Consider the following 72,089-nt stretch of genomic DNA (forward strand, 5'->3'; position numbering starts at 1 on the left):
ATACACACAATATGCTCGTTATGTGCAAATACAACATGGCATCACAACAAGACTCTACGACTCAGAGTATTTATTCATTAGGCTCCGAGGAGCCGGATATTACAAACATGGGTCTCATGACCCAACATTCAGAGCATACAAGTCAAAGCACATGCGGAAGCTTAACATGTCTGAGTACAGACATCTACAAAAGAAAAAGGCTGCGAAGCCTGACTATCTACAAGACCCTGCCGAGGGCACAAGATCGTAGCTGAGGTATCAAGCTAAACGTCGAAGTCCGCACGGAACTACTAGCGAGACTGACGTCTCTCTGCAAAACATAAAATAAGCAAACGTGAGTACAAATGTACCCAGCAAGACTTACATCAGAACTATCTACATATGCATCGGTATCAACAAAGGGGGTGGTGGAGTTTAACTGCAGCAAGCCAGCTTTGACTCGGTGGCTATCCTGAACTACGACTGCAAGCAACTCTTTTGAGGTGGCGCACACGAGTCCACATATTCACCATATCAATACACCACTATGGATCCGCTCCCGTCTCCCTACGAGAACGCCATCCATAGCACTCACGCTTATCTTGCGCATTTTAGAGTATCCACTTTCACTTGTCTATGAACTGTTATAGGCAACCCAGAAGTCCTTTACCGCGGACACGGCTATTCGAATAGATGATGTTAACCCTGCAGGGGTGTACTTCGTCACACACGCTCTCGCCACTTACCACCATGTACACGTCGTGTACCTCGGCAACCTTCAAGCGGAAGCCTGGCGAGGGAGTCGGCCACGACCTGACTAACCACACAAGTCTCTCGTCCAGGTTTATCGCCTATTCGGGTTCCATCCGCAAGGAGATCCGGCCGGGGTGTCGCTCATGGCCCCAAACGATGTGTGCAGGGTTCCCGAGCCCACCATCCGGGTGCCACTCGGTACACCAGGCCACGTGTGCCTAGTCTGTCCCATGCCCACCTGTACCGGGTGCCACTTGGTAGACTACTAACACTACCTACAAACACCAGAAACTAGTTGCAACTCCTGGACAGAGATCAGGTTGATTAATAAGTCGAGAGAGCTTGGAGCGCCCGGAGCCCAATGTGTGGTAGTAACTGTTCATGGATCACAAACACAGAACTCAGTTCCTGAGGACGTTTTCAATGAGACAACCCACCATGTACTCCTACATGGCCTCTCACCGCTACCTTTACCAAATCGTGTTCACACACTTAGCTCACACACAGTAGGACATGTTCATCACACCTCCGATTCATCCCTGATGAATCATACCGGACACAACTCTAAGCAGTAGCAGGCACGACAACAAGCATGAATGAGTAGGCACATCAGGGCTCAAACAACTCCTACTCATGCTAGTGGGTTTCATCTATTTACTGTGGCAATGACAGGTCATGCAGAGGAAAGGGGTTCAACTACCGCAGCATGTAACAGATGAATCGTTGTTGTCCTAATGCAATAAAAGAGAGCAGGAGCGAGAGAGTGGGATTGTATCAGAATGAACAAGGGGGTTTTGCTTGCCTGGCACTTCCGAAGATCATATAGCTCTTCATCAGTGTCATCGAACTCATCGTCGGAACCACGTCTATCGAGAGGGGACAACATCGGCAAACAGAGAAGAAACACGATCAATGCAATGCACAATATGATGCATGATCATGACATGTCAATATGCTGTGATTTGGGCTAATGCAACTAGCAACAGGTTAAATGAAGTTGGTTTGAATCCAAGATTCAAATTCAAACTCCATATGTGGAAATTCAAATGCCATTTACATGATTTGTCCTAAACAGTAGCTATAAGCTGCTCTAACATGCATGAAAAAGGTACAGATGGATAGATTGGATTTTTCTGATCATTTTTCATATATAATTTATCTTATTTGGAGTTACAGATAATTTTCTATGAATTTTAGAAGTTTTGGGCATTTTCTGGAATTTCCTGTATAAGAATAATTCCAGTAATTAAATTACTGCGTCAGCACTACGTCAGGATGACGTCAGCAAGTCAACGGTGGCTGGTCTGGGTCAAACCTGACCGGTGGGGTCCACTGGTCAGTGAGACAGACACTAATCCCGCGTTGACTCCGGCTTTGACCCGCTGTCAGTGACTCTAGGGGGGTTAGTTAGGCGCTAATGACGGTGCCACGTCACCAACCACCGGAGTTGGACGCCGGCGACCAAACCCCACGGCGGAGGATCGCCGGAGTTGCTCGGGACGGCGCTACAGGGGTCAGCTCGACGCGCTGGAGGCACCAGAGGGATGCCCAACCTCGCGCGCATCCAGGGGATCACGCGGGAGGCTGTGGGGTGGCCGGAGACGATGGCCACGGCAACCATGGCGGTGGCCGGAGCTCGGCTAGATGCGGGCGCGGGGCTGCAGCTCGATTCCAAGCGAACGGAGAGCACAAGGAGAAGCTACGGGGCCCTAGGAGCTCGACCAGGTGCTCGGACGCGTCGTTGGCCCTCCGTAATGACGACGGCGACAAGCGCGGCGGCGGCGAGCTTCGGCCGCGGTGGCCAGGGGGCTAGAGGAGGGATTCGACGGCGGGGAGAGAGGGGTTGGGAGCAGGAGCTCACAGGGAGGCGGCGCAGTAGGTCAGTGGGCTCGGGGACGTCCTTGACGGCGCGAATCGACGACGAAGAGCTCGGGTGCCCGAGGTTGAAGACGGGGTTGGTGAGGCCGTTGCAGGGCTGCCGGCGATGCGTGGCTCAGCGGAGAGGACGGGGACGTCACGGTGGAGCTCGGGGGCGCGTCGGAGAGGCTCGGAGATAGCTGTGGCCGTGATGGAGCTCGTCGGCGGCGATGGCTACGTTCGGTTTCGGGAGAGAGAGCGGCAGAGGCGGGGAAGGGCGAGGGAGTGGGAGAGAGGGACCGGGGTGGCGCGTGGCGTCGCCAGGCGCGTCGAGGAGGAAGCGGCAAGCAGGAGGTGGCCGGCGCGTGCACGCGCGCCTCGGGCACACGCCCTCCTGCCTACTGGCAGGAGGTTGAAGACGGTGGCGGCTGCGGTGGGCTGGGCCGCAAAGTGCTGGACCAGCGCAGGAGCTGGGCCGGCTCTGGTGGGCTGGCTCTGGTGGGCTGCACAGGTAAGCACTTCTCTCTCTCTCATTTGTTTCTGTTTTTCTATTTTGCTATTATGTTTTGATTTAGTAAAAATACTAAATCACTTCCAAAACTCCTGAAAATATTTGTGGGCACCTTTTGAATTATTTCCAACAGCCCTCAAATCATTTCAGAATAATCTGAGCATTTAGAATAATTATAGCATTTAAATGCCCAAATTCAAATACTTTATGATTTAATCCAATGATCCAAAATATTCTACAAAAATGTTCACTATTTTTGGTTTGGACTCAAAGCCTTGCCAAAATTATCAAACATTGTTGAAGGCATTTTGGGTTCATTGAAAACATTTGAATTTGACCCTAGTTGAGTTCATTTGGTGCTAGGGTTTGTTCATCCCCATTTCAAATTTCAATAAATTTAGACATGATGCAAGCATATCTAGCTAGCCTAAGTGCATGCCAGACTAGGGATGTGACAACTCACCCCCACTAAAAAAGAATCTCGTCCTGAGATTCAAGCGTAGGGTAAGATGAAAGGGGAACGCGAAGTAACATAATCTTCATGATCCCATTGTTCTTCTCGAAGATGTTGATTCATTGCATCATCTTGATCTTGACATCTTTTCTTTCGAGAGCTTCATCCAACTATGATGACGGAAGAGAGGGGAACTCTACAGGATTGACCTTCTCGAAGATCGAGCTATATAAGATCAACTCGCGGAATGAGATGTTGAAACATCTCGAGTTGAGACACAAAACACATCGAAAGGGATGGAAGAGCAAACGATGAGATTTGATTTGGTGGGCAACAATCCCACGCTTAGGTAGGATGGTGCATGGTTTCAAAGTAGCGAGGAGATAGTTGCCACGATTCCAGAACGGGGCACCTTAGGGAAGGTGGCTCGTAGAAATATCCCTTAAGTGGCAAAAAGAATTTCCCATCTTCTTAACCTGAAATGAAGGGGTACCCCCGGGAAGAGATCCAGTGGAGACTTTTTTTGAAATTTCGTTGACCAAGAGAAGTTGAAGCTGCATAGATTTACTTTTGATTCAGAGATCATTGAAACTCTTCATACCAGCGTAAGGCAATTTACAAATGATCGTTTGAAAGAATTCAAAAGAATGGCACACTCAATTTGGAAAGGAAACTATGGTTATAGAACAACTTGGCAAATGGAAGGCACATTCCAGTTGATACCAAGGATATAACCTAGTGACTGAGCGTGCTTTCAAGAACTTGAGCATTTCCATATTCATCAAGGTTTTACCAACATCCGTGCCGAGGATCCTGGCAACATACCTTACTACCATGATAAATAGTGATGGACAATGCAGATGCAAAGAAAGACAACGCTTTCTCAGATTTCACCTTAGCGAGGCCAAGGAAACGAGATCTGGATGATCGACTGAGAGACATTTAGCATTCCGCTTCTAATGTTCTCCTTGACGTTCTAGGTACCACGATCATGCTTAAAAGCATCAACATGGCCATCAAGTAAAGGTCTGACTTCGGGAGCACAAAGGATCCATAAGGAACAACTTCTAGAATAAGTCACACGAAATCCTCATGGAGAAGATGGTCAAATAGCTTAATCAAGATACTACAATGATAGATCTTCCGGCTAGGTGTGTCGGCCAGAACATCAACCTTGTCGGGACCTACATCATAGATCTTGGAATAGCTCCAACCATCATATCTGCCTGAGATTCAGATCTGGTTGGTAACGGAACAATTCAGACATCATGTCTGGAAAAAGAAATTTTGCAACACAAACCGACAAGATGATGTTGCGAGATTCTCGGGAAATGAACTACGATAGCAAGCTCCAAAACATGAGCTGGTTCTGCTACACACCTGTGAACACACTATCCTAGACAAGCATGACCACATGGTAGTCTAATAAAACACTACCGAGTTCGGGTTGGGAACCATCATTGCGGATAACGAAGTCCTTACATAAGTCATATGATTAGCTCTTATGAAGAAACTTCTTCTCCTTGAACAAATCAATCAGTGGCTTGGTGTCCTAGGGACACATATAGAATGGAGGTAGCGAGCCTATCAAACCATAGAATACTTCGCACATGCATGACTGACTTGGGATGGTTCCAGAGAAAACAAAAACAATCTTTCTCGGATCCACGGCGACAGCTTACATCAAATGCATGTGAATTAAAGAAAGTCACTTCTCCCATCCAAACATATCCTTCATGAGATAGCACGAAGAAAATGCTAGCACAAGTTTCCAACACTAACTTAATGTTCAACACGAGTCATGGAGAAGATAAGAATGTTGTCGATGGGCTCAACAACAATCCATCCAAGCTTCCATATAGATGAAATTCCACAATTAAGTGAACATGGTGATAGCATTGGTCAGACCAATGGATGTAATGGTGTATGCTCGAGGAATCAACCATGAGTAAGACAACATTACGAATATCGTTGGTTCTAACTTGATTTGACGATGGCCCACACTCAAATCAAGGTTTGGGCAAGACGATAGGTTCAACAACTGATCACAAGGACCAATCGATGAAGAAATCATCTTTCTCCAACACACATACAAGATATCCCTTAGGGATGAGCGTGGTCGGACAAGCTTTTATCTTCCAACTCTCCAAGTTGTTGTTTAGCTTAACCAACTAGCTCAAGGTATCCAACACAGATTCTTGGAGAAAGAGTGGTTTATAGGAAAACCATTTGATCACGAGCTCAACATAGCGGTCAGGTGACAACCTGGTGATACTTCTGAGAAGATATTCGGAAAATCATGAACCACCGATATGTTACTAAGCTCGAGAATAATCTTGCTTTTCAGGGCAAGACGATATGATCAGCTGAGCAAGGGTTTGACAAAATCCTAACTCATTGATTGAAGAGTGCACCAAAAATAAGGACTAGGTAGCACGATCAATCTTAGGATGATGATTCAATAACCAGCACGCTAAGAATGAGAGTATTGCCATTAACTACCAAGCAACAAGTTGCTCAGATTATTGATTTCACACATCACGGTTCACTTGTCGGTATCCCGGTTGTGACAACACGGGACCGAGGAATGAATAATGATGGCGAGAAGTATCATTGCGTCAAGAATTCATAAGAGGTGGTGCAATTCTCATGACACTCTTGACATAAATATGGTAACGCTCCAAGGTAGAGCAGAGCAAAAGCTGGATTGGCATTTTGGTCTGCGGAATACAATTGCTTTGACCCAATCCTCGAAATGGATGAGGTACTGGAGTTTGTTTCTCCTAGTCATTCCGGAATAGAATGGCTTGACGGACCACAAGAATAATAGGCATCGATAACACAGATGCACAACTAGTCCTGACTATCAATTGATAGACAAAGGTCAGAATACAACTTAAAGAGAGACAACTCAAAGGAACATATAACTTTCTGAGTTGTGGATGCATAGGTTAGTAGGTCAAACCAAGTTCAACATATTTCTTCCGGATAACCCATGCAGAAGAAGAAGGACTGGCAGATTCACAATGCAGAATGGAGAACTCATCAAGAGCACTCTGGTTGTGATCTTTTGGTTAAAAGAACTTCTGCCATAATGGTTCATGGTATTTGGAAGAAGGAAATACCACGGACCTCGAGGACTATCGCAAAGGTTACTAATATCTTAAAGGAACTAGCAAATACTAACAACATGAGGTAGGGTGGAGTGAATCTTGGGCTCAAGAACCCAGAAATAGAATGCCTACTAACTAAATGGCATCACGGGATGCTTTCGAGAATAATGGCCAGAATCATCACACTGGGGATGCAAGCATTGCTAGATTACTAAGTGGTCCTCTAAGACACCTAGGGTCATAATAATAACTCCAACATATATGTCAAGGCAACAGAGTACCTCAACTCGATGATTAGTGTGATTAATTTGGCCCAAAGGAACCTCGAGAACGGGAATAAGGGATTTGCAAATGCATCGGACTATTTAGAAACCTGGGATGACTCGGACAACATAACGACTGTAAATGCTCAAAAAGATTTGAGACATCCTGCAAAAATGGTGGCATAACCATTCAGAATCACAATATCAAGGTTCCGAGATCAACTGTCGACACATGGAAGTAGTAGAACTGAACTGAGGCTTCAGACCAACAATCCTATGAGTCTACGGATTAGTAACACGTGATCCTGATAGAAAGATGAGAAGCCTAGTTCTTAATCCCCGTAGAAGAGAAGAGGATGACTCAGATCAGAAGGCTATAAGGTAAAGGAGTAAAAAGAGCCTTACGTTCCCTTCCACAATCAATTCCCTTATATAACTAAAGCACTTCTAGACTCAACTTCGACCAGTTTGGCTTGGTAAACCTACAGGCAGTCAGGCTCTGATACCAAAGCTGTCAGGACCCCGATTCCAAGTCACATCGATCTAGCCGGTAACACCTCATATCACTTTGCGGCCTCACGCACGGTATTCCCACGGGTGTCGCCTTACCATGGCCCGGGACCGTTTGCGCCTTTTGGCTCACGTATATGATAGTGTCGCTAGCATCCATATGACAGAGAACCCGGGCCGACATGACTAGTCGTGAACCCAAAGTGGCACTAACTTACGGGGACAGGCATACATGAATCAACATCGAGCATGTCGGTCAGCAGCGTGCGAATCCGGGCTGTAGCACTGGGCTAACAGGACTCCGGGAACCCGGGCTGTAGCAGGCTAGGCAGGACTCCGGATGTCACCGCGTGACATTTCCCCGAAGGGACAGACACAGGAACGAAGTGAATCACATGCCGGCCAGTCAAGTGTTCCAGAGCAGTAGTGCTGGGCTAGCAGGACTCCGGTGAACCGGGCTGTAGCGGACTACTATGGCTCATGGAAGCACAAGACTACATTTCCCCATAAGAGAGGCTACCAAGGATAAACAACTAGGTTGTCGGATCCCACACATACCAAGCATTTCAATCATACACACAATATGCTCGATATGTGCAAATACAACATGGCATCACAACAAGACTCTACGACTCAGAGTATTTATTCATTAGGCTCCGAAGAGCCAGATATTACAAACATGGGTCTCATGACCCAACATTCAGAGCATACAAGTCAAAGCACATGCGGAAGCTTAACATGTCTGAGTACAGACATCTACAAAAGAAAAAGGCTGCGAAGCCTGACTATCTACAAGACCCTGCCGAGGGCACAAGATCGTAGCTGAGGTATCAAGCTAAACGTCGAAGTCCGCACGGAACTACTAGCGAGACTGACGTCTCTCTGCAAAACATAAAATAAGCAAACGTGAGTACAAATGTACCCAGCAAGACTTACATCAGAACTATCTACATATGCATCGGTATCAACAAAGGGGGTGGTGGAGTTTAACTGCAGCAAGCCAGCTTTGACTCGGTGGCTATCCTGAACTACGACTGCAAGCAACTCTTTTGAGGTGGCGCACACGAGTCCACATATTCACCATATCAATACACCACTATGGATCCGCTCCCGTCTCCCTACGAGAACGCCATCCATAGCACTCACGCTTATCTTGCGCATTTTAGAGTATCCACTTTCACTTGTCTATGAACTGTTATAGGCAACCTAGAAGTCCTTTACCGCGGACACGGCTATTCGAATAGATGATGTTAACCCTGCAGGGGTGTACTTCGTCACACACGCTCTCGCCACTTACCACCATGTACACGTCGTGTACCTCGGCAACCTTCAAGCGGAAGCCTGACGAGGGAGTCGGCCACGACCTAACTAACCACACAAGTCTCTCGTCCAGGTTTATCGCCTATTCGGGTTCCATCCGCAAGGAGATCCGGCCGGGGTGTCGCTCATGGCCCCAAACGATGTGTGCAGGGTTCCCGAGCCCACCATCCGGGTGCCACTCGGTACACCATGCCACGTGTGCCTAGTCTGTCCCAAGCCCACCTGTACCGGGTGCCACTTGGTAGACTACTAACACTACCTACAAACACCAGAAACTAGTTGCAACTCCTGGACAGAGATCAGGTTGATTAATAAGTCGAGAGAGCTTGGAGCGCCCGGAGCCCAATGTGTGGTAGTAACTGTTCATGGATCACAAACACAGAACTCAGTTCCTGAGGACGTTTTCAATGAGACAACCCACCATGTACTCCTACATGGCCTCTCACCGCTACCTTTACCAAATCGTGTTCACACACTTAGCTCACACACAGTAGGACATGTTCATCACACCTCCGATTCATCCCTGATGAATCATACCGGACACAACTCTAAGCAGTAGCAGGCATGACAACAAGCATGAATGAGCAGGCACATCAGGGCTCAAACAACTGCTACTCATGCTAGTGGGTTTCATCTATTTACTGTGGCAATGACAGGTCATGCAGAGGAAAGGGGTTCAACTACCGCAGCATGTAACAGATGAATCGTTGTTGTCCTAATGCAATAAAAGAGAGCAGGAGCGAGAGAGTGGGATTGTATCAGAATGAACAAGGGGGTTTTGCTTGCCTGGCACTTCCGAAGATCATATAGCTCTTCATCAGTGTCATCGAACTCATCGTCGGAACCACGTCTATCGAGAGGGGACAACACCGGCAAACAGAGAAGAAACATGATCAATGCAATGCACAATATGATGCATGATCATGACATGTCAATATGATGTGATTTGGGCTAATGCAACTAGCAACAGGTTAAATGAAGTTGGTTTGAATCCAAGATTCAAATTCAAACTCCATATGTGGAAATTCAAATGCCATTTACATGATTTGTCCTAAACAGTAGCTATAAGCTGCTCTAACATGCATGAAAATTTTACAGATGGATAGATTGGATTTTTCTGATCATTTTTCATATATAATTTATCTTATTTGGAGTTACAGATAATTTTCTATGAATTTTAGAAGTTTTGGGCATTTTCTGGAATTTCCTGTATAAGAATAATTCCAGTAATTAAATTACTGCATCAGCACTACCTCAGGATGACGTCAGCAAGTCAACGGTGGCTGGTCCGGGTCAAACCTGACCGGTGGGGTCCACTGGTCAGTGAGACAGACACTAATCCCGCGTTGACTCCGGCTTTGACCCGCTGCGGGGCCCGCTGTCAGTGACTCTAGGGGGGTTAGTTAGGCGCTAATGACGGTGCCACGTCACCAACCACCGGAGTTGGACGCCGGCGACCAAACCCCACGGCGGAGGATCGCCGGAGTTGCTCGGGACGGCGCTACAGGGGTCAGCTCGACGCGCTGGAGGCACCAGAGGGATGCCCAACCTCGCGCGCATCCAGGGGATCACGCGGGAGGCTGCGGGGTGGCCGGAGACGATGGCCACGGCAACCATGGCGGTGGCCGGAGCTCGGCTAGATGCGGGCGCGGGGCTGCAGCTCGATTCCAAGCGAACGGAGAGCACAAGGAGAAGCTACGGGGCCCTAGGAGCTCGACCAGGTGCTCGGACGCATCGTTGGCCCTCCGTAATGACGACGGCGACAAGCGCGGCGGCGGCGAGCTTCGGCCGCGGTGGCCAGGGGGCTAGAGGAGGGATTCGACGGCGGGGAGAGAGGGGTTGGGAGCAGGAGCTCACAGGGAGGCGGCGCAGTAGGTCAGTGGGCTCGGGGACGTCCTTGACGGCGCGAATCGACGACGAAGAGCTCGGGTGCCCGAGGTTGAAGACGGGGTTGGTGAGGCCATTGCAGGGCTGCCGGCGATGCGTGGCTCAGCGGAGAGGACGGGGACGTCACGGTGGAGCTCGGGGGCGCGTCGGAGAGGCTCGGAGATAGCTGTGGCCGTGGTGGAGCTCGTCGGCGGCGATGGCTACGTTCGGTTTCGGGAGAGAGAGCGGCAGAGGCGGGGAAGGGCGAGGGAGTGGGAGAGAGGGACCGGGGTGGCGCGTGGCGTCGCCAGGCGCGTCGAGGAGGAAGCGGCAAGCAGGAGGTGGCCGGCGCGTGCACGCGCGCCTCGGGCACACGCCCTCCTGCCTACTGGCAGGAGGTTGAAGACGGTGGCGGCTGCGGTGGGCTGGGCCGCACAGTGCTGGACCAGCGCAGGAGCTGGGCCGGCTCTGGTGGGCTGGCTCTGGTGGGCTGCACAGGTAAGCACTTCTCTCTCTCTCATTTGTTTCTGTTTTTCTATTTTGCTATTATGTTTTGATTTAGTAAAAATACTAAATCACTTCCAAAACTCCTGAAAATATTTGTGGGCACCTTTTGAATTATTTCCAACAGCCCTCAAATCATTTCAGAATAATCTGAGCATTTAGAATAATTATAGCATTTAAATGCCCAAATTTAAATACTTTATGATTTAATCCAATGATCCAAAATATTCTACAAAAATGTTCACTATTTTTGGTTTGGACTCAAAGCCTTGCCAAAATTATCAAACATTGTTGAAGGCATTTTGGGTTCATTGAAAACATTTGAATTTGACCCTAGTTGAGTTCATTTGGTGCTAGGGTTTGTTCATCCCCATTTCAAATTTCAATAAATTTAGACATGATGCAAGCATATCTAGCTAGCCTAAGTGCATGCCAGACTAGGGATGTGACAGTCAGCCTCGCGAGCCTCCTCCAAGGCTCGAGAACAAGCTTCGCGGGAAACCTTGAGGGACGCCTCGGCCTTCGCGTTGTCGAGATCACGCTGATAGCGGCCAAGGTTGATGACCACCCCCAGCTTACGCCGTTCCTCCACCAGCCGCAGACCTTCAGCCTCTAGGCGTGAGTCGACGCCCGCAAGTTCTTCACCGAGTCGGCTCATCGCGCCCATCGCCTCTTGGAAGAGCTCATGGCGAACGACGCTTCGCCCGCGCTCGGACTTGAAGGCACGGCCCACCTCGTCCTCCACCTCGGGGGCTGCAGGCGGGACATCAAGTGGAGCACCACCTCTCGGCAGGGGGCTGGTGTTGCACCAGGCGCCGGCCCGACCTCGCGAGAAGCTCCGGCCGGATGCGGCCCGCTGCTTGAGGAGGAGTCGAAGGACGAAGTCAACCAGTTGTTGTCCATCACCAGAGGAGGAGATCGGGGAACGCCCGCCAGGCTCCAAGCCAGACCGTGCAGGAAGGGCAGCGAGGCCACAGATTCAAGGCTCCATGAAGGTGAGTGCACCCCCCTTGCCGACCCAGTTCCGGGCACGGCGTGCAGGCTCGGGGTGCACAAGGCCAGCAGGGGTGCCGAGGAAGGCGAGGATTGCTTCACGAGGGGCCCGATGGCCCTGGCAGAAGGGGTCCTGAAGAGCTAGCGTCAGGAAGGAAAGCGGCAATCAAGAAATCACAAGGTGCAGTACTTACTTGTCGATAGCAAAGTACTTTCGCCGCTTCAATAGCCCGAAGATGCTGCTGCCGCTTGGGGATCCTTTCCTCTTGCGGAGCTCCTCGAAGTCCACACAAAGCCGACTGAAGCGCTGGACGTGCCGGCCAGTGCGAGGCGGGGCCGAAGAAGAGCTTGGAGAGACAACTTCAGGAGTGCCTGGTTGCGGCGAACAGTCGGGCGCCGTCTCGCTATGACCTCCCGAGGCTTCGGGGCCGTTGACCTCGGGAACTGTATGCTGCGTCGCCTCAGTGACCGACGCCCCAGGGAAGGGATCGCGAGCTCCCGAGGACGACGCTCCTGGATCTCCGTGCAACATTTGCTCCTCAGCGCTGGGGCCGCCGGCCTCCGTCGGAGCTCGCCCTCCTGCACCCTCACTCGAGGCGAGCTCGGCACCGGTGACGAGGAGCAGGACCACGTCGACAGGATTCTCGCGGGGCCCCACCAGGCCGATTGGGCGCAGGCCCCACTCATCAAAGGAAGGCATGCTCGCGGAAAACTCATCCTTGTTCTCGCAACGGTACAACGAATAGCTCTTCCTGGGCATGTCGTCCGGCAGAGGGGTTCCCGTCAGGACCATAAGCACTGTCTCCCGTGTCTTAAGAGGAAGCCCTTCCTCTTGAAACCTCATGTGGTCCTGACTGCTGAGCAAGGCCCGCATCGGGCGGGAATGGCGCTGAAGCGGAGCGACTCGGCGCTTCACGAACTCCTTCACCACCATAGGCGCGGTCACACCACGGTCCTTCAACCTCCTCAGCCTGGCCCAGACGGGAGCGAGGCGGGGGCTCGTGAGCTTCTGATGGCCCCAACCGGAGTTTGGAACAGCAGGCCCCGCCAGAGCATGGAGCAGAGGGTTGAGCACACCGGTGTCGACAAACACCCATCGTGTCCGGAACTCGCTCATGGATGGAGGAAGCTCAAAGTCAATCCCCGCGCCCGCCGTCGCGGCCGCAACCTGGAAGCTCATGCACCCCGAGCTCTGACGAGGGTCAGTCAGATGCAATGAAAAGAAATGGAGGAAGAAGGCCACCGAAGGAGCGATGCCCATCATGGCTTCACACAAAAAGGCGAAGACGGCAAGGAGGGTCACAGATTGGGGGTCGAGATGCAGCATGTGGATCTGGTAATGCTCGAGCACCGCGTTGAAGAAGGTGGAGAAGGGAGGAATCAGACCAGCCCAGAGGGCATCTATGAAGATTGGGACCTCAGTGGCGGCCCGGGCCATGCGAGTGCGAGACGCGGGCCAAGCCACCGTCTCTCCCCACTCGTTGAAGCTGGAAGCGAGCATTGGACGCACCTTGTCCATGGCCTCATCGTTGAGCACCCGGGGACGGCCGGAGGCGCGCTCGGCGAAGGCAAGGGTTTCTTCCCCTTGTCTGCTTGTTTCGGCGCCATGGCAGTGGAGCTGGCAGGATGCAGGTCAGATCGGAGAGGAGTAGAGTCTCGAGGAGGCAGAGAGATTGGGGAAGCAAGACACGGGCAACGGAGGAATAACTGTGTAGACTGTGGGGGCCGCATTGCTAGGCGGATTCAAAGGCAGCGTGGGAAGTGGAGACGCCCACGTCCAATCAACTGCCACGCGTCGACCGAGGCCGCAGGCTTTGGGGGCCCGCGGCGCTCCGTACTTGACCCTTGGCTTCGCCGCGAAGCCAAGCCCGAGCGCGCCTTGGGCCCGGGGGCTACTGTCGGCGTTCTGGGAACGGGGGTCCCCAGACTTGCCTGCTTGCGGCCCACGGTGTGGCTATGCTAGCGGGCCTGTACGGCCCATCTTCATCAACAAGGCATCCAAGACCCTCGCGAGGGGCCAAGCCTCGCGAGGCGGGTGGCGCAAGATCTCCTTGGGAGCGGCCTCACCAGGCTGCCTCGCGAGGAGCGGAGATATCAAGGCGGGGCAAAACCTCACGAGGCTCTCGTGACGTGAGCCATGACGATCGACGCCAGGCGGGCGCCAGCGCGTGCAGCGTCCTTATTTCCCCTTTGGTGCTAAGGAAGCAGGCGCAGGCGCGGAGAACCGATGCATCAGGCAAAGGTTTCCATATCGGTGCAACAAGACCAAGACCAACAGGACGGCAAGATGGAGGTCACCGTGGAGCCCAAGACGGCGTCACCACCAGAGCCTTTTGCAGGCGAAGACCGCTTTTGCCAGGATAGCTTGTACTACCTGTCCCCTTTCAAATTCGCCCGCTGTTGTTGGCTCCCTTCCCGCTCAATATTTGGGGAGAGGACCAGGGCCTATATAAGTAGAGCTAGCCACCACAGTAGGGAGGGGGGATCAAGTTCTCGCCCACAAGTCCACAGAGCACAAGAACACCTGAACCTCAGGAGGTTGTTCTTCCCTTTGTATTGTTCTTCATCAGCCCAAGAGGCAATCCACCACCACACACTGGAGTAGGGTATTACACCATAATGGTGGCCTGAACCAGTATAAATCCCGTGTCTTTCTATGTTGGGAGTTCGTCGAGTTCGTCCGCGAGATCTTAGTGAGCTAGGGCGTAGATCGGTAGGAGGGAAAGAACTTCGCGCGCACCCCAGAGTTCGAACCTTAAGGGTTTTGCCGGAACCCCACATCCGACAGCAGGCACGTTCTTACATAGTTTGACGTCGGTGTGGTTTACTCAAACAGGTGGATCTAGTTACACGCATCGAGCATTGGCTTGGTCAGGTTAGTTGTGCGAGGCGACACATCTGGTGGCATCGACTGCTAGGCAATGTTGGTGTGCATGACAACCATCTGCGAGACGGTGGTGCGGTAGTGGTCGCAACAAGCAACGCGATGGCATCCCTTCCGACGACTTCTCCTTTGGCCGACTAGTTCTGTGTGAGCAGGACTGTAGAGTGGTGGACAGTGACTATGGCGGTAATCATTGTTGTTGTATTCTCGCCGACCTTCTGGCTTGATTAGGCAGTGTTGACGTCCATGCGGCGTTATCTTGTTGAAGGTGTTGGTTCTAACATCTGTTTTGGGGCGATAACCCTTGGTCTCACTTTTGGTTTGACCAGCCAACATCAGCGCGCGAGCGGCGGTTCCTTCTTGAAGGTGTTATCTTGGAGCGTTGCACCATCTGTCTGCTAATACGTCGTCATAGGATTGGTGGTAAAATTTAGGTATGTTGTCGCCAGGCATGTCCTATGTGGATGTCCTCATGTTTTCCACTTTTTTCCTTTCTAAGCTGACTTGTTCACCCTACTAATAATGAATAATATATGGTAGGTTGCCTCACTCGAAACAGAGACCGAGGGTATTCCCTCTCTTTTTTAAAATTTTGTACAATAGGACAACCTTATCTTAAATCTGCCACCTAACTTAGAGAGGCAATTCAAATATGACGTACAATAGTTATCTCTTAGTCCTTTTTTTTAACTGAGTTATCTCTTAGCCTTAATAATAAGATATGCCTAAATATATGATGAGAAATATTGTTACTAATAGGTTATCTCTTAATTAGTAACAACAAACTTTTTTTCTGGTTCTTCTTTCCTTCACCTCAGTATTGTATCCCATATGACACTCCTAATCGTCTTTATACACGCCATCATAAGCAGTTAGCCCAGATGGGTGAACCTTTTAATTACGGACCCCAATAAGTCCCGAATGTTCAGATTTTGTCCATGACAAATCGAACACTTTTTATGGCAACTTTAGTTGAATGAGGATGACAAGTTTAGTTGGTAAACATGGCAATTTTGTCATCGGTTTGGTTTTCACCAGAAAATTGTCATGCTTGCCAACTAAACTTGCCATCTCACGTCAACTAAAGTTGCCATAAAAAATGTTCGATTTGCCATGGGTAAAATCCGAACATTTAGGATTTATCATTTCCGTTAATTATTCAATTTTATAAGTAGGTAAAGGCATCCGTTTGAGCAACCGGACTTAGAACTTTAAGAGCACTTTAAATTGATGTTTTGTAATTCACGCGGTTATGAAGGATTTTGGGTATAGTTTTTCTTGTGGCAACCCAGCCCAAGGCGCAGTGGTACTTGTGATATTTCTACAGAAAAATTATTTCTTCCATATCTAAAACATTAGAAAGAATTTTGCTGGTTTATTCATTGTTATATGTGGCGTATAAATTTTCCCTATAAACAATGCAAAATTTGACCAAAATTTATTGAAAAAACTATCAACTACAATTATACTTGATTATACTTTTGGTCAATGTAATGAAATTACCTGATTATACTTTTGATGTGATGCGATGCTCCGAGTTGTCTTAACATCGTGTAAAGAAAATTGAGAGCCCTCAGGCTAAACAAACTTTTCCATTTTGAAGTCTAGATAGAATGGTTAACGGCAAAGCAGCAACAACGAACAGGGTATCATAGACAGAATAACCAACTGTTTTGAAATCATCGATGCCCCTTTCGGAACATGGCAGTTTCCTCTGAAACTTGTGAAATGTTCATGTGAAACCACCAATCATGTGAGTCAACGTCAGTCAAGAGCTAGCAATGCAAATCGTTACACATCTACAGAGTCAGCACACCCATGGTAGCCCTTCTTTCATCAGGTAAAACTAGTCGCAAACTCAGACAGCAATTCTGCAGAGACATAAACACTACTCTGAAAGGACGAGACAAATCTAAGCCCTGACGTGCTCGCGGATGAATTGCTCGACTGCTGAAACATTACCGGTGAGACCAGCGCCTTCAGCAACTGTCACCTTGTTCTGGCATTGACTGAAGTTGAATGCCTCTCCAGGGACACCAAGCTCAACTTCATCAGTGATGTCAGCAGATGATATGGCATTCCTCGATTCCCGAAGCTTGTTCCTGCAAAACAAAAATAATCATTGTTGGGCCTTGTAGAATTTGAGAATCGCTTTAACCTAGTCTGTCCAAGTAGTTGGGGCATCCTCCATTATTAGATGATTTAAGTTTATGAGTTTATGGAATGGCCTCAGTTATTTCAGGATCAGTTCGTTAAGAACAGAACGTACGACAATATAAGTATGTAAACGTTTTTTCTAGCATAACTGAAAAAAAATAGGATACATCAAGATGCAGTAAATAGAGGCAAAATCCATGAAATCACATAATTTACTGTAGATTCCAGCCCAAGTTAATGCATTATTATTCTAGGTTTCTAACTATGCCAATATGTTTATGTGAAAAATAAAACATACACTTCTTTTTCCAGCTGCTTCTTGATGAACTCCTTCGAGTGAGCGGTAACTTTGTCTGTTTTATTGCAGAATATAAGAACAGGAATCCTTTTCTTCACCACAGTAGCCTTCGTCAAAATGTCATATAAGTACCTGTGATGCGAGATAACTGTAAGAACATTATCAAGTTACTAACTGCACCAGATCATACTATTTTTACATGTTTGAACATGAACTGAGCTCATAAGCACCCTCTTATTTTTGATCCGTCATGTGACGGGGTCAACAGGAGTAGAAACCATAAATTTTCCTGAGAACGGATATAAAGTCAGCAAAATTACTCTGCAGCAGCTTGCATGCTAGACAAGAAATCCTGAGCATCAACAACAAAAACAACTCCAGCTGCCCGAGGCAGGAATTCATCCAGCTTGGGTTTCAGCCTTGCATGACCAGGAACATCAACAACATGGACAGGTTTAACTTTGCCTTTCTGCAGAGTGAACAAAAGCAAAGTCAAGTAACTAATATTGCAGCCAGAAAATGAATATGTCTGTATAAAGAATGGTAGCCTTTGATTTATATTTATATAAAGATGTAAAAAAGATTCATCTCCAAGAAAACAGCCTAACCCTTTCAAGCTCTGAATGTAGCACAAACGTATCATTGTTAGGATCCATCGATGTCACAGTTCCTTGATGAGATGACCCATCACGAAGCTAACAGGAAGAGGAAGGCCAAATTAGCACCCAAAAACGATGGTATAGACCACCGTTGAATTGCGTCAAGGATAATATGAGTGAAAAAACAAATGGAGAAAAGTAAATAAAATAAAATGTCTCGGTTAATCAAAATAACTCCATGCAGGCATGCAACACAAAAATTGGAGTATAAGAATTCAGACAGTAAAATCAAGGCAACTAAGCAAGAGAAACAACAGATAAGTCATACGACGATAGCAATCAGAGTAGAAGTTAAGCTAAGATAGTCATTTTCTAGTCTGCATGAAATGAAGGATAAACAACGGCAGATTGCAAACAAATATCATAGCCTAATCCCTCACTAAAACTTGGCAATGAAGAGAGACAGAAAAACTGGCAATCAAATTAGCAAACCTAGATATGCAAGGTCCTTACTCTGGCCACTAGAATGTGAGTAACTGTAATACCGAGGTGGGAGAGGGACTTGCCATAGTAGACAATTACCTGGTAGAAAAGAATAGTTTTACCACTTCCACTTAGCCCGGATAGCACAATGGTATTTGATTTCGATGATTTCAGACAAGAAGCTGTTAAGAAAAATCAGACATACACTGCTCATCAATTGCTGCACATCTATAGCACCAGTGAAATTATAATCACAAAAACAGAAATATTACCAAGTAGGCAAGTACAGCAATACAACAATGTATTTCAAATCTTGAGATGCACCATTGATATAAACTAAGGTAATAAGTTCAAATGTTGCACTCTGAAAACAAATTATCTCTAGATTAACACGACACATATTATCATATCATTCTCACTCTGCCAGAAGCATTGATGTTTAAGAACTCATAATTTCCAACATTTTGCAGTATTAAGATTTTATAGCATGCACTTTCAAATATTAAATGCGGATAAAATCAACAAAACTTCACCACTAACTTGCTACACCTTATGGCCCACTGTAAAGTATAAAGTATAAATCAGCTGACAATTTGAACGTCTCTGCTTCCGTTCTGAGTCAATGATATAAAAAAGAAGTAAGGATGTGTACAAATCCAAAATCAACAATGCATCACAGCATATACAGACAGTATACTACATCCATACTGTAGATTATGTTTTTTATCCAGTATAATTAAACAGGAAACGGCAAACTGCTGCCCCATTCAAGCTAAATTACACAAACTATGCACCAGCTCTCAGTTTGACCCAAGGCATGGACTCAATTACGATAAAATCGTATTTGAACGTGGTGAAATTCCACTGGAGCCAACGACACAACTGCTCATCCACAGCTAGTTTGTACTATCAGTCAAAAACTAGAGCTACACATGAAGCGCACAAATTCAAACAAGCCCGAAACCTTCAGGCAAAGCGGACCTGCTCCCGGGACAGCTCTTAAGTTGCCAAATTGCCGCATCTATCTGCCTAGTTTTTCAGGGACCGCATTCTGCACACGCTCTTGACTACTGCGCGAACAGCCGGTAGCAAGGACACACTGCGAGAAGAAGCTTAGGCTCGGCAAATCACCTGCGAGGAGCACCAGAATTGTGACGGCAATCACGGCGACGGCGACGTAAATCTGCTCCGGGGGCTGCTGGCGGATCCAGCGCTCGGCCTGGCCCGCCCACGCCTCGGCCTGGCGAACCCACTCATCCATCGCCGTGAGCGCCGCGCGGAGGGGGAGGGGAGCGAGTGGCGGTGGCTCTAGCCTCTAGGAGCGGCGGGACGCGGAGAATCACGGGAGGACAGTGGGACAGCGGAGGAGATGCAGGAGGCGGGGGGGGGGGGGGGGGGGGGGGGGGGGTGGGAGGGACTCGTCTGGAAGCAGATCACGATGCGATGCGTGGGAGGACGCACGGGATTCTTGTTGGGTCGTCACGTGGAGGACAGCTCGGAAAAAGCAGGCCCAATGGGAGAAGTCGTCCGGCCCATAATTGATAGGCCGACTCTACAGCATGCACGTAAGGCAGAAACCACGGCATGGGTTTTTGGTAAACCCAGGATCCGATCACCTGATTTTTTTTTGGCATGCATGATCAATTTGGTGCCAAATTTGTCCTCACCGTATCTGCCACAATTTTGTCCTGCCAAAATTTGGTCCTCAGACACCATTTCAAATAATTTTGTTCGAGGCATTGGCAAAAAAAGATTGAACAAATCAACGATCCCCACGAAAAAAAATCAACGATTGGAGGGAATCTGGCCCCAAAAAAGTACATTACAAAATCATATGCCTTCCAGGTCCGATCTGATGCCAAAACTTGCTAAGGAAAAATTTGGATTGACGTCAGAGCCAAAATGCCTGAAGTAGTTGCACACCATGGCATTGGCACATCAAGATTTTTATGTGGCAGCTTATGGGTGATGAGCTGCCTTCGGGTGTGAAAGTTCAAAAGCGCCACGGAGGAGACGGCTTGTTTCCACTTTGTGGAACTGTCGAAGACACAAATCATATTTTTTTTTCAAATGCATTCTGGCATAATTTCTTTAGGGATGTGTGTGTGACGTTACTTGGTGGAGCGGGCACTTGCTTCTTTCGCAGCATTCCACATCCTAAGCAGGAGGCTAACGGAACTCTCACGCAAAGTGGCCTGGTTGATTTTCACGTCCTTATCGTGGGCTCTATGGAATATTATAAACAATGCTTTTATCGAAGGCATCTTTATTAAACACTCAATTGATGCATTGTACAAAGTGATTATTATTATTACAGTTGTGGAAACCATTGAGCAAAACCACGAAGCATTCGCTATTGAGACGTTATGCGACAAACTACACGAACAGGCAGAGGCTCTCAGGAGGAAAGCAGCCATCATGGAGGGTGATCAAGCTCAGATGATCGTCGTGTATCTCCAGTCTAGTTTTGTATCGTCATTCGTTGGCTTGTGCGCCATGGCCCTTCAGGTCTATATCGAACCTTTCGTTTTTTGTGTAATCGAACCTTGTAGTACCGCTTTAAGCGCTTTAGTTTGCTAAAGCCGCGCAAGCGCCTTATTTCTAAAAAAAAGTTGCACACCAGAGCAGTTTGGATGGCAGGAAACTCGTCTGCTGTCTTGGTCCAGTCATTCTCGAGAGCATTTTTTTTTTGAAACGCAATTCTAAAAAACGAGACCAAAGGGGCGAGCACCCCCACGGCATATTTTTAGAGAAGGACAAGAAACACGGTTGAAATATTCGTCCCCCGAGTGAAACGGAATTCTCGAGAGCAGTGAACATACATAGGGGGTGTTTGGTTCAGAAGTACTAGGACTTTTTCTAGTCCCAGGGACTAATAAAAAAAGACTATCTAGTAGAGTCTTTTTCTAGTCCCTGTAAAAAAGTCCCTCCCGTTTGGTTCCTAGGGACTTTTTAGGGACTTTTTCTAGTCTCTGGGACTAAAAAATCCCTGAACCAAACACCCTCATAGTCTCCAGTTGCTTATACTATCATTCATGAAGAAGAAAACTCATGACACCGAGTCGCAGTGGAAGGATACTAGAAGAATGACAGCATGGACAATGGATCGCACAGAATATCACAAGCATGGACAATGACAGCATGGACACGGAAGCTCCATGCCTGCGTGCCAATCAAATCCTGCTCAGGCTGGACACATCATATCGTCCCCAGGATCTTCTTGCTGGTGCCGCTCGCGATTCTTTTATTTGTTCGGCACTCGGCAGGTGCTTTGACGAGCACATCGTTCAGCTAGCTGATCCTTTATTTCTGTGGCTGCGCCAAACTGTTGATGCCGCTGCACCGACCTTTCAGTAATCAATCATGCGTTCTTCTTAGGGCAGGTCCAGCACGATGAAGTCGGTTCGCGTGATGGTGATCATGGATGGTTTTGCTTAGGATAGAAGATACATATCCTGTGTTTGATAAGTGAGCAACACTCCAAAAGCAGATTGGGGAATATACATACGATTTGCTGGACTTGAACAGGATCGCGTACGCTGTTGAGTGCACGTAATCGTCCTCCACGCTGGTGTGGTCAACTGCTACAAATTTTGCTGGCTGATTCGCGTTCCCTTCTCTAATCTTGTCTGAAAAGTGAAACAAACAAGTTAGCAAAAGGAGCCGTTTGTCCGTTCCAACCCGGCACAATTGAATGAACTTGCTCACATAGATGGATGGCCCTACGCCACCATCGTATCCGCGCACGCGGCCGCCGTGCATTTGTATATGCGACCGGCGGTCACCAAACAAGGCAATGCAAACGACACGGTGACGAAGCCGGTGCTGCCCGCGACCGCGAGAGAGACAAGATGACATCCCCAAATCAGGGTGGAATTAGAAAACAAGTGCCGTCCAAATCCTGAAATCCATCGCGCGCGCGCGCTGAGCCGTGTGTTGTCGATGGGAGCAGACAAAACGCGAGCGCTCCCCGTCGCCATCGGACCACGCCACGCACACGCACACGCAGCGCAGGCAAGGCAGGCGCGCGAGAGCCGTTACGGCGACCCCGGCCCCGGGGGCGGTCGACTGGCCCGTGCCGCGCCAGGTGGCGCGGGTAGCTGGGGCCGCTCCACCCACCTCCTCATCCTGCCGCCCGCGAGACGGCGAGCCGAGAGCGACGCGCTCGCGTCCGTTGGCTAGAGCCACAGCTTCGGGCGGCGACGACAGGCACGTCCCTGCTCGATCGTTTCCTCGGGTCGGTCTCGCTGCCGGCCGGCGCCGTAACGTGCGTGCGGTGCGGTGCAGGCTATGGCTCTGTGCCGCGGCGCACGGCTGAGGCAGCAACAGCAAGGCTCGTGTCGTTACCGTCGCACCTCGTACGTGGCGGTGGCGCCGTACGTACGTTCGCCTAGGCAATTAGCTAGGCATATCGCTTCCTGTTGCTGGTCATCGGGCAGTCGATCGGGTCAAGTGATGGGGCTTGCCCCTTTGCCGTATGTGCAAGACACGTCCGGGTGATTGATTCCTCGGCCTATGGCTAGGCCGGCACGGGCTAGGGCTGCCGGATTCCGATTAAGATATGGTTGTTAAGTTAAGACGCGGCGCAACGGTGCTGTCTTCCCCCCCTTTCCGCCTACCGGCTCCGGCTAGTCGGCCGATGGCTGCCAGTTTACTACTCGAGCCGAGCTGAGCCTGCAACTCTGCATGCATTTTACTCCCTCTGTTCCGAAATGTATGTCGCTGGGGAATATGTTCCGACCAGGTGAAAATGGGCAAATGGACCTTTATGCCCCCAGTTCAAACTTTGAATCTGTCCGTCATCTTCCTCAGCGTCTTCCACCTCCGCCTCCGCCCCGGCACTCCACCTCCGCCTCCGCGGCTCTGCCACCCGCCCTCCACCTCCGCCCCGGCACTCCACCTCCGCCTCCGCGGCTCCGCCACCTGCCCTCCACCCCCGCGCTCCTCTCCCACGCCAGGGGCTCCTCCCGGCCCCCGCGCGCCCAGGTGGTGCTCTGCTGCCGCCCGCTGGTGGAGACGAGGTGCTGATCTACTGCCGGCCGCTGGTGGAGGCGAGCTGGTGCTCTGCTGCCGCCCGCTAGTGGAGGCGAGCTGCTGCCTACGCGCGCCCAAGGGCTGTTCCTCCCCATGCACAGGTGCTGCTGCCGCTGAAGTCCTCGCCGCTGGGCAGGAGCTGCTTTAGCTGGAGTTCTCAATTTTGCTCTCCTAGGTTCATCTCCTCGCCCATTACTCCCTCTGCATCATCCGAGTAAACAATTTGATGATCATAAACTTGATGTAATCATCTGTCTTAAATAATTTGAATAATTGCATGTAGTACAATCTTGGAGTAATACTGAAATTTAACACTGAAACTGAACAGTGATATTGAACACTGAAAGATGAACACTGAGTAGAACATGTACTGTCAATACAAGTTTGGACTTGTACTGTCAATACAAAAAATGAGCATGTACTGTCAATTTAACACAGGTTTGGACTTCTTAGTTTCATCAGTACTCCAAATCAGTAGGAGTATGAATTAATGGGCAAAAATAATTGCTACTCTCATTTCAGGTAAAATTGAGTAGGAATAGGAGTATGAATATCAGGAGCATGAATACCAAGAAGGGTAGTGGTAAAACATAGAGCATGGCCTCCGAAAATTTTACCTCAGCCTTACTTTGAACTCACTATCATTTCTGTACTCCATTATTCCCATAAGAGGGTCTCTTTCACCTGTAACTTGACATGATCAAGTAAACTGTGCACATGGCTATTTTTATTTGAATCTTCAGAATGTCCAAACTTTTAAACACTATGGTATGACTGAACAATCTAAAGTGTTTGACATAATTTGATGTAAATAAAATACTCCGGTCATTATTAGTATGCAAATTTGCAGTTAGTGCTTCGAAAAAAACACTATGGGAAATGACTTGAATGGAGAAATGTTGAGATACCAACCTGCTAGCTGAAAGTGCGGCATGCCGGCATGAGAGTGACTGATGCCCTCACACATCTTTTTTCAATAGCCCTTCTTTAAAACAATCTGATGGAAAAAAATTCAAGGTCACAAGTCATATTACTGTAGGGCTCATATTACTGTAGAAGAGGGAAGAGAGAGAAGAGAGCAAGAATATGGAGGTCACAAGAGGAGTATACTACAGTAGCTCTCCTCTTGTTGCAAGTCCTACACTAAACTACTAAAACTACTGCTTGCAAGTCCTAACATAACAGCAGCAATCATCATCAGTACTCCAAGTATCCAAGATCGAATAATTAACAGAAAAACAAGATAACCTAACAGAGCAAGATGGAGTAATCCAAGAAAATTAATTGAAAATTGCTGAGTAGTGTTGTGTGCAAGTGCAAGTACTCCAAATTTGTTTGAGTAGCAAATCTTGGAGTACCGGAGGACTCCAAGTTAAATGTACTCAAAGCAAAATTAACTTGGTGATGCATGCTAAACTTGAGAACCATCATCAGTTGGTACACACATCATTCAGATTACACATGATAATTAATTAGGTGCGATAACTAAATAACCCCAGCAGCTACGTTAGTTAGGTGTAGTAAAAACTCCTACTGCTACTGCATCTTTACCAACCAAATTCAGTGACAGAGCTACTCCATTTTACTCAAAATTCAGTATGCAAAATTAACAGTAATCCATACAGCTGCTTCATACTCCAAATTCAGTATACAAATTCAGTATTCATGTACTACTCCAAGTCCTACACTAAACTACTCAAAGATCATTTTCATTTCCATCTGATCATTTAACGTTAAACAAGCAGTGCAAGCAAGAGAATAGTGCAAACAAAGTATGCAATAATGTTGTACTGCTCCAATTGATCATTTTCATTTCCAAAATGTACTGGTGTGCATCTTGAAAGTTCAACCTCTTACCTTGAAAGTTCTTTTTAGTTGCCTGGAGAACATGGATCTCCCAGACCTCAACTACACCCCACCTGCAGAAGATGAAGATGAAATGGACGAAGATGTAAGAGATGAGATGGACGAAGATGTAGGAGATGCAATTGTTCAAGGTAAATGACTCAAATGATCATGAGTAGAGAGTAAACGACTCAAATGACTTGTGTAAATGCATTGTTGTACTCCATTTGATCATATATAATATATTTTCTTTGTGCAGGTGTTGAGCAAGCAGTTCAGAAAAGGGATATCCTAGATGACAAGAAAAGATATGCTGCTTATGTTGCAATGCATACATTGTGCATGAGTAGAGGGGGAAAGTTTAAGAGAGATGACAAGAAAAATATTGCTGATTTCTTTGGAGTGGGTGTCTGGAATATACAAAGGATTTGGAAGAAAGCGATGGAGCAAATTGCTGAAGGTCTAGACGTAGATGTTTCAGGTCAGAGGAAAGGAAATTGTGGAAGAAAGCCGAAAGACATCAATCTAGAGCAAATCCCTACCATCCCACTAAACAGGAGGTCTACTATCAGGTCACTTGCCTGGCAACTCGGGTGCAGCCCTACGACACTCCACCGGAAGTTCATGCTCAAGTTGATAAAGAGGCATACAAATTGTTTGAAGCCAGCTCTAAATGAAAAGAACAAGAAGGATAGAATGAAATTTTGCTTGTCAATGCTCGATGAGACAACAACACAAACTGAAAGGCCAAAATTCAAGACCATGCACAACATTATTCATATCGATGAGAAATGGTTCTATATGACCAAGAGAAAAAGGAACTATTATCTGTTGTATGGGGAGGAAGAGCCTACAAGAACTCTGCAAAACGGCAGTTGTATTGGAAAGGTTATGTTCTTGACAGCGATTGCTAGGCCGAGGTGGGATAATGAAGGAAATGTGACCTTCTCTGGAAAACTTGGAATTTGGCCGTTTGTGAAAGAAGTTCCGGCTCAAAGGAGAAGCGACAACAGGCCCAGAGGAACATTGGAGACAAAGTCAATAAAAGTCAACAGGCAAGTAATGAGAGAGTTCATGATAGAGAACCTGCTGCCAGCAATACAAGCATCTTGGCCTGAGAATGATGCTGGGCAAACCATCTATATACAGCAAGACAACGCTAAGCCTCATATCTTGCCTAATGACCCAGAATTTTTAGCAGCCGTGGAAAGAACTGGACTCGATATCAGACTAATCCAACAACCTGCCAATAGCCCTGATCTGAATGGCCTTGACCTTGGGTTCTTCAGCTCGTTGCAATCTCTAACAGATTGTTTAAGCCCTAGAACGCTTCAGGATCTTATCAAGGGTGTGCTAGATGAATTTGAAAACTATGATGTTTACAAGCTGAACAGAGTTTTCCTATCTCTACAAGCTTGCATGATTGAAATCTTGAACCATGCAGGGGGCAATGGGTATAAAATACCCCATGCAAACAAGGAAAGGCTAGAGAACTTTGGGATGCTACCTCCAAGACTTACATGCCCTCAAGAGGTATATGCAAATGCCCTGCACAATCTTGGGATAATGGAGAGAGTTGCTTGTTGAGTTGCTTGTCGAGATGCTAGTTCAGATGCTTGAGGAGATGCTTGTTGAGTTGCTTGTCGAGATGCTTGTTGAGATGCTCGTCGAGATGCTTGTTGAGATGCTTGAGGAGTTGCTTGTCGAGATGCTTGTCGAGTTGCTTGTTGAGATGCTTGAGGAGTTGCTTGTCGAGATACTTGTTGAGATGCTTGAGGAGATGCTTGTCGAGATGCTTGAGGAGTTGCTCGTCGAGATGCTTGTTGAGATGCTTGAGGAGTTGCTTGTCGAGATGCTAGTTTAGATGCTTGAGGAGTTGCTTGTCGAGATGCTTGAGGAGATGCTTGAGAAGTTTCTTGTTGAGATGCTTGAGGAGATGCTTGTTGAGATGCTTGAGGAGTTGCTTGTCGAGATGCTTGTTGAGATGCTTGAGGAGTTGCTTGTCGAGATGCTAGTTTAGATGCTTGAGGAGTTGCTTGTCGAGATGCTTGAGGAGATGCTTGAGAAGTTTCTTGTTGAGATGCTTGAGGAGATGCTTGTTGAGATGCTTGAGGAGTTGCTTGTCGAGATGCTAGTTCAGATGCTTGAGGAGATGCTTGTTGAGTTGCTTGTCGAGATGCTTGTTGAGATGCTGGAGGAGTTGCTTGTTAAGATGCTTGTGATTATTTGTGTGGAGTATGTGTGTAACTCCTTGTTTGTGTGCAGTATATGTAAACCCCTTGTGAAATTACTCCATATGTTTGCAAAAGGCTTCTATGGACTGGATTTTACTCCATATATATGATCATTTTTGTTTGAAAAGTTTAATTTAATTTTGTGAGGAGTGCATCATTTGTGTGATCATTTTTGTTTAATTAAGAGAGAAGAAGAGAGGGCACTGGAAGAGAGAGAAAGTAAGAAGAGAGGGCAACACACACACACACACACACACAGAGAGAGAGAGAGAGAGAACTGGAAGATAATCAAGCACTCCAAGAAGAAAGAAAGAAGAGAAAAGAAGAGAGAAATAGGAGTACTCCATTAGTGAAAGTTTCATTTGGTTTCATTTGATTTAGGTCTCATATTGTTGCACTATTGTAAGAGGGCAAAAGAGAAAGAGAAGACAAATGAAAGAGACGAGAGGAGAGGAGAAGAGTAGTTCAGTTTAGTTTTAATTAAATGAAAAGGTTTAATTAACCAAGAACTACTCCTACTCCTACTCATACTCCAAGAACTACTCCTACTCCTACTCCAAGAGCTACTCCTACTCCTAATTTTAAATAAAACTAAACAGCAAGTCCATAGAATAGATTTTACTGAAACTACTCCTGAGTTTGAGTAGCTTGTATGGCATGTCATGATTTTACAGAAACTACTCATATCATGATTTTACTGTCATTAATATGCAAGCAACAATTAAGTTCACAATATTATGCAAGTTAACAAGCTTCAGTAGCCCAAGTTTCAGTAGACAAATTAACACAAGCTACATACGACAACTTTCAAAAGAAGCTACAGCTGCTTCATGAGAATAAGCAAAGTTTCAGTACATTTGATCCATCTGGCCAAATCGAGAAGAAAACAAATCAGGGAAGTTTAACTAATAACTGCAGTTTACCCAGCCCCATGGTGAGAGGAAAACAAGCTGCAGTTACCACACACCCAAATTCAACCAATCTACTCCGGCCGGCCGGTTATCAAGTTCAAAGGTCTTGTTCAAAGAGAAGAAGAAGAAGAATATGTTCCATCAAAGAGGAGACGGGGTCAACCTTGATGCAAAAAGATTTTAAGTTAGTTAAAGGAAAAGGTTTCATTTTATTTTACTCCTACACTTTACTGAAAAAGAAGAGAGTAAGAGAGGACAAATGGTTCAGATAATTTTACGTTAATTGAAAGAAATGGTTTTAGTTTATCTTAATTTTACTGGAAGTTTTAAGTTAATTAAAAGAAAAGGTTTCAGATTATCTTAATTAATGGCTGCAGTTCTTTCAGTTAGTAGGGTCTGCTGCAGTTCTTTCGGTTAGCAGGGTCATTGATGGCTGCAACCACCCAATATACAGGTGAAAACGTTGTTGTGAGGATATGAGTGAAAGGATAAACAAGTTGTTGCAAGAGAGATAATTCTAAGAAGTCAGAAAACTACTCCTTCTAGATCAAACAAGTTGTTACAGGAGTACTCCAACTGTAGATCAAACAAGCAGTAGCAGCAGCTACTGCACCAAAATTAACACAAGATACTGACAGCAGCAGCCCAAGATTAACACAAACTACTGACAGTACCTCTATTAATCTCCTTCCCAACTGTAGATCAAACAAGCTACTCCAAAATTTGTGTTGGTCACTGCATTTCTCATCAGTGCAAATCTGCACACTACTGCATACTCATATCCTCACAACAATTCGTAACAGAGGGCCTAAAACACAGATGTTACTAAAAACTGAAAAGCCTACTGCATCAAAGCTACTCCAAATCAGTGCAAATCCACACTGGAGTAATAAAGTTTACTGCAAATCTGCACACTGGAGTAATTCAGATTTACTGCAACTTCTCTAAATCGCTACAAATCAGTGACTTGTGAGCATGAAGATTATTCCTCGCCCAGCTCAACTTGAAGAATCAAGATTATTCCTCCCCCAGCTAAAAAAAATGCAAGACTATTGCAATTTCCGACGACTCAGCTCACCCTTGTCTACGGGTCAACGATCCTATTCCGCAAAGAACTTGCAGACATGTCTATGGATCGAGGAAATTTCAGCAGCGCCAGGCCAGGGGAGATGGACAGACAGACAAAGGAGCAAAGCTGTAGTGGAGAAGGGACCTTTTCTTGCATGGTTAGGAGGGGCATCCCAGCGCCGTCGTGGATGGTGCGGCAGCTCCGGATGCTGAAGATGGCGCCCTTGACCTTGAGCACGACGGCGCCGTTGGCATCGGTGATGGCGAAGTCGCCGTCGGAGAGGCTGAGCGCCTTCTTGGTCACCGTCAGCGGCACCACGTAGGGCGCGCAGAACTGGTGCCCCACCACCGGCAGCGGCGCCGGTGGGGCTCCACATCAAGCGCCGTTGTGTCGCCGGAGTACTTGAGATGCGGCTCCAGATCCTCCCGCTCGGGCTCCAGATCCTCCCGTCGTCGTCTTCACGCCCGCGCCGGTGCCGCTTGGGCTCCGCTTCAGCGACTCCTCACGCCTATCCACAAGCAGATCGAGGACCAGCGCATGTGGATCCAGCTCCTCCTCGCCCAGCAGCCGTCGCCGACAAATAAAAATGGCAGCTTTGTGTGGTGGGGAGCGGTGAGCGGCGATGCGGAGCAAGACGCCGGCGAGAGGGAGAGAGAGGGAGCATCAACGGGGAGAGAGCGGCGTCGCGCGCGAGAGAGAGAGGCGCCTGGTGGCCGGCGTCGCGCGCGAGAGAGAGGCAAGCGGGGGCGTCGCACGCGAGGGAGAGAGAGCGGGGGTGAGTGGGGAGAGAGTGGTCGGTGGCGTCGGGCGAGAAAGAGGGAAACGTGTCGGTCGGAGGGGTAGAATGGGAAACTCAGGGAAAATCGTAGCCTACGAAAATTTGTTCGTCGAATCGTTTAACGACATACAATTCGGAACAGAGGGAGTATATTTTTATTTATTTCGCGCTAAAACTCTGCATGCATGTTGGCATGTCGGTTTTCGGTTCGAGCAAGTATTATAAGCACACGCACGCAAATCGTGTATTCTTTCTTGTCATCGATGCGCTGGTACGGTTAGGTACTGCTTGCCATTCACTCCTATACTTCCTTTTTTTTTCCTTTGGCGTGCAGATGATGAGAGGAGATCACAGAGGTCGCGATTGCTTGATCCAACTCAAAAGGCCGTGACCGTGCACTGTCACGCGGCCACCTTGTAGTCTCTGGATGTGAACCCACGCAAACCAAAAGGAAAATCAGTTTGAGCTACATTATTTGAAGAGACAGCGAGTAATTATTTCCAAGATAATAGTATTTAATTCTCAGGTGATTGATTGATGTGATGGGGCGTGCGTACGTTCTTGCATAAATCATCACCCAATAATGCCATCTTCCTCGCACCAATGCAACGCAACGTCACATATAGCCAGCTCAAAGAGCACAAGCGACCACATGCACCACACAAACCTCTCAAGACTGTAAAAATATCCCACATGAGTGAGAGCACAAGTGCACTTCCTGGTAAAAAAAAGGGGTTGGCGCTAGACAGTGCTAGTGCGCAAGGATTTGCCACCGAGGACCGGTTGAGATCTCTTCTCAACTAGCCAGCCAGCCACAGCCACCGGTGCGATGGTGCTCACGACGCGAACATGTGATGCTTATCTATGCCGTGCCTCTTGTGTACGATGAAGTCATGCTACTTTTGACACTCTTTCCCCCCGGGAAGCGATCCGGGGAGGCAAAATTGACAAATTTAAACTATGGACGAAATCAAATCACGGAATGAACTGCTCGTCAAACTATTTTACGCGGCTGACCTTTTTGTGTGACGGCCGACACGAAGGCGCCACACTACACTGTGCAACGCCTCACAGATAGGCGCTACGCGCCTGGCCAGCGTCGCATCCATGTGATACGAAAATTACTAAGTCAGTGTGCAGCGCCTGAGAGCTAGGCGCCACACTATACAGTGCATCGCCTAGCTCTTAGGCTCTGCACAATGACTTAGCAATTTTTAGGCAGTATGGGGTGCAACGCTGGCCAGGCGTGTAGCGCCTATCTGTGAGGCGTTGCACAGTATAGTGTGGCGCCTTCGTGTCGGGCGTCACACAAAAAGGTCAGCCGCGTGAAATAGTTTTACAGGCAGTTCATTCTGTGATTTGATTTTATTCACAGGTCAAATTTATCAAATTTGCCATCCGGGGAAGCAAAGAGGCGCATGCAAGTCGTAATCCCATGCCTTTATGTTGGTCGGCACCTGCACTGCACCGCCTCCGACTAGGACGATTTGACGGCGATTACATTACATTAGACTTACCGATTACCGAAGAAGATCGTGGACATCTGTCGAGATCCAGCCCGGGTTCATCGTGGGCAACCGAAAGAAGAGGGGCCAGGAGGAAAAGGTTGATAAACGGACCGTCGTGCGTGCCCACCACGAAATGGACGATCGGTCCCCTTCGTAGCTCGTACCCAGGGCATGACTAGACCCGGCCTACGAACCGTGGCATGAACCTGCCTATCGATCAATCCAAAAAAACCTATATTGCAGCCAACCTATGTGTATGTTCCAGGCTTTCAGCTACTGTGACAGCTTATATATGTACTGATCAAGCGACGTGACAATGTAGGCAGATGCGGCATGATCTAGACCGGTTATCTTTGGTTTTTGTGGTTACATTAAGTAATGCAATCTTTGCCCACATGCTTTACGGAAAGGTTTGCGTTTCTACTTATGTCTCTCTCACCTTGTAGAGTAGTTATCAGTGGGAATGACGTGACGTGGGTAATGCAAAACCTAACAACGAGTGGATAGTTGTAGATGGCGGTAAGATTAATCAAGTTGCGCAAATAAAGTATTTTTATTTAAGGTTTGATAAAAAAATCAAATAAATATAAAAGCTCAAAGCTCCATAAAACACAAACATATTGAAAATTTCGGGGAAGTTAGAGAACAAACATGAAAACAGATACAAGAATCACAAGGATAATTAGGACTACAAAACATTTACAGAAGGAGTAGAAAACTAATAAAGAGTACTTCCAAAAATGCTAATAACATGGTAAAATAAGAAAAAAAAACTAAAACAACGATAATTTTATCAAATTATATGATGTTCAAAAACATTCCACACTGTTATCAACTTCCTAGAGTCCTAATATATTTTAAAAATACCAGAATAATAATGCTTTCCCAAAAAGGATAAGTTTGTCTTTCCTTCCCTTTCTTATTTGTTTTCAACTTTTATGCACACTTCGTCACGACTGTGGGAAATGACTAACATGTCACAGTTTTGCTACTCTTTGCAGGGGCAAGAGACCATATTAGGACAGTTTTAACGCCGTTAGAGATCAGGACCACCTATCACTAAAGTCGAGGGGCCCAAACTAGACTCTCCAACTGTTTGAAGGATCAAAAGTTTGATTTTTCAAACATATAACCTTTCCTCTGCAATCTTACATAAATCAACATGCGTGATAATAAATACATAGAGACTATTCCAAGTAAAGTTCTAACACGAGAGAAATTAGGGTTTGGAAGCCTCAATTGATGACTAGTGCCCTCCAAAAAAAAGATGACTAGTGAAAGAAAAATAGTCTAAAAGAGGACTCGTGAACAATTCTTAAACCCTCTTCATTTGGACCTCAATCCAAGGATACGATTAGAGCATGGTGTCCCCACACTAACCTCACATCAAACTTTACTTATCCAATCTTATTTCTAGCATTAGAACGAGGAATGTCACCACACGCCACCATCTCTTTCCTGCTACTCATCAATTGTTGTAGCCACCGGTAGTATCAGGCACAAGCCGAGGACATCATCATACCTTGATCAAACACTTGCCCCTCGTCACCATTGTAGGCACCTGCCCCCCTCTACCTACTTGTCCTCCTCCCATCACTCATCTCCTCCCAGTGGACAGGCCGCCAGCGGTCAATTCTTAAGACTAGTAACCGAACATTTTTACTAGATTTTACCTTCACACAAACATTGTTTTCATCTTTGAATATAGTTTTTGTTTTCATCATGCTTTTCCTAATTAGTTGGGAATTTTTTCCATGGCCAATGAACATGCAAAACTTTACATCAAATTTAAAAATTTGTGATTTTAGTTTCCGTGCAATAAATACTTTGTTTAAGTAAATAAGAGCATTATCAAGTTCAAAAGGAAAAAATATAGCATTATTAACATATGTAGTACAAGCGAATATTGCTAAGAAAATTATTGTCATCAATTACATACTGAAACAATTTGGCAATCCCCTAAAACTTGATGAGCAAGCATGCGGTAAAAGGAGAGCTCCAAGAGGCTTCTAGGATCCCCATACGCCTTGGGGGTTTAGGCGACTAGGCCCTCATGGGTCATGTCAACGTCTTGTCGCTTTATATTGGTCCAAAGATCATCATCGTATATTTTTCTTATTTTCTTTTCGTAAGTCCAAAATGCATGTTTGCCTTGAGGAAATAACAGCTAAAAACAGAAACCAACATTGAACGTTTTTGTTGATATGTTAGCCCAAATAAATAAAAAAATTGCATAAAAAATCATAAGATAGAGACATTTAAACTTCAAAAATTACCAATACATCAAGGACATATCACCTATCACCACAACTACCATCCCCCTTCCTACAATTAATCAATCTCTTGTACCACGACAACATCAAGCACAAGCCTAGGCATTGTCATGCCTTGATCAAGCATTTGCGCATGTAGCAAATGCATTAACCCCTCGTCGGCATTGTAGGCAACCTCTTCCTCCTCCTCCTCATTCTCCTCCCACCGCTCATCTCCTCCCAGTTGACAGAGGCCAAAAGTGAGCGCTCAACCCTTAAGACTAGTAGCCAAACATTTCTTACTACATTTTGCCTTCACACAAACTCTGTTTTCAGCTTTGAATATAAATGTTGTTCATGTCTTGTTTTTCCTAATTAGTCAGGCACTTGATAATCATTTGCGTCAATTTTTAAAATGTGATTTTAATTTTCCGTGCAATAAATGTTTTGTTTAAGCAAATGAGAGCATTATCAAGTTAAAAAGGAAAAATAGAGCATTATTAGCAGACCGAGCAGTGAATCTGTACTACTTAAAAAGAACGTAAGGTTCCATATTTCATTTTCTCCCCATCACCCCTTTGAATAACAATCAATCCCGTATCTTTGGAAACCCAATAAAGCAAATTAATTGCGGTCACATACCTATTTCGCGAGTTTAATAACTGATAAAAATATGATTTATAAAACCTAACACATAATTTTATTTATATATTTATTTTGCATCAAGATTTGTCTAGTATGATCGTTTTATTGTTTCTGCTTATCGCCTACTGCAAACTCTGTTGCGCATGAACTAGCCAAATTAGGTCATCTTTGTTTACCGATCGAATGTATTGGGTGGAGGTCTATTGTACCGGCTCAAGTGGCTGTTTGTGTCTCGAGTGATTTACCCGAGCACCTTTAAGTTATAAAGCTTTGCTTTACCCTAAAAAAAGTATTTGCCCCCAGGTAATGCACATGCATATGCTTAGTATAGCTAAATGAATGGATGATGACCCACAAGTATAGGGGATCAATCGTAGTCCTTTCGATAAGTAAGAGTGTCGAACCCAACAAGGAGCAGAAGGAAATGACAAGTGGTTTTCAGCAAGGTAATTTATGCAAGCACTGAAATTATCGGTAACAGGTAGTTTGGTAGCAAGATAATTTGTAACGAGCAAGTAACGGTAATGGTAAATAAAGTGCAGCAAGGTAACCCAATCCTTTTGTGGCAAAGGACATGCCAAAACGGTCTCTTATAATAAGCAAAGCGTTCTTGAGGGCACACGAGAATTTCACCATGTCACTTTCATCATGTTGGTTTGGTTCGTGTTCGCTACTTTGAAAATTTGATATGTGGGTGGACCGGTGCTTAGGTGCTGTTCTTACTTGAACAAGCCTCCTACTTATGATTAACCCCCACACAAGCATACGCAACTGCGAGAAAAGTATTAAGATAAAATCTAACCATAGCATTAAACATTTGGATCAAAATCGGTCCCTTATGGAGTAGCGCATAAACTAGGGTTTAAGCTTCTGTCACTCTAGCAACCCATCATCTAATAACTACTCCACAGTGCATTCCCTTAGGCCCAAGATGGTGAAGTGCCATGTAGTCAACGTTCACATGACACCACTAAGGGAATCACAATATACATATCATCAAAATATCGAACACATATCAACTTCACATAATTACTTGCAACATGACTTCTCCCGTGACCTCAAGAACAAAAGTAAATACTGACAAATGATATTCATGCTCAAGACCAGAGGGGTATTAAATAGCATAATGGATCTTAACATATGATCTTCCACCAAATAAACCATATAGTAATCAACTACAAGATGTAATCAACACTACTAGTCACCCACAGGTACCAATCTGAGGTTCCGGTACAAAGATTGAATACAAGAGATGAACTAGGATTTGAGAGGAGATGGTGATGTTGATGAAGATTTGCCTCCCAAAGATGGGTGATGATGATGGCTTCGATTTCCCCCTCCGGGAGGGAAGTTCCCCCGGCGGAATCGCTCCGCCGGAGGTCAACAGTGCTCCTGCCAAAGTTCCACCTCGAGACAGCGGCGCTCCGTCCTGGAATTACTCTCCTTATTTTTTCTAGGTCAAAATACCTTAAGTACCAGAAGATGGGCACCGGAGGTGGGCTGGGCTGGCCACAACCCACCAGGGCGCGCATGGGGGGCCTGGCGCACCCTGGTGTCTTGTGGTCACCAGGTGGCCCCCCTCCGGTAGTTATTTGGTCTAGTATTTTTCATATATTCCAAAATAATTCTCCGTAAATTTTCAGCCCATTTGGAGATGTACATAATAGGTAACTCTGACATAGCTTTTTCAGGTCCAGAATTCCAACTACCGGCATTCTTCCTCTTTGTGTAAACCTTGCATATTATGAGAGAAAAGGCATTAGAATTACTCCATAAAGCATTATTATGCATAAAAACTGTTGGGAATCGTTGCATGGAAAACAAAAAAAAAAATCTACGCACATGCAATGATGTATCCATGGAGATGCATAGCAACGAGGGGGAGAGTGTGTCTACGTACCCTCGTAGACCGTAAGCGGAAGCATTTAACAACGCAGTTGATGTAGTCGAATTTCTTCTAGCTCGGACTGATCAAGTACGGAACGTACAGCACCTCCGAGTTCTGCGCACGTTCATCTCGGTGACGTCCCTCGCCTTCTTGATCCAGCAAGACGTCGAGGTAGTAGACGAGTTCGTCAGCACGACGGCATGGTGACGGTGATGGTGAAGTGATCTCCGCAGGGCTTCGCCTAAGCACTACGGAAATATGAACGGGGGTGAAAACGGTGGAGGGGGGCGCCGCACACGGCTAGGCAATTGTCTGGTTTTGCCAGGCGCCCCCTCCCACATATATATAGGTGGGGAGAAGAGTGAGCAGCCATGAAGACGCCCCAAGTAGGCCGAATCCTACTTGGGTCCTCCCAAGTGGCGCACCCCCCTTCCTTATTTGCCGGAGGGGGAAGGAAAGAGGAGGGGGAGATAGGGAAGGGGGAGGTCGAATCCTCCCCTTTCCTTTTCTCATCCCCTCCTTCCTTCTCCCCCTGGTTCGGCCCATATGGAAGGCGCACCAGCCCCTGGTGGCTGTATGTTTCCCCTCTTGGCCCATAAGGCCCATATCTTTTGCCGGGGGTGCCCGGAACCCCTTCCGGTGACCCGATATGTACCCGGTACCCTCCGGAACACTTTCGGTGTCCGAATACTCTCGTCCTATATATCAATATTTACCTCTCGACCATTCCGAGAATCCTTGTCATGTCCGTGATCTCATCCGGGACTCCGAACAACATTCGGTCACCAAATCACATAACTCATATAATACTATATCGTCATCGAACGTTAAGTGTGCGGACCCTATGGGTTCGAGAACTATGTAGACATGATCGTGTTGGGGAACGCAGTATTTCAAAAAATTTACTATGATCACGCAAGATCTATCTAGGAGAAGCATAGAAACGAGCGGGGGAGAGTGTGTCCACGTACCCTCGTAGACCAAAAGTGGAAGCATTTAGTAACGCAGTTGATGTAGTCGAACGTCTTGGCGATCCAACCGATCAAGTACCGAACCTCCGTGATCTGCACACATTCAGCTCAGTGACGTCCCTCGTACTCTTGATCCAGCTGAGGCCGAGGGAGAGTTTCGTCAGCACGACGGTGTGGTGACGGTGATGATGAAGTTACCGACGTAGGGCTTCGCCTAAGCACTACGACAATATGACCGAGGTGAAAAACTGTGGAGGGGGGCACCGCACATGGCTAAAGATCAACTTGTGTGTCTTGGGGTGCCCCCTTGGCCACGTATATAAAGGAGGGAGGAGGAGGAGGCCGTCCTAGGAGGGGCGCGCCAATAGGGGGAGTACAACTAGGATTCCCAATCCTAGTTGGAGTCCCCTTCCTTTTCCAAGAGGGGAGAGAGGGAAGGAGTACGAGAGGGAGAACGAAAGAGAGGGGGGTGCCGCCCCCTCCCTAGTCCTATTCGGACTTGCCATGGGGGGGGTGCGGCCACCCCTTGAGGCCCTTCTCTCCTTTCCCGTACGACCCATTAAGGCTCACTAGTTCCCCCGGCGAATTCCCGTAACTCTCCGGTACTCCGAAAAATACCCGAATCATTCGGAACGTTTCCGATGTCCTAATATAGCCTTCCAATATATCGATCTTTACGTCTCGACCATTTTGAGACTCTCGTCATGTCCGTGGTCTCATCCGGGACTCTGAACAACCTTCAGCACATCAAATCACATAACTCATAATACAAATCGTCATCGAACGTTAAGCGTGCAGACCCTACAGGTTCGAGAACTATGTAGACATGAACGAGACACATCTGCGGTCAATAACCAATAGCGGAACCTGGATGCTCATATTGGCTCCTACATATTCTACGAAGATCTTTATCGGTCAAACCGCATAACAACATACGTTGTTCCCTTTGTCATCTGTATGTTACTTGCCCGAGATTCGATCGTCAGTATCATCATACCTAGTTCAATCTCGTTACCGGCAAGTCTCTTTACTCGTTTCGTAATGCATCATCCCGCAACTAACTCATTAGTCACGTTGCTTGCAAGGCTTATAGTGATGTGCATTACCGAGAGGGCCTAGAGATACCTCTCCGATGCACTGAGTGACAAATCCTAATCTCGATCTATGCCAACCCAACAAACACCTTCGGAGACACCTGTAGAGCATCTTTATAATCACCCAGTTACGTTGTGACGTTTGATAGCACACAAGGTGTTCCTCCGATATTCGGGAGTTGCATAATCTCATAGTCAGAGGAACATGCATAAGTCATGAAGAAAGCAATAGCAATAAACTAAACGATCATAGTGCTAAGCTAATGGATGGGTCATGTCAATCACATCATTCTCTAATGATGTGATCCCGTTCATCAAATGACAACTCATATCTATGGCTAGGAAACTTAACCATCTTTGATTAATGAGCTAGTCAAGTAGAGGCATACTAGTGACACTTTGTTTATCTGTGTATTCACACATGTACTAAGTTTCCGGTTAATACAATTCTAGCATGAATAATAAACATTTATCGTGATACAAGGAAATATAAATAACAACTTTATTATTGCCTCTAGGGCATATTTCCTTCAGTCTCCCACTTGCACTAGAGTCAATAATCTAGTTCACATCGCCATGTGATTTAACACCAATAGTTCACAACGTCATGTGATTTAACACTCTATAGTTCACATCGCCATGTGACCAATACCCAAAGGGTTTACTAGAGTCAATAATCTAGTTCACATCGCCATGTGATTAAAACCCAAAGAGTACTAAGGTGTGATCATGTTTTGCTTGTGAGAGAAGCTTAGTCAATGGGTCTGTCACATTCAGAGCCGTATGTATTTTGCAAATTTTCTATGTCTACAATGCTCTGCACGGAGCTACTCTAGCTAATTGCTCCCACTTTCAATATGTATCCAGATTGAGACGTAGAGTCATCTGGATCGGTGTAAAAGCTTGCATCGACGTAACTCCTTACGACGAACTCTTTGTCACCTCCATAACCGAGAAACATTTCCTTATTCCACTAAGGATAATTTTGACTGCTGTCCAGTGATCCACTCCTGGATCACTATTGTACCCTCTTGCCAAAATCATAGTGAGGTACACAATAGGTCTGGTATACATCATAGCATAATTTATAGAACCTATGACTGATGCATAGGGAATGACTTTTCATTCTCTTTCTATTTTCTGCCATGGTCGGGTTTTGAGTCTTTACTCAACTTCACACCTTGCAAATACAGGCAATAACTCCTTCTTTGACTATTCCATTTTGAACTACTTCAAAAACTTGTTAAGGTATGTACTCATTGAAAAAATTTATCAAGCATCTTGATCTATCTCTATAGATCTTGATGCCTAATATGTAAGCAGCTTCACCGAGGTCTTTCTTTGAAATACTCCTTTCAAACACTCCTTTATGCTTATAGAAAATTCTACATCATTTCCGATCAACAATATGTCATTGACATATACTTATCAGAAAGGCTGTAGTGCTCCCACTCACTTTCTTGTAAATACAAGCTTCGCCGCAAGTCTGTATAAAACTATATGCTTTGATCAACTCATCAAAGCGTATATTTCAACTCCGAGATGCTTGCACCAGTCCATAGATGGATTGCTGGAGCTTGCACACTTTGTTAGCACCTTTAGGATTGACAAAACCTTCTTGTTGCATCATATACAACTCTTCTTTAAGAAGTCCATTAAGGAATGTAGTTTTTGACATCCATTTGCCAGATTTCATGAAATGTGGGAATTGCTAACATGATTCGGACAGACTTTAAGCATTGATACGAGTAAGAAAATCTCATCGTAGTCAACATCTTGAACTTGTCAAAAACCCTTTTCGACAAGTCGAGCTTTGTAGATAGTAACACTACTATCAGTGTCTGTCTTCCTCTTGAAGATCCATTTATTCTCAATGGCTCACCGATCATCGGGCAAGTCAATCAAAGTCCATACTTTGTTCTCATACATGGATCCCATCTCAGATTTCATGGCCTCAAGCCATTTCGCGGAATCTGGGCTCATCATCACTTCCTCATAGTTCGTAGGTTCGTCATGGTCTAGTAACATGACTTCCAGAACAGGATTACCGTACCACTCTGGTGTGGACCGTACTCTGGTTGACCTACGAGGTTCAGTAGTAACTTGATCTGAAGTTTCATGATCATCATCATTAGCTTCCTCACTAATTGGTGTAGGAATCACAAGAACTGATTTATGTGATGTACTACTTTCCAATTCGGGAGAAGGTACAATTACCTCATCAAGTTCTACTTTCCTCCCACTCAGTTCTTTCGAGACAAACTCCTTCTCTAGAAAGTATCCTATTTTTAGCAACGAATATCTTGCCTTCGGATCTGTGATAGAAGGTGTACCCAACAGTTTCCTTTGGGTATCCTATGAATACACATTTCTCCTATTTGGGTTCGAGCTTATCAGGTTGAAACTTTTTCACATAAGCATCGCCGCCCCAAACTTTAAGAAATGACAGCTTAGGTTTCTTGCCAAACCATAGTTCATATGGTGTCGTCTCAACGGATTTAGATGGTGCCCTATTTAACGTGAATGCAGCTCTCTCTAATGCATAACCCTAAAACAATAGTGGTAAATCGGTAAGAGACATCATAGATTGCACCATATCTAATAAAGTACGGTTATGACGTTCGGACACACCATTACGCTGTGGTGTTCCAGGTGGCGTGAGTTGCGAAACTATTCCACATTGTTCCAAATGAAGACCAAACTCATAACTCAAATATTCACCTCCACGATCAGATCGTAGAAACCTTATTTTCTTGTTACGATGATTTTCCACTTCACTCTAAAATTCTTTGAACTTTTCAAATGTTTCACTGATGTTTCGTCAAGCAGATATACCCATATCTGCTCAAATCATTTGTGAAGGTCAGAAAATAACGATACCCACCGCAAGCCTCAACACTCATCGGAACGCATACATCAGTATGTATTATTTCGAATAAGTCAGTTGCTCGCTCCATTGTTCCGGAGAACGGAGTCTTAGTCATGTTGCCCTTGAGGCATGGTTCGCAAGCATCAAGTGATTCATAATCAAGTGATTCCAAAAGTCCACCAGCATGGAGTTTCTTCATGCTCTTTACACCAATATGACCTAAACGGCAATGCCGCATATAAGTTGCACTATCATTATTAACTTTGCATCTTTTGGCTTCAATATTATGAATATGTGTATCACTACGATCGAGATTCAATAAACCATTTATATTGAGTGTATGACCATAGAAGGTTGTATTCATGTAAATAGAACAACAATTATTCTTTGACTTAAATGAATAACCGTATTGCAATAAATATGATCCAATCATATTCATGCTCAACGCAAACACCAAATAACATTTATTTTAGGTTCAACACTAATCCCGAAGGTAAAGGGAGTGTGCGATGGTGATCTTATTAACCTTGGAATCACTTCCAACTCACATCATCACCTCGCCCTTAACTAGTCTCTGTTTATTTTGCAACTCCCGTTTTGAGTTACTACTCTTAGCAAGTGAACCAGTATCAAATACTGAGGGGTTGCTATAAACACTTGTAAAGTACACATCAATAACATGTATATCAAATATAACTTTGTTCACTTTGCCATCCTTCTTATCCACCAAGTATCTAGGGCAGTTCCACTTCTAGTGACCATTTCCTTTGCAGTAGAAGCACTCAGTTTCAGGCTTGGGTCTACCTTTGGGCTTCTTCATGGGAGTGGCAACTTGCTTGCCATTCTTCTTGAAGTTACCTTTCTTTCCCTTGCCCTTTTACTTGAAACTAGTGGTCTTGTCAACCATCAACACTTGATGCTTTTCTTGATTTTTACCTTCGCTAATTTCAGCATCGCGAAGAGCTCGGGGAATCGTTTTCGTCATCCCTTGCATATTATAGTTCATCACGAAGTTCTAGTAACTTGGTGATAGTGACTAGAGAAGTCTGTCAATCACTATTTTATCTGGAAGATTAACTCCCACTTGACTCAAGTGATTGCAGTACTCAGACAATCTAAGCACATGCTCACTGGTTGAGCTATTCTCCTCCATCTTGTAGGCAAAGTACTTGTCAGAGGTCTCATACCTCTTGACTCGGGCATGAGTCTGAAATGCCAATTTCAGCTCTTGGAACATCTTATATGCTTCGTGGCGTTCAAAACATTTTTGAAGTCCCGGTTCTAAGCCGTAAAGCATGGCGCACTAAACTATCAAGTAGATATCATACCGAGCTTGCCAAACGTTCATAACGTCTATATTGCTCCTACAATAGGTCCGTCACCTAGCGGTGCATGAAGGACATAATTCTTCTGTGCAGCAATGAGGATAATCCTCAGATCACGGACCTAGTCCGCATCATTGCTACTATCATCTTTCAACTTATTTTTCTCTAGGAACATATCAAAAAATAAACGGGGAAGCTATAGGCGAGCTATTGATCTACAACATAGATATGCAAATACTATCATGACTAAGTTCATGATAAATTAAAGTTCAATTAATCATATTACTTAAGAACTCCCACTTAGATAGACATCCCTCTAATCATCTAAGTGATCACGTGATCCATATCAACCAAACCATGTCCGATCATCACGTGAGATGGAGTAGTTTTCAATGGTGAACATCACTATGTTGATCATATCTACTATATGATTCACGCTCGACCTTTCAATCTCAGTGTTCCGAGGCCATATCTGCATATGCTAGGCTCGTCAGGTTTAACCCGAGTATTCTGCATGTGCAAAACTGGCTTGCACTCGTTGTATGTGAACGTAGAGCTTATCACACCCGATCATCACGTGGTGTCTCGGCACGACGAACTGTCGCAACGGTGCATACTCAGGGAGAACACTTGTACCTTGAAATTTAGTGAGATATCATCTTATAATGCTACCGTCGTACTGAGCAAATAAGATGCATAAAAGATAAACATCACATGCAATCAAAGTATGTGACATGATATGGCCATCGTCATCTTGTGCCTTTGATCTCCATCTCCAAAGTACCGTCATGATCACACCGGCATGACACCATGATCTCCATCATCTTGATCTCTATCAACGTGTCGTCACATGGTCGTCTCACCAACTATTGCTTTTTGCAACTATTGCTATCGCATAGCGATAAAGTAAAGCAATTACATGGCACTTGCATCTTATGCAATAAAGAGACAGCCATAAGGCTCCTGCCAGTTGCCGATAACTTTACAGAACATGATCATCTCATATAACAATTTATATCTCATCATGTCTTGACCATATCACATCACAACATGGCCTGCAAAAACAAGTTAGACGTCCTCTACTTTGTTGTTGCAAGTTTTACGTGGCTGCTACGGGCTTATTAAGAACCGTTCTTACCTACGTATCAAAACCACAACGATTTTTCATCAAGTGTGCTGTTTTAACCTTCAACAAGGACCGGGCACAGTCACACTCGATTCAACTAAAGTTGGAGAAACAGACACCCACTAGCCACCTATGTGCAAAGCACGGTGGTAGAACCAGTCTCATGAACACGGTCATGTAATGTCGGTCTGGGCCGCCTCATCCAACAATACTACCGAATCAAAGTATGACATGCTGGTAAGAAGTATGACTATTATCGCCCACAACTCTTTGTGTTCTACTCGTGCATATAACATCTACGCATAGACCTGGCTCTGATACCAATGTTGGGGAACGTAGTATTTCAAAAAAAATTCCTACGATCACGCAAGATTTATCTAGGAGAAGCATAGCAACGAGCGGGGGAGAGTGTGCCCACGTACCCTCATAGACCGCGGAAGCATTTAGTAACGCGGTTGATGTAGTCGAACGTCTTCGCGATCCAACCGATCAAGTACCGAAGGAACGGCACCTCCGCGATCTGCACACGTTCAGCTCGGTGACGTCTCTCGTACTCTTGATCCAGCTGAGGCCGAGGGAGAGTTTCGTCAGCACGACGGCGTGGTGACGGTGATGATGAAGTTACCAACACAGGGCACTACGACAATATGACCGAGGTGGAAAACTGTGGAGGGGGGCACCGCACACGGCTAAAGATCAACTTGTGTGTCTTGGGGTGCCCCCTTGGCCACTTATATAAAGGAGGGAGGAGGAGGATGCAGGACTAGGAGGGGTGCGCCTATAGGGGGAGTCCAACTAGGATTCCCAATCCTAGTTGGAGTCCCCTTCCTTTTCCAAGAGGGGAGAGAGGGAAGGAGTACGAGAGGGAGAAGGAAAGAGAGGGGGGCGCCGCCCCCTCCCTAGTCCAATTCGGACTTGCCATGGGGGGTGCGCGGCCACCCCTTGAGGCCCTTCTCTCCTTTCCTGTATGGCCCAGGCCCACTACTTCCCCCGGCGAATTCCTGTAACTCTCCGGTACTCCCAAAAATACCCGAATCACTCGGAACCTTTCTGATGTCCAAATATAGCCTTCCAATATATCGATCTTTACGTCTCGACCATTTCGAGACTCCTTGTCATGTCCGTGGTCTCATCCGGGACTCTGAACAACCTTCGGTACGCCAAATCACATAACTCATAATATAAATCGTCATCGAACGTTAAGCGTGCGGACCCTGCGGGTTCGAGAACTATGTAGACATGACCGAGACACATGTCCGGTCAATAAACAATAGCGGAACCTGGATGCTCATATTGGCTCCTACATATTCTACGAAGATCTTTATCGGTCAAACTGCATAACAACATACGTCGTTCCCTTTGTCATCGGTATGTTACTTGCCCGAGATTCGATCGTCGGTATCATCATACCTAGTTCAATCTCGTTACCGGCAAGTCTCTTTACTCGTTCCGTAATGCATCATCCCGCAACTAACTCATTAGTCACATTGCTTGCAAGGCTTATAGAGATGTGCATTACGGAGAGGGCCCAGAGATATCTCTCCGATACACGGAGTGACAAATCCTAATCTCGATCTACGCCAACCCAACAAACACCTTCGGAGACACCTGTGGAGCATCTTTATAATCACCCAGTTACATTGTGACGTTTGATAGCACACAAGGTGTTCCTCTGGTATTCGGGAGTTGCATAATCTCATAGTCAGAGGAACATTTATAAGTCATGAAGAAATCAATAGCAATAAACTAAACTATCATAGTGCTAAGCTAACGGATGGGTCATGTCAATCACATCATTCTCTAATGATGTGATCCCGTTCATCAAATGACAACTCATGTCTATGGCTAGGAAACTTAACCATCTTTGATTAACGAGCTAGTCAAGTAGAGGCATAGTAGTGACACTCTGTTTGTCTATGTATTCACACATGTACTAAGTTTCCGGTTAATACAATTCTAGCATGAATAATAAACATTTATCATGATATAAGGAAATATAAATAACAACTTTATTATTGCCTCTAGGGCATATTTCCTTCAGACCGAGACACCGCTCCGGTCAATAACCAATAGCGGAACCTGGATGCTCATATTGGCTCCTATATATTCTACGAAGATCTTAATCGGTCGAACCGTTATGACAACATATGTTATTCCCTTTGTCTATCGGTATGTTACTTGCCCGAGATTCGATCGTCGGTATCTTCATACCTAATTCAATCTTGTTACCGGCAAGTCTCTTTACTCGTTCCGTAATACATCACCTCGTGACTAACTCCTTAGTCGTTTGCTTGCAAGCTTATGATGTGTATTACCGAGAGGGCCCAGAGAGACCTCTCCGATACTTGGAGTGACAAATCCTAATCTCGATCTATGCCAACTCAACAAACACCTTCGGAGATACCTGTAGAGCATCTTTATAATTACCAAGTCACGTTGTGACGTTTGATAGCACACAAGGTATTCGTCCGGTATCCAGGAGTTGCATAATCTCATAGTCGAAGGAATATGTATTTGACACGAAGAAAGCAATAGCAATAAAACTGAACGATCATTATGCTAAGCTAACGGATGGGTCTTGTCCATCACATCATTCTCCTAATGATGTGATCCCGTTATCAAATGACAACTCATGTCAATGGTTAGGAAACCTTAACCATATTTGATCAACGAGCTAGTCTAGTAGATGCTCACTAGGGACACAGTGTTTTCTTATGTATTCACACATGTATTAAGGTTTCCGATCAATACAATTCTAGCATGAATAATAAACCTTTATCATGAATAAGGAAATATAAAATAAAAACTTTATTATTGCCTCTAGGGCATATTTCCTTCAAAAACATTATAAATAACAGTAGGAAATCATGATGCAAAATGGACGTATCAACTCCCCCAAGCTTAGACCTCACTTGTCCTCAAGCGAAAGACCGATATCGAAAACATGTCCACATGCTTAGAGAGAGAGAGAGAGAGAGAGGTGTCGATAAAAAACAAAATACAGACATAGTAGCATCATGCTTATTATTACAACAACAACAACAACAAACTTTTTCATATAACTTTTATCATATAACCTCTCATGAACAAGTAACAATTCATCACAACATCGAAGTAAAAAAATCATAAACTCTATTGAAAACCAACAAACTATGTTCTCAGTCAACTTTGCAACTACAATTCATCGTATTTTCAGGAAGGGTCTCGTATCGAAGCCTTTTGGCAAGTCAACATACTCAACCATCTTTTTGTCTTCTATGATTGTTAACACTCAAAGCATACCCATGAGCAAAAAGTTTCAACCGGACACATAGAAAGATAGGGGTTTATAGTTCCGGCTCCCAACATATTCACCTCAAGGGTGATGTCAACAATAATAACTCATGCTCACTCATATCCAACTGGATATATGTGCCTAGTTCTTTCCTCACCACATGATGCTTGCAAAGAGAAAATAAAAAGGAATAGGGAAGAATACTTTGACTCTTACATAAAAGTAAATGCATAAAAGTAAAAGATAGGCCCTTCGCAGAGGGAAGCAGAGGTTGTCATGCGCTTATTGGTTTGTATGCCAAATCCCTTAATGCAAAAGAACATCATGTTATATTTCCCCTTATGATAGCAATAGTCTGTCGCTTTTATTACTTTGCCATCACAAGTTCGTACAACGCTTAATTTTCTCTTACACTAAATGACCGAACACATTTAGAAGCAATTTTTATTGCCTTATTGCACTGATGAAAACTTATTTGAAGGATATTACTCAATCCATAGGTAGGTGTGGTGGACTCTCAAAACATGAATTTGGGTTTAAGGTTTTTGGATGCACAAGTAGTATCTCTACTTAGTGCGGAATTTTTGGCTAGCAAAGATATTGAGCAAGCACCACATGTTAAAGGATCTATGAAAATGCAACTTCTTTGTGAATATGAACAAACATAACTCATTACGTTGTCTTCCTTGTCCAACGTCAACAATTTTGACATGTAATAATTAATGGGCGCTCACAATCATAAAAGATGTCCAAGATAGTGTATTTGCATGTGAATCTTCTCTTCCCTTATTAATTCTTTCATGAGTTGCATCATTGACCAATGCTATGTCTGTCAACTTCCAATAAATTTTACCACTTATACTTTTCCTTATGTGATGTCATTACTCACCATAAGATTAACATATAATATTTTTCATTTATTTCTTTTTATTCGATTGCAACATAAAAGTAAAGAAGCAAAACTTCAAACTAAACTTTATGATATAACTCTCACCCGATTACATAGATAGGTAGACCACGAAACTAAAGCTCGAAGATAGATCATGCTAAACTTTATTCAACTAATTCATGATATAATTAAAGAGCGAACTAAAATTGGCAAAGGTAATAAAAGTGATGGTGATACGATACCGGGGCACCTCCCCCACGCTTGGCACAAGCCAAGGGGAGTGCCCAGACCCATGTACTGAAGTCTCCTTTGGTGGGGAAGATGATGAAGGTGGTGGTGATGAGGTAGTAGCCTTCTTCTTCCTTAGCTTACGCTTGAGGGTGAAATTTTCCTCCTTCAAAGCATCGATCTCCTGCTCAAGAGTTAATATCTTTTCGCATAATGCCTACTTGTTTTCCTATAGAAGACGAAAAGGGATAAACTGGGTCTTAGGTTTCTTTGCTTTATTAGGGAGACCTGACTTCTTGAATTCCACATGCATGTCTCCAGGTTGAGGTACTTGGACTTATTCATCAGAGCTTGTCTCTTCCTTTCCCTTCAACTCATAATCTTCTTCTTCCTCCGTGGTCCAGCTGTGACGCTCCACATCCCCATCGACCTTGGGGTCTGCGATATAGTCAGCTACATAGCTCTCTCCATCCGAATCTTGAGATGACATATTTTCAGATCTGTCAGGAAAATAACACGAAACAAGAACAGAGGATTTTTTTGCGATGCAGTGTTCAGATTGTTCGGGGTATATATATATAGAGATTTTTTATCTTGGGAAACAAGAATATGGAAGGAAAACAGAGTCGGGAAGGTTCCCGAGGTGGGCACAACCCACATGGGTGCGTCAGGGAGGGCAGGCGTACGCTGGTATCTCGTGCCCTCCTCGGTTGCCTTCCTGCTTATTTCTTATTTTCCTAATTTTTGTAATATTCCAAAACTTACGGAAAATATTTTTGTGGATTTTTCACAGTCCGTTTACTTATTGTATCGCGTACCTCCTCTTTTTCAGTATTCTGGTGTGTTCTGGAAGGTTTCTTTTATGTGTTCCTCCGGTGTCATGGTTTGAATAATATTGCTTCCAACATTAATAGGCGTACCTGAGATATAGTGTCTAATTCTTTGTCCATTGACACCGTTAAGTTATAAAGCTTTGCTTTAACCTAAAAAAGTATTTGCCCCGGGTAATGCACATGCACATGCTTAGTATAGCTAAATGAATGGATGATGACCCACAAGTATAGGGGATCAATCTAGTCCTTTCGATAAGTAAGAGTGTCGAACCAAACGAGGAGCAGAAGAAAATGACAAGTGGTTTTCAGCAAGGTAATTTCTGCAAGCACTGAAATTATTGGTAACATGTAGTTTGGTAGCAAGATAATTTGTAACGAGCAAGTAACGATAACGATAAATAAAGTGCAGCAAGGTAACCCAATCCTTTTGTGGCAAAGGACATGCCAAAACGGTCTCTTATAATAAGCAAAGCGTTCTTGAGGGCACACGGGAATTTCACCATGTCACTTTCATCATGTTGGTTTGATTCGTGTTCGCTACTTTGATAATTTGATATGTGGGTGGACCGGTGCTTAGGTGTTGTTCTTACTTGACAAGCCTCCTACTTATGATTAACCCCCTCGCAAGCATACTCAAGTGCGAGAAAAGTATTAAGATAAAATCTAACCATAGCATTAAACATTTGGATCAAAATCGGTCCCTTACGGAGTAGCGCGTAAACTAGGGTTTAAGCTTCTGTCACTCTAGCAACCCATCATCTAATAACTACTCCACAATGCATTCCCTTAGGCCCAAAGATGGTGAAGTGCCATTTAGTCGACGTTCACATGACACCACTAAGGGAATCACAACATACATATCATCAAAATATCGAACACATATCAATTTCACATAAGTACTTGCAACATGACTTCTCCCGTGACCTCAAGAACAAAAGTAACTACTAACAAATGATATTCATGCTCAAGATCAGAGGGGTATGAAATAGCATAATGGATCTGAACATATGATCTTCCACCAAATAAACCATATAGTAATCAACTACAGGATGTAATCAACACTACTAGTCACCCACACGTACCAATCTGACGTTCTGGTACAAGGATTGAACACAAGAGATGAACTAGGGATTGAGAGGAGATGGTGACGTTGATGAAGATTTGCTTCTGATACGGCTCCAACGTATCTATAATTTTTTATTGTTCCATGTGTTGGGGATCGTTGCAGAAATCAAAAAATTTCTACGCATCACGAAGATCAATCTATGGAGAGACTAGCAACGAGAGAGATGGGAGTGCATCTTCATACCCTTGAAGATCGCGACGCGGAAGCGTTACAAGAACGCGGATGAAGGAGTCGTACTCGCAGCGATTCAGATCGTGGTTGATTCCGATCTAAACGTCGAACAACGGCGCCTCCGCATTCAACACACGTACAGCACGGGGACGTCTCCTCCTTCTTGATCCAGCAAGGGGGGAGGAGAAGTTGGGGAAGAGCTCCGGTAGCACGACGGCGCGGTGGTGGAGCTTGCAGTTCTCCGGCAGGGCTTCGCCAAGCTCAATGGAGGAGGAAGGGTGTTGGAGAGGGGGAGGGCTGCGCCTTCGATGAGGTGATGCTGCCCTCCCTCCTCCCTACTATTTATAGGGCGAAGGGGGAAGGGGGCCGACCCCTCTAGATGAGATCTAGAGGGGGGCGGCGGCCAAGGGGAGGGGGCTTGCCCCCCAAGCCAGGGGGCGCCCCCCTTAGGGTCCCCCCAACCCTAGGCGCATGGGCCCTAGGGGGATGGTTCCCAGCCCACTTAGGGGCTGGTTCCCTTCCACATACAGCCCATAGGGCCCTCCGGGGCAGGTGGACCCTCCCGATGGACCCCCGGAACCCCTTCGGTGGTCCCGGTACAATACCGGCAAACCCCCGAATACTTCCGGTGACCGTATGATGACTTCCCATATATAAATCTTCACCTTCAGACCATTCCGGAACTCCTCGTGACATCCGGGATCTCATCCGGGACTCCTAACAACATTCGGTAACCACATACTATTTCCCATAACAAATCTAGCATCACCAAACCTTAAGTGTGTAGACCCTACGGGTTCGGGAACCATGTAGACATGACCGAGACACCTCTCCGGCCAATAACCAATAGCGGGATCTGGATACCCATATTGGTTCCTACATGTTCCACGATGATCTCATCGGATGAACCACGATGTCGGGGATTCAATCAATCTCGTATGCAATTCCCTTTGTCCATCGGTATGCTACTTGCCCGAGATTCGATCGTCGGTATCCCAATACCTTGTTCAGCCTCGTTATCGGCAAGTCTCTTTACTTGTTACGTAATGCATGATCCCGTGACCAACTCCTTAGTCACTCTGAGCTCATTATGATGATGCATTACCGAGTGGGCCCAGAGATACCTCTCTGTCATACGGAGTGACAAATCCCAGTCCCGATTCGAGCCAACCCAACAGACACTTTCGGAGATACCCGTAGTGCACGTTTATAGCCACCCAGTTACGTTGTGACATTTGGCACACCCAAAGCATTCCTACAGTATCCGGGAGTTGCACAATCTCATGGTCTAAGGAAAAGATACTTGACATTAGAAAAGCTTTAGCAGACGAACTACACGATCTTGTGCTATGCTTAGGATTGGGTCTTGTCCATCACATCATTCTCCTAATGATGTGATCCCGTTATCAACGACACCCAATGTCCATGGTCAGGAAACCGTAACCATCTATTGATCAACGAGCTAGTCAACTAGAGGCTCACTAGGGACATGTTGCGGTCTATGTATTCACACATGTATTATGATTTCCGGATAACACAATTATAGCATGAACAATAGACAATTATCATGAACAAGGAAATATAATAATAACCACTTTATTATTACCTCTAGGGCATATTTCCAACAGTCGCCCACTTGCACTAGAGTCAATAATCTAGTTACATTGTGATGAATCGAACACCCATAGAGTTCTGGTGTTGATCATGTTTTGCTCGTGGAAGAGGTTTAGTCAACGAATCTGCGACATTCAGATCCGTATGCACTTTACAAATATCTATGTCTCCATCTTGAATATATTCACGAAAGGAGTTGAAGCGACGCTTGATATGCCTTGTCTTCTTGTGAAACCTGGGCTCCCTTGGCAAGGGCAATAGCTCCAGTGTTGTCACAGAAGAGAGTCATTGGGCCCGACGCATTGGGAATAACTCCTAGGTCGGTGATGAACTCCTTCATCCAGACTGCTTCCTGTGCTGCCTCCGAGGCTGCTATATACTCCGCTTCACATGTAGATCCCGCCACGATGCTTTGCTTGCAACTGCACCTGCTGACTGCCCCACCATTCAAAACATACACGTATCCGGTTTGTGACTTGGAGTTATCCAGATCTGTGTCAAAGCTAGCATCGACGTAACCCTTTACGACGAGCTCTTCGTCACCTCCATAAACGAGAAACATATCCTTAGTCCTTTTCAGGTACTTCAGGATGTTCTTTACCGCTGTCCAATGTTCCATGCCGGGATTACTTTGGTACCTTCCTACCAAACTTACGGCAAGGTTCACATCAGGTCTGGTACACAGCATGGCATACATAATAGACCCTATGGCCGAGGCATAGGGGATGACACTCATATTTTCTCTATCTTCTACCGAGGTCGGGCATTGAGCCGTGCTCAATCTCACACCTTGCAATACAGGCAAGAACCCTTTCTTGGACTGATCCATATTGAACTTCTTCAATATCTTGTCAAGGTATGTGCTTTGCGAAAGACCAATGAGGCGTCTCGATCTATCTCTATAGATCTTGATGCCTAATATGTAAGCAGCTTCTCCAAGGTCCTTCATTGAAAAACACTTATTCAAGTAGGCCTTTATGCTTTCCAAGAATTCTATATCATTTCCCATCAATAGTATGTCATCCACATATAATATGAGAAATGCTACAGAGCTCCCACTCACTTTCTTGCAAACACAAGCTTCTCCATAAGTCTGTGTAAACCCAAACACTTTGATCATCTCATCAAAGCAAATGTTCCAACTCCGAGATGCTTGCACCAGCCCATAGATTGAGCGCTGGAGCTTGCATACCTTGTCAGCATTCTTAGGATCGACAAAACCTTCTGGCTGCATCATATACAATTCTTCCTTAAGGAAACCATTAAGGAATGTCGTTTTTACGTCCATTTTCCATATCTCATAATCATAGAATGCGGCAATTGCTAACATGATTTGGACGGACTTCAGCTTCGCTACGGGTGAGAAGGTCTCATCGTAGTCAACCCCTTGAACTTGTCGATAACCCTTAGCGACAAACCGACCCTTATAGATGGTCACATTACCATCCGCGTCTGTCTTCTTCTTAAAGATCCATTTATTCTCTATGGCTTGCCGATCATCGGGCAAGTCTGTCAAAGTCCATACTTTGTTTTCATACTTGGATCCTATCTTTGATTTCATGGCTTCAAGCTATTTGTTGGAATCCGGGCCCGCCATCGCTTCTTCATAGTTCGAAGGTTCACTCTGGTGCGGAATGTGTCCTTGTGGACCTACGAAGTTCAGTAGCAACTTGATCCGAAGTTTCATGATCATCATCATTAACTTCCTCTCTAGTCGGTGCAGGCACCACAGAAACATCTTCCTGAGCTGCGCTACTCTCCGGTTCAAAAGGTAATACCTCATCAAGTTCTACTTTCCTCCCACTTACTTCTTTCGAGAGAAACTCTTTCTCCAGAAAGTATCCATTCTTAGCAACAAAGACCTTGCCTTCGGATCTGAGGTAGAAGGTATACCCAATAGTTTCCTTAGGATATCCTATGCAGACGCATTTTTCCGACTTGGGTTCGAGCTTTTTAGGTTGAAGTTTCTTGACATAAGCATTGCATCCCCAAACTTTCAGAAACGACAGCTTAGGTTTCTTTCCAAACCATAATTCATACGGTGTTGTCTCAACGGATTTCGACAGAGCCCTATTTAAAGTGAATGCGGCAGTCTCTAAAGCATAACCCCAAAATGATAGCGGTAGATCGGTAAGAGACATCATAGATCGCACCATATCCAATAGAGTGCGATTACGATGTTCGGACACACCATTACGCTGAGGTGTTCCAGGCAGCATGAGTTGTGAAACAATTCCACATTTCCTTAAGTGCGTGCCAAATTCGTGACTCAAATATTCCCCTCCACGATCTGATCGTAAGAACTTTATTTTCCTGTCATGTTGACTCTCAACCTCACTCTGAAATTCCTTGAACTTTTCAAAGGTCTCAGACTTGTGTTTCATTAAGTAGACATACCCATATCTACTTAAGTCATCAGTGAGGGTGAGAACATAACGATAACCACCGCGAGCCTCAACGCTCATTGGACCACACACATCAGTACGTATGATTTCCAATAAGTTGGTTGCTCGCTCCATTGTTCCAGAGAACGTAGTCTTGGTCATTTTGCCCATGAGGCATGGTTCGCACGTGTCAAATGATTCATAATCAAGAGACTCCAAAAGTCCATCTGCATGGAGTTTCTTCATGCGTTTGACACCAATGTGACCAAGGCGGCAGTGCCACAAGTATGTGGGACTATCATTATCAACCTTACATCTTTTGGCATTCACACTATGAATATGTGTAACATCACGTTCGAGATTCAATAAGAATAAACCATTGACCAGCAGGGCATGACCATAAAACATATCTCTCATATAAATAGAACAACCATTATTCTCAGATTTAAATGAGTAGCCATCTCGCATTAAACGAGATCCAGATACAATGTTCATGCTTAAAGCTGGCACTAAATAACAATTATTGAGGTTTAAAACTAATCCCATAGGTAAATGTAGAGGTAGCGTGCCGACGGTGATCACATCGACCTTGGAACCATTCCCGACGCGCATCGTCACCTCGTCCTTTGCCAGTCCCCGCTTATTCCACAGCTCCTATTTTGAGTTACAAATATGAGCAACCGCACCGGTATCAAATACCCAGGAGCTACTACGAGTGCTGGTAAGGTACACATCAATAACATGTATATCATATATACCTTTGGTATTGCCGGCCTTCTTATCTGCTAAGTACTTGGGGCAGTTCCGCTTCCAGTGACCGTTTCCCTTGCAATAAAAGAACTCAGTCTCAGGCTTGGGTCCATGCTTTGGCTTCTTCCCGGCAACTGGCTTACCAGGCGGGGCAACTCCCTTGCCGTCCTTCTTGAAGTTCTTCTTACCCTTGCCTTTCTTGAAATTAGTGGTTTTATTGACCATCAACACTTGTTGTTCCTTTTTGATCTCCACCTCCGCTGATTTCAGCATTGAATATACCTCAGGAATGGTTTTCTCCCTCCCCTGCATATTGAAATTCATCACAAAGCTCTTGTAGCTAGGTGGAAGCGACTGAGAGATTCTGTCAATGACTGCGTCATCTGGGAGATTAACTCCCAGCTGAGACAAGCGGTTGTGCAACCCAGACATTTTGAGTATGTGCTCGCTGACAGAACTATTCTCCTCCATCTTACAACTGTAGAACTTGTCGTAAACTTCATATCTCTCGACTCGGGCATGAGCTTGGAAAACCATTTTCAGCTCTTGGAACATCTCATATGCTTTGTGCTGCTCAAAACGCTTTTGGAGCCCCGATTCTAAGCTGTAAAGCATGCCGCACTGAACCAGGGAGTAATCATCACTACGCGACTGCCAGGTGTTCATAACGTCTTGAGTTGCTAGGAAAACAGGTGCTTCACCTAGCGGTGCATCAAGGACATATGCTTTCTTGGCAGCTATGAGGATGATCCTCAAGTTACGGACCCAGTCCGTATAGTTGCTACCATCGTCTTTCATCTTGGGTTTTCTCTAGGAACGCGTTGAAGTTGAGGGCAACATTAGCGTGGGCCATTTGATCTACAAGACATATTGTAAAGATTTTTAGACTAAGTTCATGACAATTAAGTTCATCTAATCAAATTATTTAACGAACTCCCACTCTGATAAATATCCCTCTAGTCATCTAAGTGATACATGATCCGAATTGACTAGGCCGTGTCCGATCATCCCGTGAGACGGACTAGTCATCAACGGTGAACATCTCCATGTTGATTGTATCTACTATACGACTCATGTTCGACCTTTCGGTCTCTCATGTTCCGAGGCCATCTCTGTACATGCTAGGCTCGTCAAGTCAACATAAGTGTTTTGCATGTGTAAATCTGGCTCACACCAGTTGTATTCGAACGTTAGAATCTATCACACCCGATCATCACGTGGTGCTTCGAACAACGAACCTTCGCAACGGTGCACAGTTAGGGGGAACACTTTCTTGAAATTTTAGCGAGGGATCATCTTATTTAAGCTACCATCGTTCTAAGCAAATAAGATGTAAAAACATGATAAACATCACATGCAATCAAATAGTGACATGATATGGCCAATATCATTTTGCTCCTTTTGATCTCCATCTTCGGGGTGCCATGATCATCATCGTCACCGGCATGACACCATGATCTCCATCATCATGATCTCCATCATCGTGTCTTCATGAAGTTGTCTCGCCAACTGTTACTTCTACTACTATGGCTAATGGTTAGCAATAAAGTAAAGTAATTACATGGCGTTTTCATTAACACGCAGGTCATACAATAAATTAAGACAACTCCTATGGCTCCTGCCGGTTGTCATACTCATCGACATGCAAGTCGTGATTCCTATTACAAGAACATGATCAATATCATACATCACATATATCATTCATCACATCCTTTTGGCCATACCACATCACACGGCATATGTTGCAAGAACAAGTTATACGTCCTCTAATTGTTGTTGCAAGTTTTTACGTGGCTGCTATAGGTTTCTAGCAAGAACGTTTCTTACCTACGCCAAAACCACAACATGACATGCCAACTTCTATTTACCCTTCATAAGGACCCTTTTCATCGAATCCGATCTGACTAAAGTGGGAGAGACAGACACCCGCTAGCCACCTTATGCAACTAGTGCATGTCAGTCGGTGGAACCTGTCTCACGTAAGCGTACGTGTAAGGTCGGTCCAGGCCGCTGCATCCCATGATGCCGCCGAATCAAGATAAGACTAGTAACGGCAAGTAAATTGACAAAATCGACACCCACAACAACTTGTGTTCTACTCGTGCATAGAAACTACGCATAGACCTAGCTCATGATGACACTGTTGGGGATCGTTGCAGAAATCAAAAAATTTCTACGCATCACGAAGATCAATCTATGGAGAGACTAGCAACGAGAGAGATGGGAGTGCATCTTCATACCCTTGAAGATCGCGACGCGGAAGCGTTACAAGAACGCGGATGAAGGAGTCGTACTCGCAGCGATTCAGATCGTGGTTGATTCCGATCTAAGCGTCGAACAATGGCGCCTCCGCGTTCAACACACGTACATCACGGGGACGTCTCCTCCTTCTTGATCCAGCAAGGGGGGAGGAGAAGTTGGGGAAGAGCTCCGGTAGCACGACGGCGCGGTGGTGGAGCTTGCAGTTCTCCGGCAGGGCTTCGCCAAGCTCAATGGAGGAGGAGGGGTGTTGGAGAGGGGGAGGGCTGCGCCTTCGATGAGGTGATGCTGCCCTCCCTCCTCCCTACTATTTATAGAGCGAAGGGGGAAGGGGGCCGACCCCTCTAGATGAGATCTAGAGGGGGGCGGCGGCCAAGGGGAGGGGGCTTGCCCCCCAAGCCAGGGGGGCGCCCCCCTTAGGGTCCCCCCAACCCTAGGCGCATGGGCCCTAGGGGGATGGTGCCTAGCCCACTTAGGGGCTGGTTCCCTTCCACATACAGCCCATAGGGCCCTCCGGGGCAGGTGGACCCTCCCGATGGACCCCCGGAACCCCTTCGGTGGTCCCGGTACAATACCGGCAAACCCCCGAATACTTCCGGTGACCGTATGATGACTTCCCATATATAAATCTTCACCTTCGGACCATTCCGGAACTCCTCGTGACATCCGGGATCTCATCCGGGACTCCTAACAACATTCGGTAACCACATACTATTTCCCATAACAAATCTAGCGTCACCAAACCTTAAGTGTGTAGACCCTACGGGTTCGGGAACCATGTAGACATGACCGAGACACCTCTCCGGCCAATAACCAATAGCGGGATCTGGATACCCATATTGGTTCCTACATGTTCCACGATGATCTCATCGGATGAACCACGATGTCGGGGATTCAATCAATCCCGTATGCAATTCCCTTTGTCCATCGGTATGCTACTTGCCCGAGATTCGATCGTCGGTATCCCAATACCTTGTTCAGTCTCGTTATCGGCAAGTCTCTTTACTCGTTACGTAATGCATGATCCCGTGACCAACTCCTTAGTCACTCTGAGCTCATTATGATGATGCATTACCGAGTGGGCCCAGAGATACCTCTCCGTCATACGGAGTGATAAATCCCAGTGTCGATTCGAGCCAACCCAACAGACACTTTCGAAGATACCCGTAGTGCACCTTTACAGCCACCCAGTTACATTGTGACGTTTGGCACAACCAAAGCATTCCTACAGTATCCGGGAGTTGCACAATCTCATGATCTAAGGAAAAGATACTTGACATTAGAAAAGCTTTAGCAGACGAACTACACGATCTTGTGCTATGCTTAGGATTGGGTCTTGTCCATTACATCATTCTCCTAATGATGTGACCCCGTTATCAACGACATCCAATGTCCATGGTCAGGAAACCGTAACCATCTATTGATCAATGAGCTAGTCAACTAGACGCTCACTAGGGACATGTTGTGGTCTATGTATTCACACATGTATTACGATTTCCGGATAACACAATTATAGCATGAACAATAGACAATTATCATGAAGGAAATATAATAATAACCACTTTAATATTGCCTCTAGGGTATATTTCCAACACGATGCGGTTATATTATCATTCTTGGATGTTTTATAATCATTTCGTAGTCATTTTATATCATTTTTTGGTACTAACCTATTAACATAGTGCCAAGTGCCGTTTGCTGTTTTTTGCATGTTTTTTACATTGCAGGAAATCAATACCAAATAGAGTCCAAACGCAGCGAAACTTTTTGTGGATTTTTTATGGACCAGAAGACATCCAGTGGGCCAAAGAAGCACCTGGGGGCTGCTCCGAGGGGAGCACAACCCACCAGGGCGCGCCTGGGCCTCCAGGCGCGCCCTGGTGGGTTGTGCCCACCTCGGGTGCCCCCTAGACCGCCTCTTTACTCTATAAATACCCCAATATTCCAGAAACACTAGGGGTGTCGACAAAAATCAATTGTTCCAGAACCACCAGATCCAATCTAGACACCATCACGGAGGGGTTTATCATGTCCATTGGTGCCTCTCTGATGATGCGTGAGTAGTTCTTTGTAGACCTACGGGTCCGTAGTTAGTAGCTAGATGCCTTCCTCTCTCTCGTTTGATTCTCAATACAATGGTCTCTTGGAAATCCATATGATGTAACTCTTTTTGCGGTGTGTTTGTTGGGATGGGATGAACTTTGCGTTTATGATTAGATCTATCTTTTAACCATGAAAGTTATTTGAGTCTTCTTTGATCTCTTATATGCATGATTGCTTATGGCCTCATATTTCTTCTCCGATGTTTGGGTTTTGTTTGGCCAACTTGATCTATTTATCTTGCAATGGGAAGAGGTGCTTTGTGATGGGTTCGATCTTACGGTGCTTGATCCCTGTGACAGAAGGGGAACCGACACGTATGTATCGTTGCTATTAAGGATAACAAGATGGGGTCTATTTCTACATAAATAGATCTTGTCTACATCATGTCATCATTCTTATTGCATTACTCCATTTCTCCATGAACTTAATACACTAGATGCATGCTAGATAGCGGTCGATGTGTGGAGTAATAGTAGTAGATGCAGGCAGGAGTCGGTCTACTAATCTTGGACATGATGCCTATATAATGATCATTGCCTGGATATTGTCATGATTATTTGAAGTTCTATCAATTGCCCAACAGTAATTAGTTTACCAACCGTTTGCTATTTTTCTCGAGAGAAGCCACTAGTGAAATCTACGGTACCTGGGTCTCTTCTTTAATATATTTGCCTTTGCGATCTATTTTATTTGCTTTTATTTTCAGATCTGTTAAACCAAAAATACAAAAATACCTTGCTGCAATTTATTTTATTCCGCATTCCCACGAGATCTATCTATAAAATTATTACAACTTTCTCACGTCCGTTTGCCAATTTCTGGCGCCGTTACCCGAAAGGGATTGACAACCCCTTTAACACGTCGGGTTGCGAGTATTTGTTATTTGTGTGCATGTGCTGTTTACGTAGTGTTGCTTGGTTCTCCTACTGGTTCGATAACCTTGGTCTCGTCACTGAGGGAAATACCTACCGTCGTTGTGCTGCATCATCCCTTCCTCTTTGGGGAAATACCGACGTAGTCTAGCAGACATCAAAAGGAATTTCTGGCGCCGTTGTCGGGGAGGATCACGTCAAGATAGTCTCCCGGCCATGTGCCAATTTCTGGCGCCGTTGCCGGGGAGACACCATCAACATCTACCAGGTTCCTAATCACAAATCTCATCTCCTTGCAATTACATTATTTGCCATTTGCCTCTCGTTTTCCTCTCCCCCACTTCCCAAAAAATTTCCGTTTTATTCGCCCTCTTTTTCGTTCGCCATTTTCTCATCGGATCTGTTTTTGAGTGCAATCTTGTTGCGTAGTCACAATGACTCAAGAGAACACCAAGTTGTGTGATTTCTCAAATACCAACAACAATGATTTTATTGGCACTCCGATTGCTCCCGCCACTAGGGCGGAATCTTGTGATATTAATACTGCTTTGCTGAATCTTGTTATGAATGATCAATTTTCTGGTACTCCTAATGAGGATGTCGCGTCCCATATTAGCACATTCGTGGAATTATGCGACATGCAAAAGAAAAAAGATGTGGACAATAATGTGTAAAGATGAACTTATTTCCGTTTTCTTTGCGAGATCATGCAAAAATTTGGTTTTCTTCTTTGCCTCGCAATAGTATCGATTCTTGGAATAAGTGCAAAGATGCTTTTATTACTAAGTATTTTCTCCCCACAAAAATTATCTCCCTTAGAACCCAGATAATGAATTTCAAGCAACTTGAACATGAGCATGTTGCACAATCTTGGGAAAGGATGAAAATGATGCTAAGGAATTGCCCAACTCATGGGTTAAATCTTTGGATGATCATACAAAAATTTTATGCGGGGTTGAATTTTGTTTATCGTAATCTTTTAGATTCCGCCGCGGGTGGTACGTTTATGGAAATTACTTTGGGTGAAGCCACCAAATTTCTTGATAATGTCATGGCAAATTATTCATAATGGCATACCGAAAGAGCTCCTACTAGTAAAAAAGTTAATTAGGTTGAAGAAATTTCTTCTTTGAGTGAAGAAGTTGATGCTCTTATGAAATTGGTTGCTAGTAAAAGTGCTCTTATTGATTTCAATGATATGCCTTTGTCCACCTTGATTGAGCAAAATAGTGATGCCGTAGATGTGAATTTTATCTCGCGAAACAATTTCAATAACAATGCTTATAGATGTAATTTTAATCCTAGGCCTTTTCCTAGTAATTCCTCTAATAATTATGGTAATTCCCTGGTGGCCTGGGATTTGGTGTGTATACCCAAGAGCAAGGGGGGCCTGGGGGTGATTAATATCAAAATCGATAATGAAGCCCTCCTATTGAAATTTCTGCATAAATTCTTCAACAAGCATGACGTGCCTTGGGTCAATATGCTCTGGGATAACCAATATACAGATCAAGTGCCGCATGTGGTGGACCCGGTGGGGTCCTTTTGGTGGAGAGACATTCTCAAGTTAACACCTATATATAGAGGGATTTCTCGTGTACAGGTAGTGGATGGCACGACTGTGCTACTCTGGAAAGACCTCTGGTCTCATGAAGTTTTGGAAATCTCACACCCACGTGCCTTTTCATTTGCCTCTCGTGAAGATATGATGGTCGCTGACCTCTGTGCCGCCACCACTCTGCATGAAACCTTTCAGCCACCACTATCGCCACATGCCCTTCGAGAGATGTAGGAAATACAAGAGGAATCGACCAGATTATCCCCCTCGTCATCTTTGACAGACATCTGGCACTATATCTGGGGCGCTGTAGAGTTCAGACCAAAATACTACTACACCAACTTCTTCCGCGATGCAACAACACACCCTGCCTTCCGATGTCTGTGGAAGTCCAATTGTACTATGAAGATCAAAGTGTTTGGTTGGTTACTGTTCCATGACAGGCTCAACACACGCAACATGCTTCGAAGGAGACACTGCAACATTGGAAATGACTTTACTTGTCTTCTCTACGGGCAAAACATTGAAGAAATAGTGGACCACATGGTGTTTATGTGCCAGTTCAGCAAGAGATGTTGGGCCAAACTGCACATTGAGTGTCCTGACTTTGAGAACAGGCTCACTGCTTTACAGACTGCCCAAACAGATTGGCCTAACCCCTTCTTCACCAAGATATTCCTAACTGCTGCTTGGAGTCTGTGGAAAGAAAGAAATAACAAGCATTTTAGAGGAGTCAACCCCAGCATTGGATCTTGGCATACACGCTTCAAAGAAGACCTTGGACTGTTGCAACATAGGGTCAAAGAATCTCGTACAGCTGCCCTGCTCTCCTACTGTGCCACGCTTGACTAGGTCATGCTTACTCTAGACCCACTTTTGGTAACCACAGTTTAGCAAAAACAGTAGTGATGTATTTGCTATCCACTCCTGGTGGTGACACCAGGAGTGGATGTCTCATGTATGTGACGTGTATGTCTATGTAAACACCCCATTTATATAGATATATGAAAAAACACAGTAGGAGTTCTCTCCTACTGTCAATTCCCTCAAAAAAATTATGGTAATTCCTATGGAAATCCTTCTTATAATAATAGGAACACCTATGATCTTGAGAATAATATTAAAGAATTTATCAACACTCAAAAAGTTTTCAACACTACAATGGAAGAAAAGTTGAATAAGATTGATGATTTGTGTAGAAGTGTTGATAGAATTTCTCATGATGTAGAAAATCTCAAGATGAAATTTTTTTTGCCTAAGGTTGAGGAATCAATTAAAGCTCTTTATGTATCTATGGATGAAAGTAAGAAAAGAACCGCTATGCTTAGAGCCAGAAGAGAATTTTTAGAAAAAGCGTTTTCTAGTGATTGCTTTCATAAAAGTGATGAAGATCTTAAAATGATTGGTGTTTCTTCTATTGATTCCTTGTTTAGTAAAATTAAGATTGATGAAAAAGGGACTAAAGAAGAGTCAACTTTAGCTAGAAGGCCTCCCGATAATTCGGAGGGTGAAAATCTTCTGGAGAAAATTGATGAAAGTGGGTTTGGAGAGGTCAAAACTTTAGTTAGTGATGCACCCACTATTTTGGATTACAAAGACTTTAATTATGATAGTTGCTCTTTGATTTATTGTATTTCTTTGTTGCAATCCATGCTAAATTCACCCCATTCTTATGAACAAAACAAAGCTTTTACTAAACATATTTTTGATGCTCTGATGAACGCTTTGGAAGAAAAGTTGGAATTAGAAGTTTCAATTCCTAGAAAATTACATGATGAGTGGGAACCTACTATCAAAGTCAAGATTAAAAATTATGAGTGTTTTGCTTTATGTGACTTGGGTGCTAGTGTTTCTACAATACCGAAATCTTTATGTGATGTGTTTGGTCTTACTGATATTGAAGAATGTTCTTTAAATTTTCACTTGGCGGATTCTACTATTAAAAAGCCTATGGGAAGCATTAATGATGTTCTTATTCTTGCAAATAGGAATTATGTGCCCATAGATTTTATTGTTCTTGATATTGATTGCAATCCGTCTTGTCCAATTATTCTTGGTAGACCGTTTTTACGCACTATTGGTGCCGTGATTGATATGAAAGAAGGCAATATTAAGTTCCAATTTCCACTAAGGAAGGGTATGGAACACTTCCCTAGGACAAGAATTAGGCCACCATATGAATCAATCATGAGGGCATCTTATGGATCTAGAAACAAGGATGACAATACTTAGATCCTTGCTTTATGCCTAGCTAGGGGCGTGAAGCAATAGCTCTTGTTGGGAGGCAACCCAATGAATAAAATTTATTTTTGTCTTTCGCTTTTTGTTCTTGAGTGTTTGCACAATTATGCTACTGTTATGATTGTGTTTTTTGTGTTTTAATTAGTGTTTGTGCCAAGTAAAGCCTTTAGGATCTTCTTGGGTGATAGTTGTTTAATCTTGCTGAAAAACAGAAACTTTTGCACCCAGAATTACAATTTTTAATATTCACAGAAGCGACGAAAAACGTTGAATTTTCTACAGTAGATTTATATACAAATTGCCCTGGTTTTCCTAATGTTTCAGAATTTTTGGAGTCACAGAAGTATTCGAACAATTCAGATTACTACAGGCTGTTCTGTTCTTGACAGATTCTGTTTTCTTTGCGTTGTGTGCTTGTTTTGATGATTATATGGTTTTCTTTGAAGAGTTTTTGCCATAGAAAAGTTGGAATACAGTAGATATAATGCAAGAGTAAAATATGAATGGGTTGCAACAATACTTATAGTAGTGATTTGTTTTCTTATACCAACGGATCTCACGGAGGTTTTGTTGAGTTTTGTGTGATTGAAGTTTTCAAGTTTTGGGTGATGTTACAATGGACGAAGGAATAAGGAGTAAGAAGAGCCTAAGCTTGGGGATGCCCATGGCATCCCAAGCTATTATCCAAAGAGAAGGAAGCAACTAAGCTTGGGGATACCCCGAGTGGCATCCCCTGTTTCTTCTAACGACAATCGGTATTTTACTCGAAGCTATATTTTTATTCGTCACATACTATGAGTTTTTCTTGGAGCGTCTTGTATGATATGAGTCTTTGCTTGTTTTGCTTTTTATTTTAGTCTTGATTCCTTGCTGGTCACACCTATTTTAGAGAGCCAAAATTGTGCCATGACTTTTTAGAATTGCTCTCTAGGCTTCACTTAAATCTTTGTGAGCTATGGAATTGCTCTAGTGCTTCACTTATATCTTTTTTAGCACAGTGTGCTTTAGTATTTTTGAAGAAATGCTCTCTTGCTTCACTTAGATTTATTTGAGAGTTAATAAAATTTTCAAGAAATTCTCTCTTGCTTCACTTAAACTAATTTGCGAGAAAGAAATATTATGCTCATGATCTTCACCTATATTTGTTTGAGCTTATCAAAAGCAACACATGAAAATTAGTTCCAAAGTGATAGATATCCAAGAAGGATATAATAAAAAATTTCATGAAGATCATTGGACAAAATAAACTTGATTCCTTGTAATAGTTTTGAGATATGATGATGTGATATGTGACTCATGTTGATGAGTAAGAATATTGGTGTTAAGGTTTGTGATTCCCTTTACAAGCACGAAAGTCAATAGTTGTGCAATGAAATTACATCCTACTTGTGGTGCATTATTTGGTGTTAATTATGCACAATGCTCGCTTATAAGATTATTCGTTTCTTGGTTGGTCGCTTCTCAATCTTTTGCTAGCCTTCATTTTGCACTAAGTATGATCACTACTTGTGCATCCAAAATCCTTTAAACCAGTTTTGCCACATGAGTCCACTATATCTACCTATATGCGGTATTCTTTTGCCGTTCTAAGCAAATTTGTATGTGCCATCTCTGATTTCAAAATAAATTTCTCTTTTGTGTGCTCGTACCGCTCGCGAGGCGGTGAGGGGTGGCCAATATTTTCCATGCTAGATGTGTTATTCTCACGATGAGTGTTTATTCACTTGTCATTGCACAAGAGTAAGGCAAAGGTATTAGGGATGCCCAGTCCCGAAATGAAAATGAATTTAATTTATGTTGTCAAATAATAAATTCCTTGGAAAGTGTTGGTATGGAAGGCACCCGTGGATACGGCTAGCCATGGAAAGTGAATATATGGTTGAAAAAGGAATACATTTTATTTTCTGTTTGGGAAATGCCTATGATATATCTAGCATGGAAAATGTTGGGAGCTCTAAGTCGTTTTCGTTGGTGGGAAAAGTATGCCTCTCAAAATGTTTTTTATCTCTCAATTTTCGCTTTGAGCTCTGGCACCTCTACAAATCCCTACTTCCCTCCGTGAAGGGCCTTTCGTTTACTTTATGCAATTTTTTTAATTTGAGTCTCCATCTTCTCTTATAAAGCACCAACTAGGGGGCACTATGATCGTACTTGAGCATTGGGTGTAGCTAATATGAGAGTGTGTTTCATGAATGGATCAATGATTGAGCCAGAGTCGGAGGAAAGGATAGTTACCTCTTCAACATCCGCTTGACTTCTTTCCGCATCATCCTAAGAGTTTTCAGCATCAATAAGGTGTACAAAGAAAGAGCCAAGGGAGTCAAGTTCTACCTCCGACTTGGCGTCATTCAAAGCAAAAAAGCTCTATGGTGTTTGTTTTCTTCTTGGAAGGCTTTTTGGGAGCCTTATTCTTTGTCCTGGTTTTCTTGGCCAGCTTATCCTGAAGTTTTCTGCTCCAGAAGGGGGAGTCATCCTGCAGAAATTCAAGTAATAATGAGAAGGCAAATTGATAAATAATGAGTTAGTGAAAGTTGCTCGAAAAATACTTACAGCCGGCGGCTTGTTGAGGGTCCAGAAGGGGTTCAGCCCCACTTTGCTGCAAGTCACTAAGCTCTCATGGAGCAGAGTCTTAGTCATATCATTAATCTGTTGGTCATCCAGGCGGATTGGAGAGTAACGCAGCGGATCTTTCACATTGCCGGTATATTCGCACATTAAGCCGGACCGGCGGCTTAACGGCAAGATTCACCATGCAACCCAGCAACGAACCAGATCAACTCCAGTCAAGCCATTGGCCATCAAGGCTCTTCTCTTTGAAAATATGGGCATATATTTGGCCTGCTCTTCTATGCTGATCCGCTCTGGGAGAGGATGTCTGTTGCTAAGCCGGCTGTCACGGTAACCCGGCAGAGGATTTTCGCCCTCTAGAGAGGTGTCTTTGCAATAGAACCAAGTCTGGTTCCAGTCCTTAGGATGGCTGGGAAGCGCGGCAGCAGGAAACGTGGCTTCTTTCCGCCTTTAAATTGAGATGCCACCTAGTTCTAAGCTGGGCCCGTCCGTGAACTCGGTCTGGCGGTTTAAGTAATAAAATTCCCTGAACAGTTCTATAGTGGGCTCCTGTTTAAGGTACACTTCACAAAACACTTGAAAATTGCAAATGTTTGAAACAGAATTGGGCCCGATATCTTGAGGATGAAGCTTGAAGAAATGCAGCACATCACGAAACAATTTTGAGCCGAGTGGGGTAAACCCCCGGAGCATATGATCAGTAAAAACAATGACTTTGCCCTCTTTGGGGTCAGGAGTGGTTTCTGTGCCTGGGACTCTCCGGTGAATCATGTTCTTTGCGGCTAAGATGCCCACTTGAACATGCTCGTTCAGCATCTGCTCGGTAACCCAGGAGGCAACCTAGTTGCATGAGGTGATAGTTTTTTCATTTTGTTGATGAAAGCCTAAAAAGGAAAATATTACCAGTTTAAGATTATATTGTTAAGCTGGCCAGTGATCAACAAGTAAGTACATTATGCCAGGCCAGTTCATAGGCAGAAGAATAAGTGCTATAAAGATCGGCATGGTTAAAATGGAAGACAATGCCGGGTTATACAGATTGTGAACATGTACTGGCGGCTTAAAAAGGGGACTAATGATATATGGCGGGTTACGGCTTATCATATAAAGCCGCCCACACGTTTTCAGTATGACAGATCTCTAAGTGAGTTTTTGCTAAGTGATGGACGAACAGGTTCCATAGGTCAGTTCTATTATTTTGGATCTGCAGCAGTTCAGAAAATAAAATAAATTCTAAACCTAAGGTGGCGACAGCAGAAGAACTCGTGGGCTCAGAGGAGATCTTGTACAGAGGAGATATCTTCTGCAATTGGAAACGAATGCTAAAACTGCTACTGCATAACTTCAGTACTGTATTCAGATCCAACTACGCGATCTAAAGAGGAAAAGGAAGAATGGCGAAGAATCCGATGAACTGAGCAAACCCTAGTGCAAATTTGAGGTGAAGCAAAATGAGTACTTGCTGATGCTGATGAGCAGCGGAAGGGCACCGCGTCTCTCTGGTTCGTTCAGGTTGATGCAGCGGCCGGAGTTATTGACGTTGGAGGAAGACGGTGGCGTCGGAGCTCGGGTCTATAGAGGTGTCGCGAGGAGGAAGATGAAGGCAAGGAAGCAAGGGTAAAAAGTGAAAAGGAGGACCCCCTGTCCCTATTTATAAGGAAGTGAATAGATGGCATGCGTGGGAATCGCGGAGGCCGAAAAATCATTATGTGGCTACAAAGACGCCTCGGTTTTTGTTGGTTCATTAAGATAAGGATTTGTTAAGATATCCTGGGTTTTGTGCGCAGTTAATGCGCCTCATGTCATGGCGGGTTACCGTGGTTCCATGAGGTGACGTCCTGGCGGGTTATAGCAAACTCATGAGGAATTGGTGATGGAAGATTTTGCTAAGTCAAGAAGTGAAGATTGATGTGAACAAGTACAAATCAACCTGGGGCCTAATGTTGGGGATATAACTACTAGGTATGACCCGCGCAGGAGGGGCTGGGTCATGCCATTGGCGGCTCATAGGTGAAGAAGCCCGATAATTAAAGGTCCAAGGAGATATGGAGTTGGCGGTTAATAAAGCAAACCAATTGAAGGCCCAAGACCCGGGGACAACTTGAGGCCCACGGGTGTGAGCTGTTGTATGTTTAGCTTGATCTGTAAGGCAAGCTTAGTTAAAAGCCGAGCCGGTCACGTTTTTGTGAGCCGGTCGAGACTCTGTAAGCCGCCGGGCATCAACCTGTATATAAAGTAGTGACCCGACGGCGAGTTAACTCAAGAAACAACTCATCGAGAACTAGGTCAAGCGTATTCGCTCCCTGGTAATCGAAACCCAAGCAATACAACCTAAAGCAGGAGTAGGCTTTTACCTCGTTGAGAGGGGCCGAACCTGGGTAAATTCTTTGTGTCCATTGTCCCGTTTAACCCCTTCAAGTTAACCTAGCTGCGATGGCTCCACACCTACGTCCTTTTGCTAGGGCATCTGCCATGTTAAGTCACACATATATATAGGTGGGAGGGGAGAGGAGGCAGCCTTGGACAGCCAGGGCGCGCCCCAAGGGGCTGGCAGCCGGCCCTAGGGCTCCAACCCTCCTGCGCCCCTTTCTTTGTATGAAGAAGGGGGAAGGAAAGGGGGGAGAGGGAAGGAAGGGGGAGTCCTACTCCACACTTTCCTGTCCCTCCCCTCTTTCCTTCTCCTCCTCATAGGGCCGGCCTCTGTAGGGGCACACCAGCCCCTTGTGGGATGGTGTGTTCCCTCTCTTGGCCCATAAGGCCCATATCTTTGCCGGGGGTGCCCGAAACTCCTTTCCGGTGACCCGATAAGTACCTGGTACCCTCCGAAACACTTCCGGTGTCCGAATACCATCGTCCTATATATCAATCTTTACCTCTCAACCATTTCGAGACTCCTCGTCATGTCCGTGATCTCATCTGCGACTCCAAACAACATTCAGTCACCAAATCACATAACTCATACAACATTATATCGTCAACGAACGTTAAGCGTGCGGACCCTACGGGTTCGAGAACTATGTAGACATGACCGAGACACCTCTCCGGTCAATAACCAATAGCGGAACCTGGATGCCCATATTGGCTCCTACTTATTCTATGAACATCTTTATTGGTCAAGCCGTTATGACAACATATGTAATTCCCTTTGTCCATCAGTATGTTACTTGCCCGAGATTCGATCATCGGTATCTCTATACCTAGTTTAATCTCGTTACCGACAAGTATCTTTACTCGTTCCATAATACATCACCTCGGGACTAACTCCTTAGTCATATGCTTGCAATCTTGTGATGTGTATTACCGAGAGGGCCCAGTGATACCTCTCCGATACTTGGAGTGACAAATCCTAATCTCAATATATGTCAACTCAACAAACACCTTCGGAGATACCTGTAGAGCATCTTTATGATCACCCAGTTATGTTGTGGCGTTTGATAGCACACAAGGTATTCCTCCGGTATCCGGGAGTTGCATAATCTCATAGTCGAAGGAATATGTATTTGACATGAAGAAAGCAATAGCAATAAACTGAACGATCAATATGCTAAGCTAACGGATGGGTCTTATCCATCACATCATTCTCCTAATGATGTGATCCCGTTATCAAATGACAACACATGTGTCGGAGGTGGGGTTCTGGCAAACCCTTAAGGTTCGAACTCTGGGGTGCGCGCGAAGTCTTTCCCTCCTACCGATCCACGCCCTAGCTCACTAAGATCTCGCGGACGAACTCGACGAACTCGCAACTCAGAAGGACACAAGATTTATACTGGTTCGGGCCACCATTGTGGTGTAATACCCTACTCCAGTGTGGTGGTGGTGGATTGCCTCTTGGGCTGATGATGAACAATATTGGGGAAGAACAGCTTCCTGAGGTTGAGGTGTTCTTGTGCTCGGTGAACTGGCGGATGAGAACCCCCCTTCTACTGTGGTGGCTAGCTCTACTTATATAGGCCCTGGTCCCCTCCCCAAATATTGAGCGGGAAGGGAGCCAACAACGGCGGGCGAATTTGAAGGGGGACGGCTACTATCCTGACAAAAGTGGTATTCGCCTGCGAAAGGCTCTGGTGGTGACACCGTCTTGGGCTCCGCGATGACCTCCGTCCTGCCGTCCTTCTGGTCTTGGTCTTGTTGCACCGATATGGCGACCTTTGCCTAATGCCACGGTACTCCTCGCCCGCGCTCGCCTCCTTAGCACCAAAGAGGAAACAAGGACGCTGCGCGCTGGTGCCCGCCTGGTGCCGATCGTCATGGCTCACGTCACGAGAGCCTCGTGAGGTTTGCCCCGCCTTGATATCTCCGCTCCTCGTGAGCCTGCCTGGCTAGGCCACTCCTGAGGAGGTCTTGCGTCGTCCGCCTCACGAGGCTTGGCCCCTCGCGAGGGTCTTGGATGCCTTGTTGATGAAGATGGGCCGTACGGCCCGCTGACTTAGCCATGCCGTGGGCCGCAGGCAGGCAAGTCTGGGGACCCCCGTTCCCAGAACGCCGACAGTAGCCCCTGGGCCCAAGGTGCGCTCGGGCTTGGTTTCGCGGCGAAGCCAAGGGTCAAGTACGGAGCGCCGCGGGCCCCAAAAGCCTGCGGCGTCGGTTGACGCATGGCGGTTTATTGGACGTGGGCATCTCCGCTTCCGCACGCTGCCTTGGCAACTGCATGACTTGACAAGTCCCTGCGACATGCAAGGAAAACCATCATTACCTACGATCGTGGGAGGCGCCGGTTGGTCTTCTTTTGCTATAAATGGGGAGGGGGGCGGAGCCCCCGTCGCCCATCTCTTCCTTGCTTGCTTCTTCCTCCTCGCTCCACTGCTAGCGACAATGGCGCCGTCGAAGAGGTTCCCTGCTGCGGAGAAGGGCAAGGCCCCTCGGGAGGGGCCCGGCTCCCCGGCGCCCAAGCGAGGACGTGGCCGTCCCCGCAAGCATGCCGCGACCCCCGCCGTGGCCCCCGGCTCCCGGGGCGGCACCGCGTTGCGTGGCAGGAGTCGCTCTGGTCGCGGCAGTTCTGTCGACGAGAGGAGGCGCGCCGTGGTTGCGCAACCCCCCCCCCCCCCGCCCGCGGTTCCATGCTTCAGAGGTGTTGCCGGAGTTTGTTGTCTGGTTGGAGAATCCGGACGGCAACTGGCTCCAGC

At 45.4% G+C, this 72,089-nt stretch overlaps 3 protein-coding genes across 7 annotated transcripts; 1 reads left to right on the plus strand and 2 right to left on the minus strand.

Moving 5' to 3' along the window:
• Window positions 1-16,659: 16,659 nt before the first annotated feature.
• LOC123168146 (signal recognition particle receptor subunit beta) lies at window positions 16,660-19,924 on the minus strand. The gene is made up of 6 exons (XM_044586021.1): window positions 19,676-19,924; window positions 18,644-18,726; window positions 18,071-18,157; window positions 17,783-17,931; window positions 17,463-17,594; window positions 16,660-17,109 (listed from the first exon to the last, which is right to left on the minus strand). The coding sequence occupies exons 1-6, from the start codon at window positions 19,803-19,805 to the stop codon at window positions 16,920-16,922; spliced, it is 771 nt and encodes a 256-aa protein (XP_044441956.1). The 5' UTR covers window positions 19,806-19,924; the 3' UTR covers window positions 16,660-16,919.
• A 3,309-nt stretch (window positions 19,925-23,233) lies between these two features.
• Window positions 23,234-30,492, minus strand: LOC123165219 (cilia- and flagella-associated protein 99). 5 transcript variants are annotated; one of them, XM_044582851.1, is made up of 5 exons: window positions 29,782-30,486; window positions 25,436-25,497; window positions 24,491-24,575; window positions 24,196-24,262; window positions 23,234-23,779 (listed from the first exon to the last, which is right to left on the minus strand). In XM_044582851.1, the coding sequence occupies exons 3-5, from the start codon at window positions 24,543-24,545 to the stop codon at window positions 23,353-23,355; spliced, it is 549 nt and encodes a 182-aa protein (XP_044438786.1). In that variant the 5' UTR covers window positions 24,546-24,575; window positions 25,436-25,497; window positions 29,782-30,486; the 3' UTR covers window positions 23,234-23,352. The 5 variants fall into 5 exon arrangements, 2 of the variants coding, with proteins under 2 accessions (XP_044438786.1, XP_044438787.1); XR_006482850.1 differs by lacking the exon at window positions 24,196-24,262 and having other exon boundaries at window positions 29,782-30,480; XM_044582852.1 differs by lacking the exon at window positions 25,436-25,497 and having other exon boundaries at window positions 29,782-30,492.
• LOC123165218 (uncharacterized) lies at window positions 25,444-27,053 on the plus strand. Its single transcript, XM_044582850.1, has 2 exons — window positions 25,444-25,575; window positions 25,683-27,053. The coding sequence occupies exons 1-2, from the start codon at window positions 25,467-25,469 to the stop codon at window positions 27,008-27,010; spliced, it is 1,437 nt and encodes a 478-aa protein (XP_044438785.1). The 5' UTR covers window positions 25,444-25,466; the 3' UTR covers window positions 27,011-27,053.
• Window positions 30,493-72,089: the final 41,597 nt, after the last annotated feature.

The sequence above is a fragment of the Triticum aestivum genome, chromosome 7D (assembly GCF_018294505.1).
Source record: "Triticum aestivum cultivar Chinese Spring chromosome 7D, IWGSC CS RefSeq v2.1, whole genome shotgun sequence".
NCBI classification, from domain to species: Eukaryota; Viridiplantae; Streptophyta; class Magnoliopsida; order Poales; family Poaceae; genus Triticum; species Triticum aestivum.

Excerpts from the sequence above, each read along its gene's own strand:
- LOC123165219 (XM_044582852.1), bottom strand. The coding sequence starts at position 24,545 with ATGTGTGAGGGCATCAGTCACTCTCATGCCGGCATGCCGCACTTTCAG. Across the intron at positions 24,263-24,490 it reads GCCGCACTTTCAGCTAGCAG|GTGAAAGAGACCCTCTTATG; the intron begins GTTGGTATCTCA and ends GTCAAGTTACAG. Across the intron at positions 23,780-24,195 it reads GAGTTCAAAGTAAGGCTGAG|AGGGAGTAATGGGCGAGGAG; the intron begins GTAAAATTTTCG and ends CGGATGATGCAG.
- LOC123168146 (XM_044586021.1), bottom strand. The coding sequence starts at position 19,805 with ATGGATGAGTGGGTTCGCCAGGCCGAGGCGTGGGCGGGCCAGGCCGAG. Across the intron at positions 18,158-18,643 it reads AAACTATTCTTTTCTACCAG|CTTCGTGATGGGTCATCTCA; the intron begins GTAATTGTCTAC and ends TCTTCCTGTTAG. Across the intron at positions 17,932-18,070 it reads TACATTCAGAGCTTGAAAGG|AAAGGCAAAGTTAAACCTGT; the intron begins GTTAGGCTGTTT and ends TTCACTCTGCAG.
- LOC123165218 (XM_044582850.1), top strand. The coding sequence starts at position 25,467 with ATGGATCTCCCAGACCTCAACTACACCCCACCTGCAGAAGATGAAGAT. Across the intron at positions 25,576-25,682 it reads AGGAGATGCAATTGTTCAAG|GTGTTGAGCAAGCAGTTCAG; the intron begins GTAAATGACTCA and ends TTCTTTGTGCAG.